The sequence below is a fragment of the Salvelinus alpinus genome, chromosome 9 (assembly GCF_045679555.1).
Source record: "Salvelinus alpinus chromosome 9, SLU_Salpinus.1, whole genome shotgun sequence".
NCBI classification, from domain to species: Eukaryota; Metazoa; Chordata; class Actinopteri; order Salmoniformes; family Salmonidae; genus Salvelinus; species Salvelinus alpinus.
The window spans coordinates 50,309,376-50,370,588 of record NC_092094.1 but is presented as its reverse complement, the minus strand read 5'-3'; the positions used below and the strand labels follow the sequence as shown (position 1 = coordinate 50,370,588).

General features: G+C 41.5%; 2 protein-coding genes across 9 annotated transcripts; both read right to left on the bottom strand.

Moving 5' to 3' along the window:
* Positions 1–3,152: 3,152 nt before the first annotated feature.
* On the bottom strand, positions 3,153–16,080 carry LOC139530295 (G protein pathway suppressor 2-like). Of its 7 annotated transcripts, none has more exons than XM_071326556.1 (13): positions 15,939–16,056; positions 14,034–14,151; positions 12,986–13,095; positions 12,782–12,894; positions 12,421–12,500; positions 12,200–12,279; positions 11,732–11,909; positions 11,347–11,430; positions 11,082–11,158; positions 10,767–10,862; positions 10,383–10,466; positions 6,674–6,744; positions 3,153–3,492 (listed from the first exon to the last, which is right to left on the bottom strand). In XM_071326556.1, exons 2-12 carry the CDS (start codon positions 14,125–14,127, stop codon positions 6,715–6,717), a joined length of 1,026 nt encoding a protein of 341 aa, XP_071182657.1. In that variant the 5' UTR covers positions 14,128–14,151; positions 15,939–16,056; the 3' UTR covers positions 3,153–3,492; positions 6,674–6,714. The 7 variants fall into 7 exon arrangements, with proteins under 7 accessions (XP_071182657.1, XP_071182658.1, XP_071182661.1 ...); XM_071326557.1 differs by having other exon boundaries at positions 12,200–12,276; XM_071326560.1 differs by lacking the exon at positions 6,674–6,744 and having other exon boundaries at positions 15,939–16,080.
* A 14,349-nt stretch (positions 16,081–30,429) lies between these two features.
* Positions 30,430–39,323, bottom strand: LOC139530294 (CTD nuclear envelope phosphatase 1A-like). Of its 2 annotated transcripts, none has more exons than XM_071326552.1 (9): positions 39,206–39,323; positions 38,249–38,454; positions 36,261–36,327; positions 35,172–35,290; positions 34,918–34,989; positions 34,308–34,424; positions 33,641–33,752; positions 31,359–31,443; positions 30,430–31,238 (listed from the first exon to the last, which is right to left on the bottom strand). In XM_071326552.1, exons 2-9 carry the CDS (start codon positions 38,351–38,353, stop codon positions 31,178–31,180), a joined length of 738 nt encoding a protein of 245 aa, XP_071182653.1. In that variant the 5' UTR covers positions 38,354–38,454; positions 39,206–39,323; the 3' UTR covers positions 30,430–31,177. The 2 variants fall into 2 exon arrangements, with proteins under 2 accessions (XP_071182653.1, XP_071182654.1); XM_071326553.1 differs by lacking the exon at positions 39,206–39,323 and adding an exon at positions 38,808–39,044.
* Positions 39,324–61,213: the final 21,890 nt, after the last annotated feature.

Genomic DNA, 61,213 nt, shown 5'->3' with positions numbered 1-61,213 from the left:
TTTTACCCTGTTATTTAGAACCTGACAGACAACTATGAAAAGCTCAAACCAAGTTTATTCACCCAATGGGTCAGACAGCTGAACAGACAAATACATGTTTCCCCCAGCATAAGTAAACATACCCCAATTTAGGTGAAGTCTCCTCCTTCTCTCTAAACATTACATCTTCATGTCTAGGTAGGAAGTTAAGTGATGCGGGCAATAAACGGTTCCTTCTCCCTTAATGTGACCTGACCTCAGCCCCCATTCCTCACTAAACCACATCTATCCACCCTTATCAGTGCCTGCCAACATGTGATTGTCTTTCCTTTACCCAATACATTCCAACCTTAATTGACTCCACCATATACATCCCTCCTAACAGATAACCATTAACTTCTGGTGTAGAAGTCAGACTATGGCACTCCTCATTTCCATAAGATACCTGATAATTTACAATATTTCAAGTTTAGGAGTCAGAACCCATCAATATGTAGATATAGGCCTATCGTAAATGCGTTTTATTGTAGCGTCATCTTAATTGCAAAAATAACTACAAATATACAACTTTAAAGGGATACTTCGGGATTTTGGCAATGATAGTAGATACACAAGGACTTCCAGTCATTGCTCTAACACTAGTTAGCGTTGGCTCACAAAACTACCTCCAACTTTATTCATAATGGACACAGAAAGTATCCAGAAGTTCATCTGACTCTGGGGAAAGGACCTCGTTGCCAAAATCCTGAAGGATCCCTTTAAGCTACAAAGTAATTTGATAGTGGTAATGAGCTGTCCATTGTTCTGCACAGCAATTGATCAAACAGGACCATGTTACAAAAACAAGTGGTTCTGAACTTGTGTCAATATTACACAGGTAAGCGAACAGTTACAGAGATCAGGAATGTAAACAGGCTCTATAGACCTTGATATCTATATGAGTGAGTATCTATACCACCCCCTGTTGTTATGTTGGGTACCTACTGACCAACAAAGATGACAATGACATGTATTATAAACAAAAAGGTTTAAGGAAATACAGGCAGACAAAACAGCTCACTCAATCAAGTCTGATAGTGTTTAATATTTTTAAAAAGCTTAAAAGGTAGTGGAATAAGGGAATTTCTTAGTGTGGGAAGAATGAAATTCATTACCTTGTATGTGGTACAAATCACATTATAAATTAGGCTGTTTGAGGTTTGAATCCTATGCAACCTGCCTACACGTTGTTGGAAGTACAATAGACCAGCCAATAGACCAACATAGCTACTGTAGGAGGTCAAAGCTATGTGCTGGAAAACCTTGCTAGGGCCGAGGTGAAGCACGCATTGTGGTGCTCATATGAATTTTCTTAATTTTTCAGGTTCAGACCAATGCCTACTTCTCACTTACAATGTAGTTTTTTTTTATTTAAAATATAATTTAGCAAAATGTTTCTGATTTTTATTCATTGACCATTTATTTTTAGTACTATTTTATGAATTTAATTACTTTTTTGTTGTTGAATTGTCAAGAGGTGAACCTGCAAGTAAGCATTTCATGGCACTTATCATTCGTATATATGACTAATAAACAAACTTGAACTTGATCATTGGTAACCAAGTATATTGTTTAAAAAATTCAGAAGTAGAAAGCAACCGTTTTTTGTAAATCTAATGGAACGCCCTCAAAGACCCCGTTATCTGTGAGGAAAATGTATAAAGAACATTCGCCAATAGCCACATGATGGAATGACAAATATAGTAAAAAAGAAAAGAGTTGACTTAAAAAGGAAGAATCGATCTACCCCTAACAACAGCCCTGCACCCCCCACAGCAACCAGCCCAAACCTCCCCTATTTCTCCTTCACCCAAATCCAGACAGCTGATGTTCTGAAAGAGCTGGAAAATCTGGACCCCTACAAATCACCCGGGATAGACAATCTAACGAGAGACCGGATCCTTGAGTCACTCACTGTTGTGCAGTATGCGCCAGGTGATCTAATTACTAAATGTTTGCTAGGAAGATATCTTATAACTATTAGGTTAACTGTCTAAAATGTGCATTTGGTTTGCTAATTTAGTAGCGTGCCACAAACTGTGAGTAGCATTTTTGATTTACTTGTGTAGTTTAGGTTAGAAACTGAACATTTTTGCAATGCGCTCGTTAGCAACTAGTTAGCATTCTCTATGGGATTTTACCTGTACTTGTTAGCATTGCTAATCTTCAGATTACATAGTATCAGTGGGGTTTAAAAACAATGCCGGTATTACAGAATATTCCAGTATGGCACAAGGTCGGCATGAAGGTATGACAATCTGTATACGGCCCAAGTTTATATACAAGAACAAAAAGGAAAAAGCTGAATATAACACTCACACTACAAAAGCAGCTATACATAATTCACAAATCGATACAACACACAGAACTATCCTGGTGCTTTCAACTCTAAGAAAGCCAACTCACTGATTCATTCAAACAAAACACTGGTTTCAGTTTCATCAGTCCTGTAGCAATTTGAAGAGTAAAATCCAGAAGGAAACAGGTGTCGAAACCAAAAACCTATAGGCTATAATTTGATATCCATCTCGACCAACTCTTACATTCTGTTAAGTTGAAATAATGAAAAATGACGAGTCACTGAAGAGACCAGGCCATCTTTTCTTATTGTTTTCGCACTCTCCCTTGCCACCTTACCACTAAAAAGTGCATAGTCAACTTCCGACGCGCTTCTCTCCCACAGACTTGCATATATTCAAGACTCTTCAGTATTTGTTTATGCTTTACCTCTTGTGAATGACCTCTGTATAAATAAATGTTTCTATTCCAAGCCCTAATCGCAAATTTCTCTTTCGTTTTTACAAAGATTTAACACATTAACTTCCCTCCCACATGTATCTTGTCACATGTTCCCTTGTAACACATCATACGCTTCCGCATTAAAAAACAAAAACATTCCATGTTTAGTTTTCAAGCACAATTTAATGAAATTCAGTTGTAAACTTTTTAATTTAAAAAGTTTAGGAAAATATGGCTTCCACAAATATGTTTGTGAACGGAAGAGGAATGTTCTTCCTTGCAAATGCTCATTTTCTCCATGGACCTTGAGAAGGGTTTACATTGAATCATTTAAAATTAGTTAAGATTAAAGTATTTTAAGAGGCTTTTATTATCAGTAAAAAGTGAGGAGCACAGAGCATTTAAGATTGGTTTAATTTGGTAATACATCAACAATGTAAACAGCACCATTGTTCTGAATATACAAATTATGTCATGATTGATTCTACTGAAATACTAATATAGGGGAGAAAAAAAAACATGCTTATATATACTGACAGTAGTCTTTTGGCAGAAGAAACTACATCAATGTACTATGTCAGCAGTTGAAGATAAAACTGTGTGGAGAATGATGCCCTTCAGTAATTGCTGGTGGTGGGTGTGGCTAGTTTACTTGTGGTAGAACCTCTGTCCTGATTGGCTGTGGGAGAGGTAGGCATGCCGAGGGGCGGGTTGAGGAGAGCTCTGAAACGTTGTCTGTAAAATTGAAACAAAAGAGCATGAACAAATCATTTGGAAACATCATACTATAGAAGTAGAATCTAGTTTTCTAAGTATCACTTCCAACTATACATGAGAATATATAATCTGAGAATATACTTGAGTCAGTCAAATCAAAAATAGGGTGCCTCTAGCCCAGGGTTATTCAATTACTGCAGGGGGTCCACGAAAATATATAAAATAAGTGGGAAAATATTTTGTTTATTTCAATATTTTAATAAATATTGCTAGCAACAGCAGAGTAAACCGATTTTGATTTACATACCATACAGTAGAAAAGGGGGATATCTTCATATTTATTTCGCAACTCCTAATATTGAGCAAATTACACTCACTGGAGTATCTGACAAAGGCTTTGAAAAAGCACCCGCGAGTACCAGTCGTGGCAAGTGACACTGGCTGCTGGTAAGCTTTCTTGACTTGGACATTCATTTTTGCCAAACCATTGTTAACCTTTGTTTAACCAGCTGCTGTTGGCAAACATGTTTGGAGTAGGGCTGGGACAATTATCGTATAATAGTCATCATAAATCGCTTATTAGAGAAGGGGGGGATTAAACTTTATATTCAAGTAGCTATAGTTTACGCAATGTCAGTTTTTCATTTTTACATGAAGTGGGTAAAGTTGGTTCTGCCCGTTTAAGTATTACTATCTGTTTTTAAAGACAGGGGTGTGAATACGGTGTTCTATTCATTAGGTATGTCGTAGTTTGTTGTGGGCGAAATTACGAGATTGTTATATTACTGTTAATGTATCAAATGGTTGTTTTATGGAGTAGAATAGGGTTTTTAAAACACTCATCTGTACGTGGTCTTCCAAGTTGGGCCTCTGGGGGCTTAATGCCGACAGTGGATTTACCATGCCTTTAGTGATAAGACCTAAAGACCGCATTCCATAACATGAGTTAACGTTTTCTAACGTTCTTTATTGATTCTGTGAAGATATGAAAATATGATGAATTGTATGCGTGTATAATGGATTACTAGAGATTTGATGAAGTAATGATGGAACTAAACAATAATAATATACTAACTCGCGCACCCAGACGTACGTCAGAGTTGGGAAAATAATAGATCCGTTTTATGAGTTGGTCCCTTTGATGGATCATTTGATGAAGATGAGGTTTAAGCATTATTAAACTGTCTACAAAGTCAGGGCAATTGTCTCAGAAACTGGATTGGATTGTGTCCACTTTTGGTTAACTTTCCCTAACGATGTAGCTATGAAACGCTGATGGGGTTTTCTCCGTCCAAGTACTACATTTAAAATAAAACTGCCCATATTGCCTGAAAATGTGTTATTTTTTTGTAGTCTAAGAGAAGTTGCATTAATTATCGTATAAACCCTTTTCACATAGAGTTAGAGTGAATTAATGTGGCAAATCAACGTAACTTACAACGTAGCACAAAGCCTAACTTAGGGTTTTCCGTCAAACTAATTATCATTACGGAGCGAATGTGATGTAATGAAGTAATTTAAATATGTCTCAGGAGAAAATAAAATCCACTTTTATTACAAGGCGCACGATCTGGTGGATGTCGATTTAATTTGTTTGACTGCTATGATGGTAAACAAATCCCTTTTGCGCATGTGAAAATCTCTGCGGAGAAACACTTGGAGGACCTTTCATGCTATTTCTGGTAATTGTGTCTTTATTATGTGCCAAGATGTTAACTTCTTCAGGCTAGGGGGCAGTGTTCGGAAGTTTGGATGAATGAGGTGCCCAAAGTAAACTGCCTGTTACTCAGGCCCAGAAGCTAGGATATGCATAGAATTGGTAGTATTGGATAGAAAACTCTAGGTTACAATAAAGTCTGTTAGTATAACAGAACTGATATGGCAGGCGAAATCCCGAGGACAAAACAGCTCACTCCTGATTACTATGGCTGTCAATGGGAATATAAAAGGAAGACCTCCCAGATTGCAGTTCCTAGGGCTTCCACTAGATGTCAACAGTCTTTAGAAAGAGTTTTAGGCTTGTTTTTTGAAAAATGAACTAGAATTTGTAGTTTTAGTAAGGGCTCCCATTTTGGCTGTAGTGTTTGTTGTGCGTTCCGGTGAGGGCGCGTACTTCGTTATTTATCTCCGGTATTCTCAGTCTTAAATGTTGTTTATTTACATATTAGGGTACCTGAGGATTGATTAGGAATGTTGTTTGATATGTTTGGAAGAAGTTTATTGGTAACTTACGGGATTCATTTGTATGCATTTTGAACGAGGGAAACCGGTGGATTACTGAGTCAAGCGCGCCAATGAAACTTACTTTATGGGGATATAAAGAAGGACTTTATCGAAAAAAAGGACCATTTGTTATGTAGCTGGGACCCTTGTGATTGCAACCAGATGAAGATCTTCAAAGGTAAGTGATTTATTTTATCGCTATTTCTGACTTTCGTGACGCGTCTGCTTGGTTGGAAATGTATGTAATGCTTTTGTGTGCGGGGCGCTGTCCTCAGATAATCGCATGGTGTGCTTTCGCCATAAAGCCTTTTTGAAATCTGACAAAGCGGCTGGATAAACAAGAAGTTAAGCTTTTAAATGATATATGGCACTTGTATTTTCATGAATGTTTAATATTACGATTTTTGTAATTTCAATTTCGCGCTCCGCAATTTCACCGGATGTTGTCGAGGTGAGACGCTAGTGTCCCAATGATCCGTAAGAAGTTAAGACTACAAATCATTTTAATTGGATTATTTGCAGGATTTACTTCATCATTTCAATAGCATTAGGCCTACAAACCTGACTCGGTTTCACCAGCCCTGTCAGGAGGAATGGTCCAACATTCACCCAACTTATTGTGGGAAGCTTGTGGAAGGCTACCCGAAATGCTTGACCCAAGATAAACAATTTAAAGGCAATGCTACCAAATACACTCAATTAGTAAATAAACTTCTGACCCAATGGGAATGTGATGAAAGAAATAAAAGCTGAAATAAATAATTCTCTCTACTATTATTCAGAGATTTCACATTCTTAAAATAGTGGTGATCCTAACTGACCTAAGACAGGGAATTTCTACTAGGATTAAATGTCAGGAATTGTGAAAATCTGAGTTTAAATACATTTGGCTAAGGTGTATGTAAACTTCCGACTTTAACTGTATATGAAGGAGTGTATTGTTGTGTTGTTTGTTCTGTTTTGATACAAATCTCACCAGATTGGGTCTGCTGGATTGTTGGGATTTCTCCCGATGGGTTAGAGGTCTAACTTCCCGATCCTGTGGCTCTGCGATGAGGGGAGCATAAGCCAATTTGAAAAAATTATTTCAACAGAATGTGTTGTTATTCTCTGACAAGTTTAGAAATTTGTATTAAGAATAATTGGTGAAAGTAATAGTTTGTCATATAATCAATGCTTGTCTGGATTTCCTGAATCAGAAATGAACTAAACTGTTGTTCTGATCTGTCTTCTCTTGATGCATGGCAGGGATAATTTGTCCTAGAACGGTGTGAACCCCCTCTAACCGGCTGAAGAAGAGCAACAAAGGCTTTTAATGCGGCCCTGTCTGCACCATTTCTATCAAGAGACCGGAGTCCGAGCCAGCAACCGGTGCCTTTTCTCTCAGGAGTGTGACAGGAGTCCACATGGAGTAAGCATGGGGAGAGATCTGTTCCAAAGCTGGTCTTATGTTGCTGGTATACTGGTTGACAAATGGACAAGACATAATGGGTGGTGAAGGTGGTGGCGGCCCAGGTGAGATATTGAAATTGGGACATCATGGGCCATCCACTTTGAACTGTTAAGCTATCTGGGAGAAGACAATGAAGAGACGCCAGAAGAAAGGGTGGGGTTGGTCAACAGTGCCCATAATTGATTTAGACTTGTCTTAAAATGGTTTATTTTGGCGTATCAGGTTGACTGAGGTCTACACACTGCTAAATGTATAGTAATTTAGATTAACAATGCATTTAGATACAGATCTGTAATAATAATCATGATAATTACCCTATAATTCTAGTATTAAGTTATACTGCATGTTAATATACATGTACATTCTGCCAATGTTGATGTGTGTTAAATTGAGGGTTTTAACTTTGAGTGATAGGACAAATGTCAATCAACGAGCAATGTCATTCTAAATTTGGGTTGGATAATTGGGTTTTGATTACGATTTGGAAACTGAATGATTTTTAAAACCGACTGATTGAGATTAGTATGTTAATAACTACGAGTGAAGAAATGAATGTATTATGGATCGATTGTTTTGATTGTTGTGTACTAGCATGCCCAGAGACTGAAAGTGTCCCTAAACTAGTTGATCTATAGGTGTTGCCTTATAAATAGTGGAATCATGTTGCTTGTCATGGGTCATGTTCATTAGGCACCAACGCAACACATTTGACTTAAACCGGGATTCACTACCAGGATTGGTCCAACAAGATATGCTAATTTTAGTTTTCTGAGATGGAAATAGTTATTTCCACTATGCTGACCAAGGGAAGTATGCTCAGTATCAACATGATGTTTTGTTTCGTACTCATAAAAAATGTACTCTGATTTAGATTGCTGATCATTTCTTAACAAAATTCATGTTTATATCATTCCCAATGAAGGATAATTTTATGTCAAGCTTAAAAGGCTCAATGAACCAATTTACAATAGTATTTTTTGTATTTTACCTTTATTTAACTAGGCAAGTCAGTTAAGAACAAATTCTTATTTTCAATGACGGCCTAGGAACAGTGGGTTAACTGCCTTGTTCAGGAGCAGAATACTAGTGCAAGGAAGTTTTTTTCTATATGTTTTTAGTTAAAAGTTGTTCGATGATCTATTTGTTTTCTACGTGTGAATTAATGTTTTAAAACCATGTCATTTACTTTTAGGTTGAGAAAAATTACAAGATGATGTTATAATACTGTTATTGCATCAAATGGTTGTTTTATGGAGTAGAATAGAGTTTTTAGAACACTCATCTGTGCGTGGTCTTCTGAGTTGGGCCTCTGGGGGCTTAATGCTGACAGTGGATTTACCATGCCTTTGGTGATAAAGCCTAAAAAACGCATTCCATAGCATGAGTTGGTGTTTGTGTGCCGGGAGGTACCAGGGTGGGTATGGATAACGATGAGGGGAACCTTCTTTTGGGGGCCAGACCCTGGTTTCCACACAATGAAAAGTCTTTACAGCAGATACTGTCTGCTGTGAATTATTAGTATCTTTCATACAAATCCTAGCCTTGTTACCCTTTCCATGCATCTGTTGTTTGTCATGAACATTCAGGAGGATGTACTTTGCTATAAAATGCTGTGGCTCAAATTCGCTCGTTGGGCTCTCAACGAATCATCTAGGGTGGTTCGTTGACCAGCTTCATTATGAATCGATGTTAATAAGTTTTGAATAAAGTAACATCCTGATTGACCTCGTATCTCCTCATTATTGATTAGTATTTCCACGACAAATTGTATTCATTAGGTATGTCTTTCAAAGATGCAATACAATTTTCTTTTTTTTACAAAAATGACTAGCTGTGTTTGAATACTCATACTAACCGCACTAACCATACTATTTATGACGTGAATTGAGCTGTGGATGTGGAGCAACGTAATAAAGTAATGACTTTTCAAATAAGTTACCTTACACGTTATATTGGCTGACAATTTGTTAGCTACGCTGTCCTTACGAACAACATAGCGTACCATTACAGTAGTATGTACTGGTATGTTCTTAGCTAGCTTCCTAACGTTAGTTGGCTACTTATACATCAAACTTGCCAGTATATTAACCATAGGCTAACTAACTAACCAACGTTTACTGACTTCATTATTCCCGTCATTCTTAGCTTACTAAATGGTATAGTCATTGCGCGTGCTGTTGCGCGTTCACAATCGACATTCGGGTGCTTTTGTAAATTCGCTCTGGCTATCTACTCCAATTTCAGAAAACTCTCATCTGAGTGTACCAGACAGTGCAGAATAATGAATTTACGAGCGCTCAACACCCCTTGAATATGGCCGGTGTCAGTAAACGTAGGCAAAAAAGCATAATTAAAATGTTGCCAGCAGCACAGTCACAGCCACAAACGCTCTGGATAACATGAAAACTGCCTAACCAGCTCTGCTAGGGCGAGTGAAATGGTCAGAATGGTCTCATTTGTGTATGGAAGTAGCTAGCCAACGTTAGCTTGGGTGCTTGACTGCCTTTGTACGGTCAGAACACTCAAATCAACCAGACTCCTCGGCCTGAGCGTCCAGTGAGAGCGAACCGCTCTGAATTTACGAACGGACAATCTGAGAACGTTCTGAATTTAGGAGCGCACTCTGGCACTCCAGATAGAATTTAAGAACACACCCGAAGTCGTAAAATGTCTAACTAGTCATTTGTTATGCTAACTAGCTAGCAACAGCATCAACTTCCGGTAGACATGCAAAGAGCTAGTACGCTCAACTGAAAGCATACTGTTCATTTACAGTATACTAAAATCAACTAATAGTACATAGTATGTAGTATACTGTATGGGTATTCGAACACAGCTAGCCCTAGCTTGGACTTAACTTTCTAACTAATAGGCTATATTAGAGATTACACTTCTCCAATTATAATGTGGGGAGATCAAAATAATGAAAAGCTATCGACCAAATCTATTCAATTTAACATGTAGATTACTTGTCCTTGCCAGTATTCACAAGACAAGCAATGGGTCACCGGTTTGCCTGGGCAAGAAAAGGTTGAAGACCCTTGCTTTAGTCTAAAATAGTGATGAACACTCTAAACCATATTATTACACGACTGGGGTTGATTTTCATGACGTATTCATTGTATTTCGTCGAGGCCATTATCATTGGCCATTTGATCTATCCGGCAGCACCAAGGCTGTATATAAGGGGTTGGGCTGCTAAGATGTGGGTGATGTCTGATAGGATACTCACTGGGTGAGCCTGCTGTGGAGGTGTTCCATGGGTAAAGCTTCCCGGAGAGGCTGGACGGGGGGGATGGGCATACGGTAAGCCAGACTATTCACACAGAACAGGAGGCGCAGGAAAAGAAGACATGAGGTTATGAATTAACAAAGCTGACTGACTTCGTAACCCTGTGGTGTGTTTCATACCATAGAAGGAAGAGAGCAACGCATAAAGCAGGGTTGTGTTCATTAGGCACAAAACTGAAAAAAAAGTGGAGTGAAATGGAGAGGTACTAACTGAACACTTCCAATAAGAAACACTTATTTTGGTTTTTAATTGCAAAACATTTTGCTGTGTGCCCTAATGAACATGACCCAGGGTAGGTGGGTATAGAGGGTGGGTGGGCTTTACCTTTGCAGCAGGGATTTGCACTGCAAGGGAGGGGGTAGGCAGAAGGCCTGCAGCACAGGCATGAAGAGTCTGAGGGTGCATGGGCCGTAGAGTACTCTGAAGCCACCACAAAAACACAGCAGAAAAAGATTAAAAGGCCAGTTACGTGTGAGTTAACCACAGACGACCCGCTCACAAACTGAAATACAGCACACTGCTTGTGATCAACCTCTTAAATGCATTGTTTAAACACTATGGTTTATAAACACTGTTATATAACCATATCATCCTGTGCCATGCTATTTTGCCAGTCTATATGGGGCCCAATGAACTTACAGAGTCAGTGAAACCAGACTGTTGATTAGCATGTTCAAGCTGCTTCTGTAGAGGGATCCCAGCACTGGGGATTAATCCTGGGGACAAAAAAATATAAAATGGTGAACAAAGAAAAATTGAGTAAAGCGAGAGTGTAGTAAAGTCCGCACACCCATCCCAGTGTCATTACGCATAAACCTTACATGAAACATGCCACAATCCCCAAGTGTGAGGCCTGCAACAACCTATAGACATTATTAGACACAGACACATGGATGTAAGGTACCTGGCTGAGAGGTAAAGTGGCTGTGTACAGCGTAGCCCTGCTGCTGGTGAGGCAGGTACTGCATGGCCTGGAACGCTGAGGCACCTGGACAGGGGGGCATTAAGGAGCGGTTTATGAGTGAAGCACGCACACAGACAGCATACACAATAAGCTTCTCATTCTCATAATGACCACAACATGGTCACCTTGGAAAAACAACACAAACAGACTGCTCCCATATCTGTTTGTCAAACATGTTTGGCTTAACAATGACCACAGGAATTGGCAAACCAGAACAAAAAGATCTGGGCCCAAGCTACCAGATACACATTACATTATGCTTTCAATGTCACATAGACAACACGTCTCTCAAATAACAATTACATTGAAAATCCAAAGCAGTTACCTCTGAGCTGCGAGCTGGTGGCGTAGCTGACAGGGACATGCTGGCTGGCGGCGAAGGGAGAGGAGTGCTGTGCCTGGGTGAGCTGGCCGTAGGGACCATGGGCTGCCTGGCTGGCTGAATACTGTCCATGCTCGGAGCCCACGGAGCTCATCCCTGGCTGGCTCTGGTAGTGACGCCCCTGTCAAGTAACATACAGGACCCGTTTTCACACACATTCAATGCACTATAAGTCACCTTGGATAAAAGGGTCTGCTAAATTCCATATGCTATTAGTAGATTACATTCAGGCCAGACCTAAATAAGTATAGAACACGTTATAAAATCAGGGCATATTGGGTCCCCATTCGTCAGTCCTCAAGCCACTGAAGACCTAATTATAATCAACAGGAACAAGTGCCTGCTGCATACACTGAGGGGCTTGAGGCCAAATACTGGAAACCCGAGTATTTATGAAATCTGCTCACTCACAGGAAGGACAGGGGACTGGAAGAGCTGTTTACTGCGTTCTCCAAGCAGAGCAGCAGACCGGCCATGACTCACTTGACCTGCTGATCATTGATATAGAGAGGAGGGTAACATGGAGAAGAAGATACAGAGGGAGAGAGCGAGGCTGGTAATGTGCATAGTACAACTAACAGTATGTGTGTATAGACAATTACGCTTGTATTACATCAATCAGTGTGAATTACCTTGCATGCTGAGCAGATGTTGTCCTGAGTGGATAGCCATGCTGGGCTGGTACGTAGCAGATGTCAGGGTTGTCATGTCACTACAAGAAAACATTGGGGAAAGAAAGTAAGATCTTGTCCATAGCCACAATGTTAATGCTAGTTTATCAGCAAATAGGACTGACTTTCATATCAAAAGCCAATAACATACGTAGGTTGCTGGGGAATGTGTTAGCCTGGTGGTCCCAGATCTGTATGTGCTGTATGTTTGTGCTTTCAACAACAACCATAGATGTTTGCAAAACAGCCCCTGCAGATCTGGGACCACCAGGCTAGGGATAAGTGATTTTTTTAAGACCTCCAGAGCCGGTAAAGCCTTTACCTCTGTTCTTTCCTCCGTCTCTTCTCCTCCTCATGGAGCACTTTCTTCAACTGGAGGAAGAGCTGGTGTTTCTCCTCCTGTAGCCCCTGTAGCTTCTCCCCCATCTTCATGATCTAAGGGAGAGAGAGAGGGACAAAAAGAAAGAGGAGTTAAGGAAGAGGAACCGAAAGAGAGAGTGAGGCACTAAAGAGCTCAATAACTCACCTGCTCTTTCGTCTCATCTAAAGACATTCTCTCCTCCACCTCTTTCTTTCTCTTCCTTTCTTCCTCCTCCTTCTGCTTCTGCTCCATCATTTTGTCTACTTCTTCTTCCTCTGTGACACAAGGTTGGGTGAGAGGGTTACAGAACAGGAAAGGGGGATACCTAGTGTTACGGATACAAGTATTATGTGTGTATCCTGTGTGTTTCTTTTCTCTCCTTCTCCCCTACTCCCCTACAGGTGACAATCATCATTCCCCAATCAGTCATCAATTAGTCACTAATCAGAAGACACCTGCTCCTTTTCCCTTACCCAATCACAGTCCCTTTCCCTTGATTTAAAAACCCTGTCAGTTGTGTTCTCTAGAGCTCAATCTCTCTGTAGATCCATTGTGTGGTTTGCAACTACATGTCACTTTGTTCCTACCTGTGAGTATTGTTTTTTTTTTGTTATGGTGTTTGAGTGTTTCTTTGATAGTGGGAAAAGGGGGTAACCAGACAGTTCGCCCATTGGCATACACTACCCGTAGGTAAACTTTGTTAAATACACTAGTTAGAACACGGGGCGGACCACCCACTGTATTTTTGGTTAGTTAGTTAGCTGTTGTTGAAATAGGCTAGTCTAGCTTAGGGGTGTTTTTGGATGCTTATTGTTTCATTCCTTGGGTCCAGCTCAGCCCCTTTTCCTGCCCCCCCCCCCCCCCCCCATTACCGTGTGTTTACTAATAAACCCTGAGTTTGACGGTAGATTTAAGTGTCGTGGTTATTTGTTCTCACTGTTACGTTTTCACTATTATAATTTGCGTGAGTTGTGTTACGGGTCCCATTACCACCCCCCCCCCAGATTGTCGGGCCAAAGGGATTTGTAACACCTAGTCAGTTGTACAACTGAATGCATTCAACTGAAATGTATCTTCCGCATTTAACCCAACCCCTCTGAATACAGGGAACAGTGGGTTAACTGCCTTGCCCAGGAGTTGATTTCAGTGTTACCTGCAACTTTGTTTGAGTTTGCAAACGCCCAGTGTCATTGGGTAGAGGGTTCTTTCTTACCTTGTCTCTTGCGGTCTCGCTCGCGCATGATGTGCTTGTGCAGGGCGCGTGCCATGGCATTGGACAGTTTTGGCCTCTCTAGTAGAGCAGGCATGATGGTAGGAATTGGTGGGGCCAGCTAAGAACAGACAAGAACAGATAATCACCACTGACATATTGTATGTTTACATCCATTTACCTACCACAGTCCTTCATTAATCAAACAACAATACATGAATCAATCATGCTGTTATGATAAAGTCCTTAATAATTAGATCACAACAGCCGAAATGGAGCGAGAACCTTTTAGTTCCAAGCTATCTGCAAAAACATGATTGAGATAATTGGCTTTAACGTTCTGAACTATCTTTGGTTTCAACAGTTTATGCAATTTTTATATATTATTATTTTGAACTTAACATTAATTAGGGTTATTTGGAGTACTATATAGGTCAAACATTGAACAGAATAAGGCCATGTCAATAACTAAATTTTGACAAAAATGCTGATAACTTTAAAGTCCCAAACTCTCGAAACTATAACCTACATTATAATAATATATTCAGTTAGCTAGCTATGTCCAGAGCCAGCTAAAATATGGCTGACTAGCCAAATACTTAATTTCCCAACTTCGAAGACAACACATCTTCTATATTTCCATGTCTAGTAACGGGGGTTTGTTTGAATTTAGAAAATACTTGGTTATTAAATATAAGTATTGTTTTGCTCCATGAAGTAATCCAACAATGCATACGCCACCATCTTGTCTATTTAAAATCTTCTCTCATCGATTAAGACAGGTGGGTTGACCACCCCAAAGTGCTGCATGTCATGACACTAACCTGTCTCGATCAACGATAAGATTTGAAATAGACAAGATGGCTGCGTACACATTGTTGGATTACTAAATGGAGCAAAATATTTATTTAATAAGAGTATTTTCTCAATTCAAACGAACTCCCTGCAACTAGACATGGAAGTTTAGAAGACGTGTTGTCTTCCAAGTCAGGAATTTAGGTAGCTGAGGAACGCTCAACTCTGTTCTCTTATATCCAGGCAGAGTTGAGTTGATGACTGGTCGCGCGATTTACTTGCAACGACTCAATTCAATTCAATTTCAATTCAAGGGGCTTTATTGCATGGGAAACATCGACTCACCATCTGTCGGTAACGTCACTTGTTAAAATGTCAAATTCTGAAAACGCTTACCTGTACCGCTATGTTTGTCCTGTACAACTGCGGTCCTTCCGCGGGGTGCTGGAATTAATACTTTAAAAGAAACGTATCGCATAGGACCGAGTTTATCCTAATTTGTGTTTCTTAACTGGAGACGTGGCGGCCTTGACATTTAACGTTCGCTACATAAACTGAGATTCAATTGGCACAAGCGCTAAGGAAAGCGTGGTGGTTGTACAAGATACGTGTTTATTAAAAGTGTGAATTTCATCACCCCACGGAAGGACTGCAGTAATACCGGACAAACATAGCGGTACAGGTAGGCCTAAGAGTTTTCCTATCACAAAATCATGATCACATCCTCGATCTACCCTATTTAAGTCTAATAATGACAAACTATGACGTTAGTCAATAATACATTAGTCTAAATTGTATCGCTAGTTAGCTGCCACTGTCTAACAACCCGTTAGAAATATTACGCGTTAACTAGCTGGCTATGTTACCTTGTAGGTAATCTCACACTAGCAGTTTAGCATTAACTAGCAATATTGATTTGAAAAGTCAGTGATCTGTCTACTTTTAAATGGCATACGCCAAGGCTGACTCTATAGTGAGCTAGCTAAACACATTTGCAAAGCAAATCCCGATTTAGCATCAATAATTCAACGACAGTTTAGCTAGCTAGCTAAACTACAAATACTCGCATATCTAGCAGTCTTGCAATACAATTGCGTGGAATCCTCAACGCACTTTTTCCTTGTCAGAAAATGTCTTTGTTAGGCTGGTTTGCAGGTAAAAAATGTTATAAAAGCCCAATGTTGACACTAGTTGGGTGTGTTCACTAGGAACCCAAACTGAACAAACCGGAAAGGGGTCTTCTTCTATGGTATTGTAGCGGTCCGCAAACACTTCTTCTTTGCGGTTGGCATCCAATATGTTGCATGACCGCCACCTACTAGACTGGAGTACAACTCCCTTATACTTTGCTATAAATAAATAAACAAATACCCTCCCATCTAACACTACACTCACAAAAAAATATATTAATAAGTAGTTAAAATTACACCACCCTACTCCACTATTTAAATATATTTAGTCCTACCTCATGCCACCAACTTGAAAGGATGGGACATCACCACAAAGGCTCGTACAGGATAACGTTATATATCCTAACATCGCTTTGTCTGGCAAAGACTCAACATCAAAACTCAAAAGAACAGACAATGACTCTTCTGTTTCACTACTCTGCCACCCTGTCTGCGTCGCACCAAACGACGAGCATCACAAACACTGCGGGAATCTTCCACTTCAGTTGGTAAACTATTACATTGACTGCAGTTATCACTCCTTTCAATGGCGCCCTTTCAATGGCGCCCTATTTCCTGAGAGCGAAACAATTCACATTTCTTGCCCCCATTCGTTTATTGCGGAGCGCATTCTCCCTCTGACCAGCAGAAACACAAACAATTATCACAAGACCACTTCTGGTTACCCTTGCCGATTCCACAGCACTCAACTCTGTTTTCACCAACCCTGAAACCACAAATGGATCAGTCAAAAGCCAAGGGTCCACTTTTTCCAAAAGCTTTACTCCTACTATCAGACTCATCTTTATCCTGACCCTCGGTACAAGCCTCCACCACACCTACAACCTCTGATAATTCGCCCTCGTTCACTTCCTCTTCAGCTAACTCTGCTTACACTTTCTACCATTCTCCTTTAACAAACCATCTCTCTTTTTTCCACCATTTTTAACCAACTCAAGCTCACCCTCTTCCTCCCTCTCTCTCTTAAACCTCCACTGCCTCTCTTTTTCCCTCCATTCCTCCTACGTATTCCAAGTAAACGTCTCCTTATGATAATACTGCACTTCTCCTGACATACATCTTGTTCTTGCCTTCTCAAGTGGCGCCATTTAAACCGGCTGCCACAATCTCCATACAATCAGCACGAACCCCTTGTGCTGTAGCGCTCAACAGTGTATGCCACTTATAATGCAGCTGCTTCATCTTGATGTTCTTCATCAAAAGCTACCGCAACAGTTTTCAATTTCAAACAAACGCGCTCTCCGTCTTCTCCAACGTGCTCCTTCAATGTCCAAAACACTCCCGACTTGGTGTATGCCAACTACTGTATGGGGTGAAAACTTTAACGCAGGGAAAAAAACATATTAATATTATCCCCATCAAAATTAAGAAAAAACAAACTGTCAGTTTCAAATGTCTTCTCAGATCCCTACACAGGCTCCGGGGCCTGAGACGGGGGGAGCATCTCCCGACAGTATCCCCTGCAATGTTTCAGATGTGTCCTGAAGATGCAATAACCTTTTGGCCACTTTCACAATGTTATCCAGTTTCTCCAATGTTTTTTTTAGTTTGTCCTGTACAATTAATCACCTGTGCAATAAACGCAACAAAATCCACCTTCACCATTAGTATTTCAGGATATTTTATCTGATAAATGACAATACACCACTGCCAGAGCTTCATCTCTACTCTCTCCAACAATTTTCACTGCCTCCGCGTAGGAAACCTGCTTGACAGCCTTGGATCCTCGCTACTTTGACCTCCTACACCCTAACAGGGCATTTAGGGAATCCTGGAACATGATTCCATCACAGTTGAAGCATCCCCAGACTCTTCAACACTGAGGTCTCCCAAATCAACATCCTTATTCATGAATCGTACCAACCAGAAACTGCTTTCCGTTTCCAGATTTCGCTTTTTTTAGCTCCATTTTTATTTATTACCGTCGTCCAGTCTTTCTTACCAACTTAATTCGCGCGAAACACAATCAAACATTGCATATGAATATTAAATATCACAATACCATAAAGCCCACTAATATGGAGCCACCCTGGAGGGACCTTCCTGAGTTTGTCCAATAGAAACTCTAGTTTTCAGTTTGGGAGTAAACGGCTTCCGTTATAAAACGTTTTGCAAATGTTTGCTGCGGTCGTCCTCTAATGAATACACCCCTGATACTGTTGGGTGTGAGGTTGGTTAGCTTATGAATGTTGCCAAATTCAACAAAGCAGAGCAAATTTGACAATTCCAGAGCCAGAAATCAGCATGTTGTAGTCTTTTGTAGCTAAAGCCAGATATACTTTAAGTGGTTGCTTGTTTCCTGTCTTCTCTCTGGCGATGGCGAGAATGATGAACTATAGGCTATGTGTGTGCACTGCGTAAACCCGTCGGAGGCTTGATCACTTTGGCCAATCAGAACGTTGAAAAAAAAAAAAAAAAAAAAAAATTCCTAATTCACTGGATGTTCATAAAACTCCACGGACCCTCTTGTACAGTGGAACCCAGAACGATCTGTGACCACTTGGTTATGGCGAGACCTTTCTGCTGAGGACTCCCAAACCAGAGAGGCCACCACAAAGCCCAAGGAGCCTCTCTGGAAGTTGCTGTAGCCCTGCTTGGGATATTTAGTCTACATTGGCAATTGGTTGAGACACAGGGCCCATTCTATCTTGGTATTGTATGTCAGGGTGGGCAATTGGAAATGTGAATTGCACCTAGTTGGAGTTAATAATGCATTTAGGTTATAGTTTATTGAGATGTATGAATACACCTCACCAAAGCTTGATTTTATGGCTGTTTTAAATTCAATTTCCTACAATTCTACATAGTAATGATTTATGTTCACTACTTGGTCAATTCATTTGATAGCATGTTTAATCTATGCAAATCAATTATATGAATTGATAGTTCATCTCTCTTGTTTTTCTTTAATTCTATAATAGGGAATATCGGAACCATGTGTTCAAGCTAGTCAAATCAAAGTTTATTTATGATACAGCATAAGCTTAGCTACACAATACAATTGAATGCCTACTTGCAATAAAGCTGTCCTTGCAAACAGTGCAATGATATTAACAGGTGCCCAACTTTCCTTGGGGACAGGAGAGACATGACCTAAAGACTTGATATCATTGGCCACTTTAATAAATGGAACACTAGTCACTTTAATAATGCCACTTTAAGAATGTTTACATATCTCGCATTACTCATCTCATCTCACATGTATATACTGTATCCTTCACTATCTATTGCATCTTAGCCTCTCTGTCACTGCTCATCCATATATTTTATACTTATATATTCTCATCCCATTCCTTTACTAGATTGTGTGTATTAGGTTTTGTGGAATTTGTTAGATATTACCTGTTAGTTATTACTGCACTGTCGGATCTAGAAGCATAAGCATTTCGCTACACTCGTAATAACATCTGCTAACCATGTGTATGTAACCAATTACATTTTATTTGAAGTTCCATCTTCAGTTGATGGGTAGGATACCGTCTGGGATCTGGAAATAATGGGCATTTCAATTATTGAACCATTGATTACATTCTTGGATAATATAATGTATAAATGTTCACTAAGGTAATTCTTTGTCATGCCTCATCTGAGCAGGATCAGAAGGTGACAGGAGTCTCAGCAGGGTCAGGCAGCCAGGGAAGACCAATCTGTGATGGGGTGATCTTTTGAAGATACCACACTTGATTCTCTTTGAAGCAAAAACTGGACAAGCCAGAAGCTTCAAATATTGAAACTATTTTAAGGCAGTCTGACAAACCTCTAAAGTTGATTTCCAGGCTGGATGAATTCTGACAGTGTTCTTTTATCTCAGCAGGTCTACAGATTCTCACTGTGTTTGTTTGCTTGGAAATGTTGATACTGAAGACTTATCAGAAGAAACTGTGTAACCAAGTGTTTATAGTGGCTAAGAAATGCATTGCCATTAATTGGAAGGCTGGTTATCCTCCCACAATGGAATGGCAGAAATGTCAAGTTGTATATCACTAGATTTGATTTATTACAAGATTATGGGTATTTTGTGCAACTTTCATGAGGTATGGGTGCCTTATATGTAATACTGTATGACAAATGGAATCTGATTTGATAACATTCGATTTTTTTTTGTCAAGCAGTCGCAAATAGATCATTTTTTTCATGGCACACGAGACACCTGTCTGATTTGTGCCCGTCTCAGTGGACTAATACATGGAGAAGGCTGCGGGGATACCACGGTCCAAGAATATGGGATTGTAGCTCAGATGCACAAAGCACGTCTCTCTACAGAATGCGCTCTTGCCGTTTTGTGTGTATTCATTATTTCGTAACTTAATTGTGTGCATTGTTTGCTGTGTCTATCAATTCCTCATTACATATCTCTAGTAGTAGCCTACATTTACTGTTAATTCCCATAATTTCTAATCTACCATGTTTGTTTGGTTACGGTAATTCCCGTTAATGCATTGAATATTTTATTATTACAGACATTTACCGTTCTCATTGTCAAAGTGGACATACAGTGGGGAGAACAAGTATTTGATACACTGCCGATTTTGCAGGTTTTCCTACTTACAAAGCATGTAGAGGTCTGTAATGTTTATCATAGGTACACTTCAACTGTGAGAGACGGAATCTAAAACAAAAATCCAGAAAATCACATTGTATGATTTAAGTAATTAATTTGCATTTTATTGCATGACATAAGTATTTGATCACCTACCAACCAGTAAGAATTCCGGCTCTCACAGACCTGTTAGTTTTTCTTTAAGAAGCCCTCCTGTTCTCCACTCATTACCTGTATTAACTGCACCTGTTTGAACTCATTACCTGTATAAAAGACACCTGTCCACACACTCAATCAAACAGACTTCAACCTCTCCACAATGGCCAAGACCAGAGAGCTGTGTAAGGACATCAGGGATAAAATTGTAGACCTGCACAAGGCTAGGATGGGCTACAGAACAATAGGCAAGCAGCTTGGTGAGAAGGCAACAACTGTTGGCGCAATTATTAGAAAATGGAAGAAGTTAAAGATGACAGTCAATCACCCTCGGTCTGGGGCTCCACGCAAGATCTCACCTCGTGGGGCATCAATGATCATGAGGAAGGTGAGGGATCAGCCCAGAACTACACGGCAGGACCTGGTCAATGACCTGAAGAGAGCTGGGACCACAGTCTCAAAGAAAACCATTAGTAACACACTACGCCGTCATGGATTAAAATCCTGCAGCGCACGCAAGGTCCCCCTGCTCAAGCCAGCGCATGTCCAGGCCCGTCTGAAGTTTGCCAATGACCATCTGGATGATCCAGAGGAGGAATGGGAGAAGGTCATGTGGTCTGATGAGACAAAAATAGAGCTTTTTGGTCTAAACTCCACTCGCCGTGTTTGGAGGAAGAAGAAGGATGAGTACAACCCCAAGAACACCATCCCAACTGTGAAGCATGGAGGTGGAAACATCATTCTTTGGGGATGCTTTTCTGCAAAGGGGACAGGACGACTGCACCGTATTGAGGGGAGGATGGATGGGGCCATGTATCGCGAGATCTTGGCCAACAACCTCCTTCCCTCAGTAAGAGCATTGAAGATGGGTCGTGGCTGGGTCTTCCAGCATGACAACGACCCGAAACACACAGCCAGGGCAACTAAGGAGTAGCTCCGTAAGAAGCATCTCAAGGTCCTGGAGTGGCTTAGCCAGTCTCCAGACCTGAACCCAATAGAAAATCTTTGGAGGGAGCTATGAAAGTCCGTATTGCCCAGCGACAGCCCCGAAACCTGAAGGATCTGGAGAAGGTCTGTATGGAGGAGTAGGCCAAAATCCCTGCTGCAGTGTGTGCAAACCTGGTCAAGAACTACAGGAAACGTATGATCTCTGTAATTGCAAACGAAGGTTTCTGTACCAAATATTAAGTTCTGCTTTTCTGATGTATCAAATACTTATGTCATGCAATAAAATGCAAATTAATTACTTAAAAATCATACAATGTGATTTTCTGGATTTTTGTTTTAGATTCCGTCTCTCACAGTTGAAGTGTACCTATGATCAAAATTACAGACCTCTACATGCTTTGTAAGCAGGAAACACTGCCGATTTTGCAGGTTATCAAATACTTGTTCTCCCCACTGTATATTTTGCAGAACTCACAACCTGTAACGATCTTCGTTGGGAGAAAGAGAGGAGTACCAAAGCGCAGCGTGGTAAGTGTTCATGATGAATATTTAATGGCACAAACCTGAACACTGAAATACAAAACAAAGTGAACGAACTAAAACCGAAACAGTTCCGTGTGGAACACACAGACACGGAAGACAACCACCCACGAAACCCAGGTGAAAAAAAGGCTACCTAAGTATGATTCTCAGAGACAACCAACGACACCTGCCTCTGATTGAGAATCATACCAGGCCAAATGAAAAAAACAACATAGATATCCCACCCAACTCACGCCCTGACCATACTAAAACAAAGAAAGAACTAAGGTCAGAACGTGACACAACCTATGATACACTTGTGAGAAACAAGTTTTTGTTTTTCATTCCATTTACTAGTTTTGTCAATTTAGCCATTGTCTTTTGTTCCGAAACGCTCCTGTCAATGTTGAGTAAGGGCACACACCTGATTACGCATATAAACTCAAAAAAAGAAACGTCCTCTCACTGTCAACTGCCTTTTATTTTCAGCAAACTTAACATGTGTAAATATTTGTATGAACATAACAAGATTCAACAACTGAGACATAAACTGAACAAGTTCCACAGACATGTGACTAACATAAATTGAATAATGTGTCCCTGAACAAAGCCGGGGTCAAAAGTAACAGTCAGTATCTGGTGTGGCCCACCAGCTGCATTAAGTACTGCAGTGCATCTCCTCTTGGACTGCACCAGAATTGCCAGTTCTTGCTGTGAGATGTTACCCCACTCTTCCACCAAGGCACCTGCAAGTTACCGGACATTTCTGGGGGGATTTTTTTAATTTAACCAGGTAGGCTAGTTGAGAACAAGTTCTCATTTACAACTGCGACCTGGCCAAAATAAAGCAAAGCAGTGCAACACGAACAACACAGTTACACATGGGATAAACAAACGTACAGTCAATGACACAATAGAAAGATCTATATACAGGGTGTGCAAATGTAGTAAGATTAGGGAGGTAAGGCAATAAATAGGCCATAGTGGTGAAATAATTACAATTTAGCATTAAGACTGGAGTGATAGATGTGCAGAAGATGAATGTGCAAGTAGTGATACTGGGGTGCAAAGGAGAAAAAAATAATAATAACAATATGGGGATGAGGTAGTTGGGTAGGCTATTGACAGATGGGCTGTGTACAGGTGCAATGATCAGTAAGCTGCTCTGACAGCTGATGCTTAAAGTTAGTGAAGGAGATATAAGACTCCAGCTTCAGTGATTTTTGTAATTCGTTCCAGTCATTGGCAGCAGAGAACTGGAAGGAAAGGTGGCCAAAGCAGGAGTTGGCTTTGGGGGTGACCAGTGAAATATACCTGCTGGAGCACGTGCTACGGGTGGGTGCTGCTATGGTGACCAGTGAGCTGAGATACCTAGCAAAGACTTATAAATGACCTGGAGCCAGTGGGTTTGGCGACGAATTTGAAGCGAGGGCCAGACAACGAGAGCGTACAGGTCGCAGTGGTGGGTAGTATATGGGGCTTTGGTGACAAAACGGGTGGCGCTGTGATAGACTACATCCAATTCTCTGAGTAGAGTGTTGGATGCTATTTTGTAAATGACATCGCCAAAGTCAAGGATCGGTAGAATAGTCAGTTTTACGAGGGTATATTTGGCAGCATGAGTGAAGGATGCTTTGTTGTGAAATAGGGAGCCGATTTTATTTTGGATTGGAGATGCTTAATATGAGTCTGGAAGGAGAGCTAACAGTCTACCCAGACACCTAGGTATTTGTAGTTGTCCACATACTCCAAGTCAGAACAGTCCAGAGTAGTGATGCTAGACGGGTGGGCGGGTGTAGGCAGCGGTCGGTTGAAGACCATGCATTTAGTTTAACTTGCAGTTAAGAGCAGTTGGAGGCCGCGGAAGGAGTGTTGTATGCCATTGAAGCTTGTCTGGAGGTTAGTTAACAGAGTGTCCAAAGGGCCAGAAGTATACAGAATGATGTCGTCTGCGTAGAGGTGGATCAGAGAATCACCAGCAGCAAGAGCGACATCATTGATGTATACAGAGAAGAGAGTCGGTCCCATAATTGAACCCTGTGGCACCCCTATAGAGACTGCCAGACGTCCGGACAACAGGCCCTCCGATTTGACACTCTGAACTATATCTGAGAAGTAGTTGGCGAGGCATTCATTTGAGAAATCAACGCTGTGGAGTCTGCCGATAAGAATGCAGTGACTGACAGAGTCGAAAGCCTTGGCTAGTTTGATGAAGACGGCTGCACAGTATTGTCTTTTATCGATGGCGGTTATGATATCGTTTAGGGAATGGCCCTAGCCCTCACCCTCCGATCCAACAGGTCCCAGACGTGCTCAATGGGATTGAGATCCGGGCTCTTCACTGGCCATGGCAGAACACTGACATTCCTGTCTTTTTCATTAAAAATGGTGTACATTTTTTAGGACTAAAATATTGTAACTTCAACAGTATACACACTGTATATGTCAAGTGTCCATCCAATACGTTGGCTATAGGATTTGAAAATGGATGAAACTATTTCTGTTATTAAAAGGTAGGAATGTGATTTTAGTTTTCTAATGTTTTCTAGTTTTTGATGATGCTTTGCACCAGTAAGTAGCCACGCCCAAGTGAGCTCAAAGAGCATGTCAGCATGATGGGAACATTACCAGAGTGTATAAAGGATGAGTTGAGAATTAACCTACCAGACCAGAAAAGCGTGGAGCGTTAGCTACATGTGGGAAGTGGTTGAAACGTTGAACCAACACGATATGAGACCGTGGTCCACATGTTGAAATGGTTAGAAACTCTCAACACGAAGTGAAGAAAATGAACTTACTTGACCAGGACACCGCCAGTCTGCAGCTGGGCGTGTAAAGTGAGTTTGAAACTTTGACTATCTACCCAAGGAAGAAAGGAGAAAATCCTCTCAGACAATCACTAGTACAGCTAAGTAGCTGTTCTGAGGAAACAGCCCATTGGAGACCAGACAATTAAGAAGAAGGACATTGTGACCTCTGGTGGATAATCAGAGCCTGTACAAGTGGCACACAGGAAAGTCCAACAAAACCCCCTTTCAAGAAGGTTTGGTTTCAACAGAGCTAGAAGACAATAGACGGCATTCAGACACATAAATACATTCATTTCTTACTCCCAATGGTGGCTCCCGAGTGGTGCAGCGGTCTAAGGTACTGGATCTCAGTGCTTGAGGCGTCACTACAGACACCCTAGTTTGGTTCCAGGCTGTATCACAACCGGCCGTGATTGGGAGTCCCATAGTCCCATATAGCGGCGCACAATTGGCCCAGCATCGTTCGGGTTTGGCCGGTATAGGCCATCATGGTAAATAACAATTTGTTCTTAAAACTTCTTATGGCTGCAGTCCCGTTAACGGGATCGAAATGACAACAGCCAGTCGAAGTGCAGGGCGCCAAATTCAAAAAACAGAAATCTCATAATTAAAATTCCTCAGACATTCATGTGTCTTATCATTTTAAAGGTAATCTTGTTGTTAATCCCACCAAAGTGTCCGATTTCAAATAGGCTTTTCAGCGAAAGCACTATAAACGATTGTTAGGTCACCACAAAACCACAATAATCACAGCCATTTTTTCCAGCTAAAGATAGCTTCACAAAAACCAGAATAGAGATCAAATTTATTTTCATCAGATGACACTCATAGGACTTCATGTTACACAATACATGCATGTTTTGTTTGATTAAATTCATAGTTATATAAAAAAAATCTGAGTTTACATTGAGGCGACTAGATTCACTAGTGGCAAAAACATCAAGTGACTTTGCATAGCCACATCGTTTCAACAGAAATACTCATAAATATAGATCATAATACAAGTTATACACATGGAATTATAGATATACCTCTCCTTAATGCAACCGCTGTGTCAGATTACAAAAAAACTTTACGGAAAAACAAACCCACGCTATAATCTGAGACGGCGCTCAAAAGTAAAACACCACAGCCGCAAAGATGGCGTCAACATAAACAAGAAAATATATGATAAATATTCCCTTTGATGATCTACATCAGAAAGCACACCAAGAATCCCAGGTCCACAAATGTTTGTTTTGTTCGAAGAAATCTGTTATTTATGTCCAAATACCTTCTTTTGTTAGCGCGTCTGGTTTACATATCCAAACGCTAATTCTGGTCAGCGTTATATCGGACAAAAACTTCAAAAAGTGATATTACCAGTCGAAGAAACATTTCAAACTAAGTACAGAATCAATCATTAGGATGTTTTTAACATATAGCTTCAATAAAGTTCCAACCGGAGTATTCTTTCTTGTCTTTGTGAGCAATGGAACGCAAGTGAGTACCATGAGGAAAAAGCATGATCAGAAAATGGCTGCTTGATGGACACCTGACTGATTCTGCTATCATTCTCTCCCACAACATCATAGAAGTCTCATTATAATTTCTATTGATGGTTGACATCTAGTGGAACCCCTAGGCAGTGCACAATCATTCATATCTCAAGGGGATTTCATTAGGGACTCTGGTGAATACATACAAGCTCAGATTTCTGACTTCCTGTTTTGATTTCAACTCAGGATTTTGCCTGCCAATATGAGTTCTGTTAATCTCACAGACATAATTCAAACAGTTTTAGAAACTTTAGAGTGTTTTCTATCCAATACTAATAATAATATGCAAATATTAGCAACTATGACTGAGGAGCAGGCCGTTTGATATGGGCACCTTTCATCCAAGCTACTCAATACTGCCCCTTCAGCCATAAGAAGTTAACTGACTTGCCTTGTTAAATAAAAAAAATGGGCAGTGGTTCGTGTACAAAGTAAATGGTTACTGTGAGCATAGTTAACAAATGTAAGATAAGTGTCTTTTTCCCTTTGTCTCTCTCTCCCCTCATGTTATGTTGTAACAAGCCATCATATCTTGTCAGTCCACTTGTCTCATGTAAGTGTGTATGTGTATTCTGTGTTATTATTTAGTTAGTTAGTTAGTAAATAAATGATTAAACCAATTTGTGTAGCACTGAATAATCAGCAAGGCTGGGGTTCTTGCAGATCCAAGAAGGTTACGATGCTTCAGAATGAGACTGATATGAGGTAATGATTAACAAGTGACTGTTATCGATATACAGTGGCAAGAAAAAGTATGTGAACCCTTTGGAATTACCTGGATTTCTGCATAAATTTGACATAAAAGAAGATCAGATCAAATTTTAAGTCACAACAATAGACAAACACAGTGTGGTTAAACTAATAACACACAATTTTTGGTATTTTTCTTATCTATATTGAATACATAATTTAAACATTCACAGTGTAGGTTGGAAAAAGTATGTGAACCACTAGGCTAATGACTTATACAAAAGCTAATTGGAGACAGGAGTAGTAGTCAAATCAATGAGACGAGATTGGAGATTTTGTTTTTAATGGGGCAGGGCAGCTCTAACCACTCACAAAATTTGAGTTTGCTATTCACAAGAAGCATTGCCTGATGTGAACCATGCCTCAAACAATAGAGATCTCAGAAGACCTAAGATTAAGAATTGTTGCCTTGCGTGAAGCTGGAAAGGGTTACAAAAGTATGTCTAAAAGTCAGTCCACGGTAAGACGAATTGTCTATAAATGGAGAAATTTCAGCACTGTTGCTACTCTCGCTAGGAGTGGAGAAATTGAGAAATTTCAGAACTGTTTCTACTCTCCCTAGGAGTGGCCTTCCTGCAAAGATGACTGCAAGAGCGCAGCGCAGGATGCTCAATGAGGTTAAGAACAATCCTAGTGTCAGCGAAAGACTTACAGAAATCTCTGGAAGATGCTAACATCTCTGTTGACGAGTCTACAATACGTAAAACACTAAACAATGGTGTTTATGGGAGGACACCATGGAAGAAGCCACTGCTGTCCAAAAAAAACATTGTAGTACGTCTGAAGTTCACAAAAGAGCACCTGGATGTTCCACAGCGCTCTGGTAAAATATTCTGTGGACAGATGAAACTAAAGTTGTGTTGTTTGGAAGGAACACACAACAATATGTGTGGAGAAAAAAAGGCACAGCACACCAACATCAAAACCTCATCCCAACTGTAAAGTATGGTGGAGGGAGCATAATGGTTTGGGGCTGTTTTGCTGCCTCAGGGCCTGGACAGCTTGCTATCGTCGCTGGAAAAATGAATTCCCAAGTTTATCAAGACATTTTGCAGGAGAATGTAAGGCTATCTGTCCGCCAATTGAAGCTCAACAGAAGTTAGGTGATTCAACAGGACAATGACCCAAAACACAGAAGTAAATCAACAACAGAATGGCTTGAACAGAAGAAAATACTCCTTCTGGAGTGGCCGAGTCAGTCCTGACCTCAACCTAATTGAGATGCTGTGGCATGACCTCAAGAGAGCAGTTCACACCAGACATCCCAAGAATATTGTGGAACTGAAACAGTTTTGTAAAGAAGAATGGTCCAAAATTCCTCCTGACCGTTGTGCAGGTCTGATCCGCAACTACAGACAACATTTGGTTGAGGTTATTGCTGCCAAAGGAGGGTCAACCTGTTGTTAAATCCAAATGTTCACATACTTTTTCCAACCTGCACTGTGAATGTTTACACGGTGTGTTCAGTAAAGACATGAACATTCATAATTATTTGTGTGTTATTAGTTTAAGCATTGTTGTGACTTAGATGAAGATCATATCAAAATGTTATGACCAATTTATGCAGAAATCCAGGTAATTCTAAAGGGTTCACATACTTTTTATTCCCACTGTATAATTTATATATCTTCTAGAGTTCGCTAGATGGTAACTCGTTAAACAACTTCTGTGGTGCCCCAAATCCTAATGAGTTAATTGTTACATGATTAATTTAATCGAGTAACGATTAAACATAGTCAGTGGATTAAATAAATAACAGTCATCGGATTAATGAAAGTCACGACACAGGCCATGCGTAGCCAATGTGATTTATAGGATTTTTTAAATCAGGATATTTTCCACCTGCAGGCTGCACTGTTTTTATGTGTTGGCTTTATGTAGACTATTTTACATAGTTGGCAATGGTAATACAAGTTACTTTTAGATTTACAACATTAAAACCTATTCAGTCTGTCTACAAACAGGCTCTCAAAGTGTTTGATAGGAAGCCCAATAGCTATCATCACTGTTACATCCTCAGAAAGCATGAGCTCCTGAGTTGGGAAAATCTTGTGCAATACACCGACGCATGTCTTGTATTCAAGATCCTAAATGGCCTGGCTCCCCCTCCACTCAGTATTTTTGTTAAACAGAAAACCAGCAGCAGATCCACAAGGTCTGCCATGAGAGGTGACTAAGGAAAAGCACCTTTAGTAAATCCGCTTTCTCTGTGAGAGCTTCCCATGTCTGGAATACACTGCCATCACACAACTGCACCACATATCACACTTTCATAAAATGCATGAAGACATGGATAAAGGTCAATCAGATTTGTGAATGTAATCCCGAGCTGTGTATTGCCGCTTTCCATGTTGTCTGTTGCTTGTGAGGTGTGGAAATACTTTTTTGCTTTTATGAATTTTGTCTTGCTGCCTTTTGTTCTATGTTGCTCTGTCTGTATGCTACATCCTGCTTGTCCTGTTGCTCTGTCTGTATACTATGTCTTGCTTGTCCTATGTTGCTCTGCGTGTGCTCACTGCTCAATGATTGTCTATATTGTAATTGTTTTTTATAGTGACTGCGGTTGAAAATTAGCCGGCAGGCTAAAACCGTCACTTTTACTGAAACGTTGATTGTGCACTGTCCCTGTAAAAATAAAATAAACTCACTCAAGTAAAAAATAAGTTTCCTCGATTATAAACGGTTTGGGACAGTGTGGGAACTAACCAATGGCAGGTACTAATGGGCGTTGATATCGAGAAACGCCCCAAATAACAGTCTGCAATTACACCGTATTGCAATATCATGGTCAATATCACAGGTTTTGGCAAGTTCACAGGACTAAATGAGAAGGGGTCCCTTTTCAGGAAACACCCCCTGGACACTTGCCCCATTCAAACCCTGCTGTCCTGCTCCAGGTTGGGTGAAAGACCTGTATGTCAGAAAATGTATTTCCACTGACAGGAAAATTCTATCAAATAATTAATAAATGCAGAATAGTCACGAGTCAAACACAGCTGTGTGTGATCATTGCATAGACCGTATGGATCCATGTCAGCCAATATTTTTTTTAAATATTGCTCAAATGTATGTTTCAGAGATTCACCATGGAACGCAGCAAATAAAGCTCACAAAATATAAGCAAGTAAAACATGAGACAACAATCATGAATTAAGGTCAGTGAAATAGTATGATGCCAAGCAATTTATTGGAAACTGATCGAGTTGATGTCTGACCGAAAGAAACCCGCCAAAGGCCTTAGCTTACATTTTTCCAATGGGCCAGGATGTTGGAGTTACATTGAAGGAAATGGGATAAAGTGTACATGGTACATGGTTTAAAGAGAATGGGAGTAGATCAGGCTTGAAAAAGTCCAAGGAAGAAAACATGCTCATGAATACAAAGCTTGATGAAAATAAAACTTAACTTTGCTCTGTGGATGGAGAAGTAGGGTCAAAATCTTACTTCTGTATTAACTACACAACATTCAAGTCATTTTTCGGAAATAAGGAAGGACTGGTTTCTTCATTGTCTCAAAATCAGTATTTCCATAGTCAATAGTTAAAAAGATTTCATATTTCATCATCAACAACAAAAAAAGTGACTAATGCAAGCATACTCTCACATGTTTACACAAACACACTCAACATGCACTCCCACAATCCAAGGACTTTAAGGCAAGAGTTTCCATTCCGGAAAAATAAAAATAAGTTTGCCCTCTCCACTTTTGTTTTCCTTCCTTATACGTAGCTTCCCCCTCGGGAATTTGTGGTCCCCAGTCTTTGTCCTCACCCTTCTTAAAAGGGGTCACACCACGGAGCTGGGGGAGATGTGGGCTGAGCGGGGGGGTGTTGGTGGAGCAACAACCAGCAGAGAAGGCATTCTAAAAAGAGGACGTGGAGCTGCTGAGGCTGGCGAATCACCACAGCCGATGCTGATGGAGGTTTCGACTGAGGACGGACCGGACATCTGAGGTGAACCTGAGATTGAGAGGAGGAGGGAAGAGAAACTAGAGCATTACTATGGAAAACAGACTAATGAGTTACGAGGTATCACTCGTCTTGGCCGCTCATCGCAGGTGTAACATCTTTGAGACATACCTCAGAGCGTCTAGCATGGGTAGCAGGTTCAGAAGAGCCGTGTCGCTTGGGTCGCTGAACCACGACTTGATGGGTATTGCGTTGTCTGCGAGGCAAACACGGAGATGTTATGACAAGAGGATAAGGAGACAGGGCAGATTCATGATGACAGAAGAAAAGCCCCGTTTGAAACTTAGTTTGGAATAATAGTGTGGTAGATGGGAATATATCTAAAGTGTATTTGGCTGTGTGAGTTGCAGCACACGTACAGAGCCTTGCATTCACACACTTTGACTTTTTACACATTGTTATGTTGCAAAGTGGGATGTCAACTGTTATGTCAAAGTGAAAGAAAAATGATACGATTTTTGAAAAACATTTATGAAAAATAAAACACGAATATACAATAGATATACAAAAGGTATGGGGACACCCCTTCAAATTAGCGGATTTGGCTATTTCAGTCACATCCATTGCTGACAGTTGTATAAGATCGAGTACACAGCCATGCAATCTCCATAGACAAACATTGGCAGTAGAATGGCCTCACTGAAGAGCTCAGTGACTTTCAACGTGGCACCATGATGGATGCCACCTTTCCAACAAGTCAGTTCGTCGAATGTCTGCCCTGCTAGAGCTGCCCTGGTCAACTGTAAGTGGTAGGCAACACAAGCTCACAGAACAGGACTATTGAGTCCGAAGCGCGTAGTGTGTAACAAATCGCCTGTCCTCGGTTGCAACACTCACTACAATTCCAAACTGCTTCTGGAAGCAACGTCCGCACAATAACTGTTCGTCAGGAGCTTCATGAAATGGGTTTCCATGGCCGAGCAGCCGCACACAAGCCTAAGATCATCATGTGCAATGCCAAGTGTCAGCTGGACTGGTGTAAAGCTCGTCGCCATTGGACTCTGGAGGAGCGGAAACGCGTTCTCTGGAGTGATGAATCATGCTTCAACATCTGGCAGTCCGACCGGAGAACGCTACCTGCCCAGATACAGTGCCAACTGTAAAGTTTGGTGGAGAAATAATGTTCTGTGGCTGTTTTTCCATGGTTTGGGCTAGGCCCCTTAGTTCCAGTGAAGGGAAATGTTAACTCTACAGCATACAATATTCTAGATGATTCTGTGCTTCCAACTTTGAGGCAACAGTTTGGGGAAGGCCCTTTCCTGTTTCAGCATGACAATGTCCCCGTGCACAAAGCGAGGTCCATACAGAAATGGTTTGTCAAGATCAGTGTGGAAGAACTTGACTGGCCTGCACAGCGCCCTGACCTCAACCCTATCGAATACCTTTTTTGGGGATGAATTGGAATGCTGACTGCGAGCCAGACCTAATCGTCCAACATCACTTTTGGCAGCAAATACAGCTGTGATTGTTTTTGGGTAAGTCTCTAAGAGCTTTGCATACCTGGATTGTGCAATATTTGCACATGATTATTAAAAAAATTCTTCAAGCTCTGTCAAGTTGGTTGTTAATCATTGCTAGATTGCCATTTTCAAGTCTCGCCATAGATTTTCAAGACTATTTAAGTCAAAACTGTAACTAGACCACTAAGGAACGTTGGATTTCGTCTTTTTGATCCATCCTCACTTTTCCCAGATCACAGCCATTTAACTCGGTTTTAAAATCACCATTGGCCTCATGGTGAAATCCCTGAGCGGTTTCCTTCCTCTCTGTCAACTGAGTTAAGAAGGACGCCTGTATCTTTGTAGTGACTGGGTGTATTGATACACCGTCCAAAGTGCAATTGATCACTTCACCATGCTCAAAGGAATATTCAATATTTTTTTAGTTTCACCCATCTACCAATAGGTGCCCTTCTTTGTGAGCCATTGGAAACCCTCCCTGATCTTTGTGGTTGAATCTGTGCTTGAAATGTACTTCTTGACTGAGGGACCTTACAGATAATTGTATGTGTGTGGTACAGAGATGGGGTAGGCGTTCAAAAATCACGTTAAACACTATTATTGCACAGAGTGTGTCCATGCAACTTATATGACTTGTTAAGCAAATATGTACTCCTGTAATTATTTAGGCTTGCCATAAAAGGGGTTTAATAATTATTGACTTAAGACATTTCAGCTTTTCATTTTACTTAATTTGTAAAAAATAAATAAATGAAAAAACGAAATTCCACTTTGAGATGAAGTGGTACTGTGTCTAGATCATTGACACAAAATCAAAATGTAATCTATTTCAAATTCAGGCTGTAACAACAAATGTGGGAAAGGTCAAGGGGTTTGAATACTTTCTGAAGGCACTGTACATATAGTAAATATAACAGCATAGCAGTTGCTTACCAGGGTGGCTGCGGTAGGCCCCGGGCGAGTTGTCCAGGATGACTACACTAGATAGATCGCTGTGCACCACAGCAAGATCTTTAATATAACTACCCAGATCCAACGTACAGTGCTAAACAGAGAAAAGAAAAGGAGGAATAAACTAGACTTGTACATGTTGACAAATGAGTGACAAGTCTAACTGTACATCCTTCCTAGAGAGAACCTCTAAATCAGGTGTGTCAAACAAATGTTGCCCCACGGACCACATTCGGTCTTCATAGTCCTCTATCCATTACTTTTGAAAATGCCGATGCTCCCTGACTGCTGACTGTTATCAAGCTGGACAGAGTGAAAAGACTATAAATGTAGGTCCATTATCATTTCTACACAGTTTCGATTTGGTTTTCGTCATTTCAATGTTGATTGACAGAGGGTTTTTTTCTCAAACCACCCGCAGGTCGGATTGAATGGGCTTGCGGGCCGGATCCGGCGCGGGCCGTATATTTGACAACCCTGCTCTAAATAATGACAAATAGACATTCAGGGCCAGTTTCCTGGACACAGAATTAAAAGTGGATTGAAAGTGCTTAACCTGTGTCCAGGAAACCAGCCCTTTAGAGTGTAAGACTAAGCAGGGTACATAACTGCACAGAGATGAAGTGAACGTGTCAGTAGGTTTGTTTACCTGTCTGTAGTATCTTCGTTTCAGGATGTCCCTGTCCTTGTCTAGCTTGTCAGACACAGCTGAGCCATAGATTTCCATACTGGCCGTGAAAACCACCAGCTCATACCACTGACTTACCTAAGAGAGAAACAAACAGGCACACAAACAAACAGGCAAGAGAGAACCACCAGACAAATGTGTTCAAAATAGATACACGTGATTAATCAATTACAAATGAATGAACTGTAGTCTACAACCACAGTTGATAATTGATGCCAGCTCAATGCACACTTTTCACACATTTATCCTCATCCCCAAGAGCTACGGTAGAGAGAATAAACAACAGACTTAGAATTTCCTTAGCCTCTTGAAAACCTACAAACACATGAAACTCATTTACATAGACAAAATAAAAAAATATATATATATATATTTAACCAGGCAAGTCGGTTAAGAACAAATTCTTATTTACAATGACGGCCTACACCGGCCAAACCCAGACGACGCCGGGCCAATTGTACACCGCCCTATGGGACTCCCAATCACGGTCGGTTGTGATACAGCATGTCCATGTTTACTAGTATATAAGAATAAGTATTTGGATATTGACACAAAAGGCACTGTCACTCACCACTTCTAAGAAGAAGTCCACATGCGGTCTTTTATGTACAAAAAACCTGACAGGATGTTTGTCGATTACCACCTTCACAGCAGAGAGAAAGAAAGAAATAATGAGGGAGAATGAGAATAAGAGAGCAGGAAAGGTTAGGAAACATATTCCTGGAGTTAATGAGTGAACAATGAGTATCAGTCAGTCTGGTGTGTGTGTGTGTTGACAAGGTGATGTTAATAAATCAGTCAGACAGCAAACGTATAGGCCATTACCTTTAGGATGAAGTCTGGGGGAGTGCCTGGTCTCACTGTGGGTCTCATCACCCCGTCATGGTGGGAGTGAATTAGGGTCTCGTCGAGGTCCAGCACCAGAATCTTCCTCTTAACGGCATCTGATGAGCAAGAGCGCAATCACATTCAACACCAGAGAGAAAAACTAAACAAGTAACCTCAAATGTATGAATTTCAGCCTAAGCCATAAATCCCTGGTTTCATAGCCTGATCCCAGATCTGTTTGTTCCCTCACGCCAACTCTTACTGTCAATGTCATGCCAATCATGATAGCGACATTAAGAGTTGTCAAGACAGCACAAAAAGATATGGGACCAGGCTAAGAACCTTTGACCTTCTTATGAGACATTATTAGTTTGTGGTTGCCATGGCACCATGAAGTAGACTAGGCAGAGAGCTCCTCTAAAAATGTTTAATATTTTATTGTTTGTGTTTTCTTTATTGGATTTTTTTATTGGATTTTGTTAGTCTAGTAAATTTGGATTATTTATATACCGATTCAACGGTGTCATAAGACCGGCAAGAGTTAGTTTTGCCCAGAGGCTAACTAGCTTTCATTTGATTTGAAACTGGAGATAGCACAGGCTTGGACATCACAGAGGCTTGTTGTAGTGGATCTCTCACTCCAAGGAGGACTATCCCAGTAATTGGCGCCCTATAGAAATCTAGAGGATAACCGGCTTCACACAGGTGGGTGCAACATGTTGTTTGAGGAGTATCTACCCACTGAGTCTGCAGAGAAGCTGGGGATTGCAAGGGCTGGCCTGATGATCCGGACCTGTCTTACTGACTTTTTTCATCCAAAGAACTACATTAAAAAAATATTTGTATTTCACCTTTATTTAACTAGGCAAGTCAGGTAAGAACAAATTCTTATTTACAATGACGGCCTACCCTGGCCAAACCCGGACGACGCTGGGCCAATTGTGCGCCGCCCTATGGAACTCCCAATCACAGCCGGATGTGACTATTGTTTTTAAGCATCTTTGAGATGATCTGTATAATGAAAATCTCTATATAAAATAAATATATGATTATTATAGCATTGTTGAAAATAAACAGGATACTTACTGAGTCGGTTTATGAACACAGGCGACAGAGGTAATGTGTCATAACGTACTGTTTGGTACTGGATTACCTGCACAGGAAGAGATGAGCAACTGTCACAATTGAGAACCTGAAGAATGACAAATTCCAAAAAGTCGTTTTTATAAACACAATAAGGTTAGGCCATTTGTTAAATACAGTGTAGAGCAATAGCAGTGTGCTGGAGTTGTCAAATATATATATATATTTTTTTTAACTTTGCACCTGGAATTACCTACGATTTCAACGGGTTCCAGACATATGTGAAATTAAGTTCCAATGACACCAACACAGTTTGGGCACTGCTCCACTTCTTTCAAATATTCCTCCAACATAGGAACATAGGTTCTCCTCCAGGAATCACACTTCAATTTGCCCTCTGCACCGGGGCTATATTTAACACACATACGCAAGCACACATGTACACACATCCTCAGCTGTCCGGGACTGTCAAACAGACGCGACGCAACAGGGTCGTTCCAAGGCAGGCAGCCTTGTGAGACATTTGTGCACACACACAGATAGAGTAGGACACTTTAGCTTGTACTGTAGAGCTGATAAAAACAAAAAACCTGCTCAGTCACCGCACTTTATTGACAGAATATCCAGCGTACCATGCTGTGTGAAGTCAGTAGTATGCAAGCTATTGCCTTCTCCTTTTCCTACTACAGTGGATTGGTTCGGTTCTGCAGCAAAAAAGTTGTTATAGGATCAGCTGAACAATGGAGTGAGTGGTTAATAGAGCTTACCATGCTGATTATAGTTGGCTGGTTGAAGAAAATACCCCACTTAGTCAAGTGGTTACATAAAGCAGGGAAAGGTCATACAAATGGGTTGTTTGTCTGAAGAGCCATTAAAGCTCTAGGTTACACTACAGTGAGTCAACAGAGAGGGTTTGTTTGTCTGAAGAGCCATTATCCCACCTGAACAGATGGGAAGCTCTAGGTTACACTACAGTGAGTCAACAGAGAGGGTTTGCTTGTCTGAAGAGCCATTATCCCACCTGAACAGATGGGAAGCTCTAGGTTACACTACAGTGAGTCAACAGAGAGGGAATACACAACCATCTATCCAGCAAGGATTTCTACTAGGCAATATACTGTCAGCTAAACTGGTAATAAAATATTTGAAGAAAAATTAATCATATTTTATGAGAGAACTTGGTTTAGGTCTTGTAAAAGACAGCATTTGTACTTTTTTGTAAAAAGTGTAGTCAGATTCAGATGTTTTGGTTTATCCACTGCTCTTCCCTTTCTTATTTTCAAGTATGAAAAAATGGCACTATTTCGGAGTGTGTATAGAGTTCCCAGCTCTGCTTAGTTACACCTGAAACATCTAATCCGTATCCAAAGTCCCGAGTCCAATCATCACCATGTTCATACAGTGTCATAAACACTGTCCATGACAGGCGTCAGAGTACAGCTTCTTCCTGTGCAATGCATTCTCTGCTTTCCTAGCATGAGCAAAACCAAGAAGTAAAGAACTCGTTTCAGTGGGCGTAAGTGTATACTCACAGTCAGATAGTTGCAGTGGCTACAAATCACTTTTACTGTCTAATAACAGTTATGGGTCATGGCAGGACACGTTAGGATTCAGTGTTTCTCTGCTGGCCATTGTGAGGAATGCATCGCAGGGTCACTGAAATTCTGGTAGCGCATGTCAAGACAAACCGTATGGATATGGATTACACCTGTATGACAGTTTTCCTAGAGGTCTTTGAAATATTACCAAGATATCAGTTATCATATAGTACAGTAGAAGTACCATTCAGACCTTTCAATATATATATATATATATTGGTGTGTGTGTGTGAGCTTCAGATGGACCGTCTCAAGAGCATCGGCAAGTCCAAATGGGCCAAGTGTGTGCTATTAGTTTATCCAACTATCAGTATCGGTTATCCGAGTGATATTGATTAGGGAAATCCCATAGTAGGGGACAATGTATTACATATTAAGTTCTAGAATACTCACCGTCCTTAAATGTTTCCTGAGTATGTACAGAATAAACCCCCATATTCTAGACGTCACTCCGAGGAAAGTGCGAATGCCAAGTAAACACTGACGGGTCTTCAGCATTCTGACAGTCACTCAAACAGTATTCTAGGCACAAATAGCGGTACAGCCCGAGAGACTCCGGTTGAGTCGGGACCCCAGCCTCTTCCCTCCAGAACCTGCAGCTGCAGGTCAAATAAAGACACCAGCCAATAGCAATCGTGTGCTCAGTTCAAATCCTACTTTCGCTACACTCGATTGAAATTGAATGGGGGGAAAAAAAAAACCTTTTAAAAGTAGCCAAACTAGCTAAACCGTCATTAAAAATGAAAGCGATGAATCCAGACGAGCAACAACTAGCATTCGCTGGTTCTCGGTCGCTAGTTTAGCTAGCCCTGGTAAGCTAGAAAAGTGTATAAAAGGAAACGACCTTATAAAATACAAACAATACAGTTCTAACTTTGCTTAGTTACGTTGACAAATTGAAGTTGGTTGACGAAATATGCCAAAGTCCCAACTAGACGCCGTCAACACATACTTCAAACAAATCCGGAACTGGACAGCACGCCGCCATAACTACGTGGTTTCGACAAGGCGGTATACATGCCGCGTTTACGTGCTATTCAGAACTAGGAAACTCGAAAATTCCAACTTGCAAACTGATTGAACGCGGCACGTGTATAACTATAAACTATTAGCAAGTCGGACATTTCCGAGTTCCCTAGTTCCAACCAGAAAATGAATGCAGCAACAGTTACGACCGGAAGTGACTTTTTCGTAGCCGGTTGAGAGAAGCTCGTGGGGCATTTAAGCCCTGAACATCGCTTGACAGGCAGCCATGTATCCCAGCCTGCATACCGCCCCAAGACCAGAGTCAATCGCATACAACGAGCCATCAAGCCACATTCAAACAGAGCCAGAATGCTGAAGCCTTACATGCTGACCAGACCGGACACGTCGCGTGCGCAAGCGTCGCAAAATAAATTTAGTAGTCCATGTTATTCAATTATTGCACCCACACTGCTTGCGCGCGTCTGACGCAGATCGCACTGCAAGTCCTGCCTCTCCCATCTCCTCATTGGTTTATAGAAGCAGGTAACCACATGCCATCTCCTCATTGGTTATACCCAAGTGGGTGATAGAAAAACGAACTGTTTTGCCGGTAGTAGTGGTAATACAATGAAAGTTTAGATGCGATCACCATATAATTTAAACGATGAAAAAGCCTGGAAGGAGGAGAGATGACTAGAAAGGATTCGGTTGGCCGTTTTATATGTGGATTAATTGTCAGAGTAGAGATCCTGTGCATTTCAGGTAAAATAACAACTCAATGTTTACATCCCAGGACAAATTAGCTAGCAACAGCAAGCTAGCTAAATAGGACAAATTAACGTTAGCTAGCAAGTGCAAGTTAACTAGCTAAATGACCATACATGTTTAATGCTTTTCGACCTGTCCCCAAATTAATGTAATTGGTTCAGAGTTTGTTTTGGGGTTTGGGGGGGGGGGGGATATCGTGCATAAATGTATGCACGATAGCGCGCGAGCGTGCGCAGCCGGTTTGGGCAAGGTGTTAGGGACGTATCGAAATGTACACAATGGGTACCTGGAGGAAAATGAGGTGGGTCATACTTTTTCAATTTCAGTTAAAGGGAGTGTTTAGTATTTGTTTTAAAAAATCTAGTCCAGGGGAGGTCATGCAATTTGTAATTGATTAAATTTCAATATTTCTCAGTGTTTTAGAATTAGTATTAGGCTATATATCTATGTGTGCTCGATGCCACCCCTCATCTCTGATTCTCTGCCGGGCACACAATATCAAGTACAATTATAGGCTATTAAGTGTGGTCTCAATCTAATGATCCATAGCTTAAAGGCTACACAGTTGGCCGTCTGAAGTATTACTGTCACGTTCTGACCATAGTTCTTGTGTGTTTTGCTTGTTTTAGTGTTGGTCAGGACGTGAGCTGGGTGGGCATTCTATGTTGTGTGTCTAGTTTGTCTGTTTCTATGTTTGGCCTAATATGGTTCTCAATCAGAGGCAGGTGTTTTGTGTTGTCTCTGATTGGGAATCATATATAGGTGGCTTGTTTTGTGTTGGGGTTTGTGGGTGGTTGTTTCCTGTCTCTGTGTTTTCTCTGAACCAGATAGGACTGTTTCGGTTTGCTACTTTTGTTATTTTGTAAGTGTTCACAGTTTCGTCTTGTTTATTAAAAACATGTTGAACACGAGCTACGCTGCGTCTTGGTCCGATCCCTGCTACACCTCCTCTTCAGACGAAGAGGAGGAAGGCTGCCGTTACAATTACAATGTAAATTTACCTGCTAACACCCCCATCTCCAGCACCTGCATCACTCTCTGCCACATGGCCTCAAACTGCATCGTTTTGTTTCTCTCCGTCACCCACAAACTTTCAACATTTAGATAATAAAGCATTTGACCTTTCCATTGTGTTAACAATGGAGGATTGGTTGATTTCCAGTATTTAAGTATACATTTTGTCAAGATGATTGATGAGAAAAGTATTGTCCGGTATCTAACTGCACCCTCATATACCATGTCTTGAAATATGCAGACAGTCGAATTATTAGTCAATTTACATTGTAATACTTCTGACAGCCAACTTTCTAGCTCCGCTCATAACTTTTGGACTTCATAGCATTCCCAGGAGACATGGATTATTGCGTCATTGTTAGTGTTACATTTAAGACATGTCTCTACCGTTATGCTATAGAATTTGGGAATTTCGTATAATACAGTTGAAGTCGGACGTTTACATACGCTTAGGTTGGAGTCATTAAAACTAGTTTTTCAACCACTCCACAAATTTCTTGTTAACAAACTATAGTTTTGGCAAGTCGGTTAGGACATCTACTTTGTGCATGACAAGTAATTTTTGCAACAATTGTTTACAGACAGTTTATTTCACTTATAATTCACTGTATCACAATTCCAGTGGGTCAGAAGGTTACATACACTTTGCACATTGCATACAACTGCACATGGGGACAAAGATCATACTTTTTGGAGAAATGTCCTCTGGTCTGATGAAACAAAAATAGAACTGTTTGGCCATAATGACCATCATTATGTTTCGAGGAAAAAGAGGGAAGCTTGCAAGCCGAAGAACACCATCCCAACCATGAAGCACGGGGGTGGCAGCATCATGTTGTGGGGGTGCTTTGCTGCTGGAGGGACTGGTGCACTTCACAAAATAGATGGCATCATGGGGTAGGAAAATTATGTGGATATATTGAAGCAACATAAAGCTTGGTCGCAAATGGGTCTTCCAAATGGACAATGACCCCAAGCATACTTCCAAAGTTTTGGCAAAATGGCTTAAAGACCACAAAGCCAAGGTATTGGAGTGGCCATCACAAAGCCCTGACCTCAATCCTATAGAAAATATGTGGGCAGAACTGAGAAAGTGTGTGCGAGCAAGGAGGCCTACGACCCTGACTCAGTTACACCAGCTCTGTCAGGAGGAATGGGCCAAAATTCACCCAACAAATTGTGGGAAGCATGTGGGAGGTTACCTGAAATGTTTGACCCAAGTTAAACAATTTGAAGGCAATGCTACCAAATACTAATTGAGTGTATGTAAAGTTCTGACCCACTGTGAATGTGATGAAATAAATAAAATAAATAAAATTCTTAAAATAAAGTGGTGATCCTAACTGACCTAAGACAGGGAATTTTTACTCTGATTAATTGTCAGGAATTGTGAAACTGAGTTTAAATGTATTTGGCTAAGGTGTATCTAAACTTCCGACTTCAACTGTATATTCTGTACATTAGTTTAATGGATTAAGCATACTGTGGCAGACCAGGGGGTTTGGTCAAGACGTTTACACAGATCAGACACGGACAGAGTATGATTAGCTCGGTTTCAAGGGTGTTTATTAAATAATAATTCAAAAAGAAAAGGATAGGTCTCTCCCATGAGCCTCTGCATGCTGACCTGCTGTACGCCCGCCCCCCCCCCCCCCCCCATAGCTTTGTCGGGGAGGGGACTGTCGTCAGTGCAACGTACGTCTCCCTTCTCGATAGGGCATCCGCGTTTCCATGCTTCGCCCCTGACCTGGGTAGCCTAGTGGTTAGAGCGTTGGGCTAGTAACCGAAAGGTTGCAAGTTCAAATCCCCGAGCTGACAAGGTACAAATCTGTCGTTCCGCCCCTGAATAAGGCAGTTAACACACTGTTCCTAGGCCGTCATTAAAAATAAGAATTTGATTTTAACTGACTTGCCTAGTTAAATAAAGGTAAAATAAAAAACCTGTGCACAACAGAAAAAGAGAAGCGTTGAAGGGACAAGAACCACCTGGTAACCCGATCGTTTGTCCTTTCCCCTGGCCATCCAGACCAGGGGAGCATGGTCCGTGACCAGGGTGAAGTGTGTACCCAACAGATAGTACTTGAGCGGTTTTAGCGCCCACTTCACCGCTAGACACTCTTTCTCCACAATGGAGTACTTTTTCTCTCTAGGAACCAGATTTCTGCTGATGTACATGATGGGATGTTCCTCCCCATCGTGTATTTGGGACAGAGCGGCGCCTAGTCCCGTATCACACGCATCCGTCTGGACCACCATCGGCACCTGGAAATCGGGCGTTACGAGAATCGGATGGGAGCACAGAGCTTCCTTCAGACGGCTGAACGCCGCTTCTGTCTCGTTCGTCCATTTCACTGTTGTCGGGAGGCGGGCCCTGGTTAGATCGGTGAGGGGGGAAGCTATAGCCGCCAAAGTTGTTGATAAATCGGCTACAGTATCCTGCCAGTCCCAGGAAGGACTTGACCTGTGTCTTGGTGCGTGGAACGGGCCAGTTACGCACCGCGTGAACCTTCCTCTCCTGGGGCTTGACGTTCCCCCGTCCGATCAAATACCCCAGGTACTCCACCTCCTCGAAACCTAGTTTGCACTTCTTAGGGTTCGCGGTCAACCCGGCTTGTCTGAGCGCGTCCAGCACCGCCTGGAGGTTCGTCAAGTGCTCTTCCCAACCTTGGCTGTGGATGATGATGTCATCCAAATAGGCCGCTGCGTACTGCTGGTGGGGTCGAAGTATTTTGTTCTTTAGCCGTTGGAATGTGGGCGGGGCTCCGTGGAGACCGAACGGGAGCACCCGATACTGATACAACCCGTCTGGTGTTGAAAACGCCGTCTTCTCCCGGGAGGAGGCTGCCAACGGTACCTGTCAATAACCTTTGGTCAGGTCAAGGGTGCTGATGTACCAGGCCTTTCCCAATCGGTCGATGAGCTCGTCCACCCTCGGCATGGGATATGCGTCAAACAAGCTGATGTCGTTCACCCCCCGGAAATCGTTACAGAAGCGGAGGCTACCGTCCGGTTTGGGAACCAACACGATGGGGCTGCACCATGCACTGTGGGACTCTTCAACGACCCACATCCTCAGCATAGCCTCCACTTCCTGCTTCACGGCCTTCCTTCGGGCCTCCGGAATCCGATATGGCCTCTTTCTTACCGTTTCGCCTGGCCGGGTATGGATGTGGTGTTCAATGAGGGTCGTGCGGTCCGGCTTCTCGGAGAACACCGCCGTGTTTCCGATCAACAAGCTCCCTGAGCTCTTGCTTCTGGGCCGAATCGAGGTCCTCATTGCTCAGGACCACCACTGGTCCCGTTGGTGTCCTGGGTCCCGACCATAACACTGCCAAGGCTTTTCTCTCGTGCCACTTTAACAGGTTTACGTGGTAAATCTGAGTTTTCCATCTCCCCGGTTGCTGTACGCGGTAATTGACAGGTCTCATCTCCTCGACCACCTCGTATGGTCCGTACCTTGTTGCCAGGAACTTACTTTCAGCCGTGGGGATTAAGACCAGCACCCTGTCTCCCACCTGGAATTCTCGGGGCTGGGCTCCCAGATTGTAGACCTGGGCTTAGACGCGTTGGGCCTTCTCCATATGTTCCCTCACGATGGGCCATATGGCTGTCATCCGCTCCCTCATCATCTCCACATGCTCTACCACGCTGCGTAATGGGGTCAGTTGGGCTTCCCACACCTCCTTTGCGAGGTCCAGTAGTCCTCATGGCCTCCTCCCGTAGAGGAGTTCGAACGGGGAAGCCCCAGTGGACGGTTGGGGGTTTCTCAGATTGAGAACATTAGGTGGGGTAGTAGCTGGTCCCAGTTCACCCCGTCCTGCTCGATGACCTTCCGCAGCATCTGTTTTGAGCGTTTTATTAAAGCGCTCGACGAGCCTATCCGTCTGCGGGTGAAACACGGAGGTCCAGATCTGCTTGATCTGCAGGAGGGCACACAACTCTTTCATGAGGTGGGAGATAAACTCCGTACCTTGGTCTGTCAAGATCTCGTTCGGGATGCCCACCCGGCTAACGAGGTGGAACAGCTCCCGGGCGATACCCTTGGATACCGCCGCCCATAGTGGAATGGCCTCGGGATACTGGGTGGCATAATCCACTACCACCAGGATGTACCGGTGTCCTCGTACTGACAGCCTGCTTGGAGTTTGCCAACAGGCACCTAAAGACTCTCAGACCATAAGAAACAAGATTCACTGGTCTAATGAAACCAAGATTGAACTCTTTGGCTTGATTGCCAAGCGTCACATCTGGAGGAAACCTGGTGGCAGCATCATGCTGTGGGGATGTTTTTCAGTGGCAGGGACTGGGAGACTAGTCAGGATCGAGGCAAAGATGAACGGAGCAAAGTGCAGATAGATCCTTGATGAAAATCTGCACCAGAGCGCTCAGGACCTCAGACAGGGGTGAAGGTTCACCTTCCAACAGGACAACGACCCAAAAAATTCAGCCAAGACAACGCAGGAGTGGTTTTGAGACAAATCTTTGAGTGGCCCAGCCAGAGCCCGGACTTGAACCCGATCGAACATCTCGTGAAAATAGCTGTGCAGCAACGCTCACCATCCAACCTGCCAGTTCTTCAAAGGATCTGCAGAGAACAATGGGAGAAACTCCCTATATACAGGTGTGCCAAGCTTGTAGCGTCATATCCAAGAAGACTTGATGCTGTAATCGCTGCTAAAGGTCTTTCAACAAAGTACTGAGTAAATTTCGCTGGAGAGGATGGCTGACGTTTTACTTGCTCCTAACCTACTGTTATTTAGTTGTTGTTTATAACTTATTTATTTACATAATGTTGTTGTTACCGTCTCTTATGACCGAAAATAACTTCTGGACATCAGAACAGCGATTACTCACAACGAACTGGTAGAAGCTTTTTCCTTTAACGAGTCCGACGTGATGGATATACTGCTTTACCGGGAACAGGCCCAAATCCGTCATTTGCGTGAAGAGAAGACAGAGATAAAGGTGGCGGAGGTCGGGCTGCCTTCTGAGAGTTCAAGGCGAGCGAGTAAACCCCCACTGCCATCCGTTCTATTGGCAAACATGCAATCATTGTAAAATAAAATTGGTGTCCTACGAGCAAGAATAAACTACCAACGGGACATTGAAAACTGTAATTTCTTATGTTTCACCGAGTCGTGGCTGAACGATGACATGAACAACATACATCTGGCGGGTTTTACACTGTATCGACAGGATAGAACTGCAGCCTCTGGTAAGATAAGGGGTGGCGGTCTATGTATATTTGTAAATAACAGCTGGTGCATGATATCTAAGGAAGTCGAGGTTTTGCTCGCCTGAGGTAGAGTATCTCATGATAAGCTGTAGAGCACACTCTCTACCTAGAGAGTTTCTGTATTTTTAGTAGCTGTCTACATACCACCACAGACCGATGCTGGCACTAAGACTGCACTCAATGAGCTTTATACCGCCATAAGCAAACAGGAAACCGCTAATCCAGAGGCGGTGCTCCTAGTGGCCGCGGACTGTAACGCAGGGAAACAAATCCGTTTTTACCACATTTCCACCAGCATGTTAAATGTGCAACCATTCAGGTGACCAGTCGGTGATTCTCATCCTCGACCATGAGATGGTAGGGTTATGGCTTTGAAGCCAAGGTAGGGCGAGGATGATTCTGAACTGGTGCACTGGTGATGAAGGGGATGTTTTCCTGGTGATTGGGCTCCACGGTGAGGGTGAGTGGTTGGGTGATGTGTGGGATGGTTCCGGATCCTAAAGGCCGACAGTCGAGACCTTGAACCTGAAAAGGAGAGGAGAGCGGGTAGGTAGTAATATTGAGAGAGGAGGCATGGGTCTGATCGATAAAGTTCCCAGCAGCGCCGGAATCCACTAAAGCTGTAGACACAGGGCATGAGGGACAGTCAGCCAGAGTGATGGGTACTAAAAAGAGTTTAACAGGAAGAGCAGTAGCTGGAATACTCACTCCCGGTCCAAGGGATGGAACAGCCCTAGTGGATCCCAGATTCTGAAGTAACGGACACCGCTGGTGCTTGTGCCCTCCCTGGCCACAGTACAGACAGAGCCCCAGCTGTATCCGTCTGTATCCGCGGGAAGGCGTGTGATCCCTACCTCCATGGGTTCAGGCTCTGATCCTGAACACTCGCCGAAGGAGGGAGAGAAGCAATTGAGATGCCGGGGCATTGAGTTTTCAATATTGGTCAGGTATATCCGGAGATGATTAGCAAATAAGTTCAGTTTATAGTCATGTTTACCAATACTGATGCCTGTTACATTTGGGTCCTGTCTATATTTTCCTACAAGCGGTTCAATTGCCAGTGGGTGGAAAGTTGAACGCTTCCAAAGTTTAGAATAGAAAAGGAAATTCAAGACGGTTGAAGGCCTTTTTAGCATCAACAGCCATTATTGATAAATCTAAATCTAGTTTTTTTTGCGTATTGTATTAACTCAATCTTCCCCCCGTGTTTCAATAAATACCTTGGTTACCTCATCCCAGTCTCCTCATCTGAGTCTGCTCTTGGGTTCACCTGTTCCGCTCCGCGTAACACATTCCAGGGTTTTTCTTTATTTTTACTATTTTCTACAACGTAGACATCAAAATTATGAAATAACACACATGGAATCATGTAGTAACCCACAAAGTGTTAAACAAATCAAAATATATTTTATATTTGAGTTTCTTCAAAGTAACAACCCTTTGCCTTGACAGCTTTGCTGAGCATGGATCTAGGAAGCACTAAATACACCTCTGCTGTCTTCAACTAGGATCTCAGCGATCACTGCCTCATTGCCAGCGTCCGTAATGAGTCCGCGGTCAAACGACCACCCCTCAATACTGTCAAATGCTCCCTAAAACACTTCAGCGAGCAGGCCTTTCTATTCGACCTGGCCCGGGTGTCCTGGAAGGATATTGACCTCATCCCGTCATTAGAGGATGCCTGGTTGCTCTTTTAACACGCTTTCCTCACCATCTTAAATAAGCATGCCCCATTCAAAAAACGTAGAACTAAGAACAGATACAGCCCTTGGTTCACCCCAGACTTGACTGCCCTTGACCAGCACAAAAACATCCTGTGGCGTACTGTATTAGCATTGAATAGCCCCGCGATATGCAACTTTCAGTGAAGTCAGGAACCAATATACACAGGCAGTTAGGAAAGCTAAGGCTAGCTTTTTCAAACAGAAATATGCATCCTGTAGCACTAATTCCAAAAGGTTTTGGGACACTAAACAGTCCATGGAGAATAAGAACACCTCCTCCCAGCTGCCCACTGCACTGAGGACAGGAAACACTGTCACCACCAATAAATCTATCATAATCGAGATTTTCAAGAAGCATTTTTTTTACAGCTGGCCATGCTTTCCACTTGGCTACCCCTACCCCGGCCAACAGCTCTGCACCCCCAGCAGAAACTTGCCCAAGTCCCCCTACCCCAACTTCTCCTTCACCCTGGCCCTCGCTACATATTCGTCACCAACCCACTGGCTCCAGGTCATCTATAAATCTTTGCTAGGTAAAGCCCTGCCTTATCTCAGCTCACTGGTCACCATAGCAACACCCACCCGTAGCATGTGCTCCAGCAGGTATATTTCACTGGTCCTCCCTAAAGCCAACACTTTGGGGATGACTTTCCTTACAGTTCTCTGCTGCCAATGACTGGAATGAATTGCAAAAATCACTGAAGCTGGAGTCTTATATCAACCTCTAACCTTAAGCATCAGCTGTCAGAGCAGCTAACCGATCACTGTACCTGTCACTGTACCTGTACACAGCCAATCTGTAAATAGCACACTCAACTACCATATTGTTATTTATCTTCTTGCTCTTTTTTACCCCAGTATCTCTACTTGCACATCATCATCTGCACATCTATCACTCCAGTGTTAATGCTAAATTGTAATTGTTTTGGCCTATTTATTGCCTTACCTACCTACTCTTCTACATTTACACACACTGTACATAGATTTTTCTATTGTGTTATTGACTGTACGTTTGTTTGTAACTCTGTTGTTTTTGTCGCACTGCTTTGCTTTATCTTGGCCAGGTCGCAGTTGTAAATGAGAACTTGTTCTCAACTGGCCTACCTGGTTAAATAAAGGTGAAATAAAAAAATTAAGACCATGAGTCGGTTGATGCAATCATTTTGAGCGAGGATGGAAGCCCCTCACGAAAGCATCAAAGATCTGACGACGAAGCAAACAATGTAAGTTTGTAATTCATTCTTCAATTCACTTGCCATCAAATGGATTTTTCACTGCTGTTTTTTTTTACAGCTAATAGAGAGCATACTGAAGAAAAAGCCTGGTGGAGAGGTTGCCATCAAGGAATACTCCAAAACTAAAAGCCTGATTGACAGCACCAGACGAAAGATGATCAACATTCTTGTTTCGGCGATGACAGACTCTCACGGGTATGTTTAAAGTAAAGATTCATAATGAAAATTGTTGAGCATTACTTGCTCTCATATCTGCTGAATGTTAAAAATGACTTCCTTATCAGTATCTCAGTCACATAATTGGTTAGGCTAATGCTGACCATCCATTGCTATTGGTAGAAGATTTCTCTTGTATCAAATTCGATGGGCATGATACTGATTTTAAAAATCACTCCTGATATTTAGCTTACTCGGGACCAAAGCAAATGGGATTTGGTTATTTGTTTTTTTCTTTCAAGATTAGTAACCATGTTCATTTTCTTAAGGAACAATATTACGACCCTAATATTAAAGTGTACCTCTAGTATAGAATCAAAACCGTTCGGGGGAATTTGGCTTCATCTGAGAAACGGCCCACTCAACTATACTATGGAGGGCCAGCTGCTGAGAGGGAGTCCAATCCATCCACTTTGGCTACCCTGAGTGAAGACCGGTGCAGAGAGGCCATTTCTCTTATGAAGCATCCTTCTGATGAAGAAACAGGTAAACAGAAGATGAAATTAACCTTTGAGTACAGGAAGAAGATGACCCACGACCCGAGTAAATGCTCCACCATCCTAACTGAATTTCCACGCTTTCTGGATGTGAAGGGCTTGGTAAGACTTTTATTGTGTTTAATCTCTAGATGCCAATTCAGGTTGGCCAGTAAATTTAAACAAAAACAACACTTCCATAATAGTAGTTAAATTAATGTGTAGGCTGGTGATTTACTCAAACTCTGTTTTGGAGGTTAAAATTGAATGTTTTGTGAGAAATAAATTGACTTGCACAAAACTAATGTTTTGTTCAATGTCTTATTTGTTTCAGATTGAATAGGATTTTGTGCTGCTGTTTTTGGAGAGGTGACCAACTATATTCAAGCAAAAGATCATCATGCTAAACAAGGCCACTCAGGGAACTGAACTTCAGGAGCTGATCCAAATGGCAGATTCTGCAGTTGATGAGGGAGCTGACACGAATGCTGATGGGTTAGATTATCATCATTTATCATTTATATTTCAAATAACTCTGAAATGTTAATGCCACTGATGGAATTGACCATTTTAAATCAGGATCTTTTCTTTGTTGAGGATGAGACGATGATAACCTTTCCTTCATCCTTCTCCTGCTCCTTTTGATTCCTCCTTCATCACAAGGCCGCAAAAGACCAGGCAAGGTATTTCATGTAAATGACATCATGTACCACAAACCTTTTGATTTGCTCATGTCATATGGAGCAAGGGATTTTTTGGACTACATTGTCCCCTACTGTCACTTGATAACAGTGTAAGCCAGGGCTGATACTTATGATTAGGTTGTGAGAAACATATTTGTTTTTCATGTAAATGTCAACATTTTCCAACCAACCTCTTAATTTGCTCATGTCATATGGAGCAAGGGATTATTTTGACATTCTACTGTCACTTGATAACAGTTGAAGCCAGGGCTGAGACTTATGGTTTGGTCATAATAAACATATTTGAATATTGAAACCGCTTTGCTTGAGTTTATTGTGAAATTCCAAGTGCTTTTACAAAATTGAATTCCCATTTACATGGGGGAAGAGTAAATAAATGAACACTGAATAGAGTAAACACATTTTTACTCTAATAGGAGTCACCCTAGATCAACACTAGTGAGTGTCACTATAACATTCAGCGTGTTGATTACCTCTTAGTGTTAAATTTGATCAACACCGGCCAGTGTAGTGCAGTGTTAACTTTTTGCACTCCTCGGTGTTAAATCAACACTAGAAATGAAACACTTTGATCAGTGTACTTTTTACTCTTGTGTAGAGTGGGACCATATGTACTCACTGACAGTGTTAAATTGAACACTTAAAGTGTTGATTTAACACTTTCAAATTTACTGTGTAGGGGCGCTACTTTGTCCCAAAATTATAAATAGAATTCCATGGGAAAGCCGTCAATTCCTGGTGCTTTTCTCAGCGCAAATGTTTTAAGTGTCTGATACTTATTTCTGGGTGATCTGTTTTCAGTTACTATTTTTCTGCTGATAATTGCTTCAGGGTTGTTGAGTCTAAGAAGGCTGTAGGATCAGTCGAAGTGTTGATTTACATACATTTTCATAGAAGCTTTTAAAATAGTCATGAATCATGTTGATTCTAATTAAACCTTTTGTATCGTTGCCTTTTAAAAATGACAACTGGTTTGTCATGTATTCATTTTGTGAGGGCTGCAAGATGTTTGCTTGACATTAAGTAGTATGCTTTATTTTAGTTTAACCTGTAGTTGTTGGCTCTCTTCAAAAGTAAAAGATCATATTCCTGTTTAAGTAAAGAAATTGTATATATTTTTTTACCTTGTAAAGATTTTTTTATGAGCTTTCATAAGATAGAAATTTGAATACATTTTAATTTAAAAAAATGTAATAAAATAAATCACTAAATCACTAAAAGCATCCCAAATGATATTGGGGATTACACAGGATTTAGCTAGTTAAAATTAAGTGCGTCTTGAGGGGTACTTACTTGTAATTAATGTGTACTTATATAGGACGTTACCCATCCTGACAACCTGTCCCTGATTTTAAAGCTTCTGGAAGCACAATCCAAGTGAGAAAATAAACACACTAGTACACCACAGAGTACATGTAATATCTGCATGAGTACACAGGATTTAGATAGTTAAAATGAAGTGTATTTCGAGGTGTACTTACTTGTAATTATTGTGTCCCTGCAAAGTATGTTACCCATTTTGAAAATATAATCGTGAACTTCTGAAAGCGCCATCTAAGTGAGAAAATTAACACACTAGTACACCACAGAGTACATATACCGTACCAGTCAAAAGTTTGGACACACCAAGGGTTTTGCTTAATTTTTTATATTTTCTACATGGTAGAATAATAGTGAAGACATCGAAACTATGAAATAACACATGTAGTAACCAAAAAAGTTTTAACAAATCAAAATGTATTTTAGATGTAAGATTCTTAAAAGTAGCCACCCTTTGTCTTGACGACAGCATTGCACACTTGGCATTCTCTCAACCAGCTTCCATCCGTCACATCTGGAGGAAACCTGGTGGCAGCATCATGCTGTGGGGATGTTTTTCAGTGGCAGGGACTGGGAGACTAGTCAGGATCGAGGCAAAGATGAACGGAGCAAAGTGCAGATAGATCCTTGATGAAAATCTGCACCAGAGCGCTCAGGACCTCAGACAGGGGTGAAGGTTCACCTTCCAACAGGACAACGACCCAAAAATTCAGCCAAGACAACGCAGGAGTGGTTTTGAGACAAATCTTTGAGTGGCCCAGCCAGAGCCCGGACTTGAACCCGATCGAACATCTCGTGAAAATAGCTGTGCAGCAACGCTCACCATCCAACCTGCCAGTTCTTCAAAGGATCTGCAGAGAACAATGGGAGAAACTCCCTATATACAGGTGTGCCAAGCTTGTAGCGTCATATCCAAGAAGACTTGATGCTGTAATCGCTGCTAAAGGTCTTTCAACAAAGTACTGAGTAAATTTCGCTGGAGAGGATGGCTGACGTTTTACTTGCTCCTAACCTACTGTTATTTAGTTGTTGTTTATAACTTATTTATTTACATAATGTTGTTGTTACCGTCTCTTATGACCGAAAATAACTTCTGGACATCAGAACAGCGATTACTCACAACGAACTGGTAGAAGCTTTTTCCTTTAACGAGTCCGACGTGATGGATATACTGCTTTACCGGGAACAGGCCCAAATCCGTCATTTGCGTGAAGAGAAGACAGAGATAAAGGTGGCGGAGGTCGGGCTGCCTTCTGAGAGTTCAAGGCGAGCGAGTAAACCCCCACTGCCATCCGTTCTATTGGCAAACATGCAATCATTGTAAAATAAAATTGGTGTCCTACGAGCAAGAATAAACTACCAACGGGACATTGAAAACTGTAATTTCTTATGTTTCACCGAGTCGTGGCTGAACGATGACATGAACAACATACATCTGGCGGGTTTTACACTGTATCGACAGGATAGAACTGCAGCCTCTGGTAAGATAAGGGGTGGCGGTCTATGTATATTTGTAAATAACAGCTGGTGCATGATATCTAAGGAAGTCGAGGTTTTGCTCGCCTGAGGTAGAGTATCTCATGATAAGCTGTAGAGCACACTCTCTACCTAGAGAGTTTCTGTATTTTTAGTAGCTGTCTACATACCACCACAGACCGATGCTGGCACTAAGACTGCACTCAATGAGCTTTATACCGCCATAAGCAAACAGGAAACCGCTAATCCAGAGGCGGTGCTCCTAGTGGCCGCGGACTGTAACGCAGGGAAACAAATCCGTTTTTACCACATTTCCACCAGCATGTTAAATGTGCAACCATTCAGGTGACCAGTCGGTGATTCTCATCCTCGACCATGAGATGGTAGGGTTATGGCTTTGAAGCCAAGGTAGGGCGAGGATGATTCTGAACTGGTGCACTGGTGATGAAGGGGATGTTTTCCTGGTGATTGGGCTCCACGGTGAGGGTGAGTGGTTGGGTGATGTGTGGGATGGTTCCGGATCCTAAAGGCCGACAGTCGAGACCTTGAACCTGAAAAGGAGAGGAGAGCGGGTAGGTAGTAATATTGAGAGAGGAGGCATGGGTCTGATCGATAAAGTTCCCAGCAGCGCCGGAATCCACTAAAGCTGTAGACACAGGGCATGAGGGACAGTCAGCCAGAGTGATGGGTACTAAAAAGAGTTTAACAGGAAGAGCAGTAGCTGGAATACTCACTCCCGGTCCAAGGGATGGAACAGCCCTAGTGGATCCCAGATTCTGAAGTAACGGACACCGCTGGTGCTTGTGCCCTCCCTGGCCACAGTACAGACAGAGCCCCAGCTGTATCCGTCTGTATCCGCGGGAAGGCGTGTGACCCCTACCTCCATGGGTTCAGGCTCTGATCCTGAACACTCGCCGAAGGAGGGAGAGAAGCAATTGAGATGCCGGGGCATTGAGTTTTCAATATTGGTCAGGTATATCCGGAGATGATTAGCAAATAAGTTCAGTTTATAGTCATGTTTACCAATACTGATGCCTGTTACATTTGGGTCCTGTCTATATTTTCCTACAAGCGGTTCAATTGCCAGTGGGTGGAAAGTTGAACGCTTCCAAAGTTTAGAATAGAAAAGGAAATTCAAGACGGTTGAAGGCCTTTTTAGCATCAACAGCCATTATTGATAAATCTAAATCTATTTTTTTTTGCGTATTGTATTAACTCAATCTTCCCCCCGTGTTTCAATAAATACCTTGGTTACCTCATCCCAGTCTCCTCATCTGAGTCTGCTCTTGGGTTCACCTGTTCCGCTCCGCGTAACACATTCCAGGGTTTTTCTTTATTTTTACTATTTTCTACAACGTAGACATCAAAATTATGAAATAACACACATGGAATCATGTAGTAACCCACAAAGTGTTAAACAAATCAAAATATATTTTATATTTGAGTTTCTTCAAAGTAACAACCCTTTGCCTTGACAGCTTTGCTGAGCATGGATCTAGGAAGCACTAAATACACCTCTGCTGTCTTCAACTAGGATCTCAGCGATCACTGCCTCATTGCCAGCGTCCGTAATGAGTCCGCGGTCAAACGACCACCCCTCAATACTGTCAAATGCTCCCTAAAACACTTCAGCGAGCAGGCCTTTCTATTCGACCTGGCCCGGGTGTCCTGGAAGGATATTGACCTCATCCCGTCATTAGAGGATGCCTGGTTGCTCTTTTAACACGCTTTCCTCACCATCTTAAATAAGCATGCCCCATTCAAAAAACGTAGAACTAAGAACAGATACAGCCCTTGGTTCACCCCAGACTTGACTGCCCTTGACCAGCACAAAAACATCCTGTGGCGTACTGTATTAGCATTGAATAGCCCCGCGATATGCAACTTTCAGTGAAGTCAGGAACCAATATACACAGGCAGTTAGGAAAGCTAAGGCTAGCTTTTTCAAACAGAAATATGCATCCTGTAGCACTAATTCCAAAAGGTTTTGGGACACTAAACAGTCCATGGAGAATAAGAACACCTCCTCCCAGCTGCCCACTGCACTAAGGACAGGAAACACTGTCACCACCAATAAATCTATCATAATCGAGATTTTCAAGAAGCATTTTTTTTACAGCTGGCCATGCTTTCCACTTGGCTACCCCTACCCCGGCCAACAGCTCTGCACCCCCAGCAGAAACTTGCCCAAGTCCCCCTACCCCAACTTCTCCTTCACCCTGGCCCTCGCTACATATTCGTCACCAACCCACTGGCTCCAGGTCATCTATAAATCTTTGCTAGGTAAAGCCCTGCCTTATCTCAGCTCACTGGTCACCATAGCAACACCCACCCGTAGCATGTGCTCCAGCAGGTATATTTCACTGGTCCTCCCTAAAGCCAACACTTTGGGGATGACTTTCCTTACAGTTCTCTGCTGCCAATGACTGGAATGAATTGCAAAAATCACTGAAGCTGGAGTCTTATATCAACCTCTAACCTTAAGCATCAGCTGTCAGAGCAGCTAACCGATCACTGTACCTGTCACTGTACCTGTACACAGCCAATCTGTAAATAGCACACTCAACTACCATATTGTTATTTATCTTCTTGCTCTTTTTTACCCCAGTATCTCTACTTGCACATCATCATCTGCACATCTATCACTCCAGTGTTAATGCTAAATTGTAATTGTTTTGGCCTATTTATTGCCTTACCTACCTACTCTTCTACATTTACACACACTGTACATAGATTTTTCTATTGTGTTATTGACTGTACGTTTGTTTGTAACTCTGTTGTTTTTGTCGCACTGCTTTGCTTTATCTTGGCCAGGTCGCAGTTGTAAATGAGAACTTGTTCTCAACTGGCCTACCTGGTTAAATAAAGGTGAAATAAAAAAATTAAGACCATGAGTCGGTTGATGCAATCATTTTGAGCGAGGATGGAAGCCCCTCACGAAAGCATCAAAGATCTGACGACGAAGCAAACAATGTAAGTTTGTAATTCATTCTTCAATTCACTTGCCATCAAATGGATTTTTCACTGCTGTTTTTTTTTACAGCTAATAGAGAGCATACTGAAGAAAAAGCCTGGTGGAGAGGTTGCCATCAAGGAATACTCCAAAACTAAAAGCCTGATTGACAGCACCAGACGAAAGATGATCAACATTCTTGTTTCGGCGATGACAGACTCTCACGGGTATGTTTAAAGTAAAGATTCATAATGAAAATTGTTGAGCATTACTTGCTCTCATATCTGCTGAATGTTAAAAATGACTTCCTTATCAGTATCTCAGTCACATAATTGGTTAGGCTAATGCTGACCATCCATTGCTATTGGTAGAAGATTTCTCTTGTATCAAATTCGATGGGCATGATACTGATTTTAAAAATCACTCCTGATATTTAGCTTACTCGGGACCAAAGCAAATGGGATTTGGTTATTTGTTTTTTTCTTTCAAGATTAGTAACCATGTTCATTTTCTTAAGGAACAATATTACGACCCTAATATTAAAGTGTACCTCTAGTATAGAATCAAAACCGTTCGGGGGAATTTGGCTTCATCTGAGAAACGGCCCACTCAACTATACTATGGAGGGCCAGCTGCTGAGAGGGAGTCCAATCCATCCACTTTGGCTACCCTGAGTGAAGACCGGTGCAGAGAGGCCATTTCTCTTATGAAGCATCCTTCTGATGAAGAAACAGGTAAACAGAAGATGAAATTAACCTTTGAGTACAGGAAGAAGATGACCCACGACCCGAGTAAATGCTCCACCATCCTAACTGAATTTCCACGCTTTCTGGATGTGAAGGGCTTGGTAAGACTTTTATTGTGTTTAATCTCTAGATGCCAATTCAGGTTGGCCAGTAAATTTAAACAAAAACAACACTTCCATAATAGTAGTTAAATTAATGTGTAGGCTGGTGATTTACTCAAACTCTGTTTTGGAGGTTAAAATTGAATGTTTTGTGAGAAATAAATTGACTTGCACAAAACTAATGTTTTGTTCAATGTCTTATTTGTTTCAGATTGAATAGGATTTTGTGCTGCTGTTTTTGGAGAGGTGACCAACTATATTCAAGCAAAAGATCATCATGCTAAACAAGGCCACTCAGGGAACTGAACTTCAGGAGCTGATCCAAATGGCAGATTCTGCAGTTGATGAGGGAGCTGACACGAATGCTGATGGGTTAGATTATCATCATTTATCATTTATATTTCAAATAACTCTGAAATGTTAATGCCACTGATGGAATTGACCATTTTAAATCAGGATCTTTTCTTTGTTGAGGATGAGACGATGATAACCTTTCCTTCATCCTTCTCCTGCTCCTTTTGATTCCTCCTTCATCACAAGGCCGCAAAAGACCAGGCAAGGTATTTCATGTAAATGACATCATGTACCACAAACCTTTTGATTTGCTCATGTCATATGGAGCAAGGGATTTTTTGGACTACATTGTCCCCTACTGTCACTTGATAACAGTGTAAGCCAGGGCTGATACTTATGATTAGGTTGTGAGAAACATATTTGTTTTTCATGTAAATGTCAACATTTTCCAACCAACCTCTTAATTTGCTCATGTCATATGGAGCAAGGGATTATTTTGACATTCTACTGTCACTTGATAACAGTTGAAGCCAGGGCTGAGACTTATGGTTTGGTCATAATAAACATATTTGAATATTGAAACCGCTTTGCTTGAGTTTATTGTGAAATTCCAAGTGCTTTTACAAAATTGAATTCCCATTTACATGGGGGAAGAGTAAATAAATGAACACTGAATAGAGTAAACACATTTTTACTCTAATAGGAGTCACCCTAGATCAACACTAGTGAGTGTCACTATAACATTCAGCGTGTTGATTACCTCTTAGTGTTAAATTTGATCAACACCGGCCAGTGTAGTGCAGTGTTAACTTTTTGCACTCCTCGGTGTTAAATCAACACTAGAAATGAAACACTTTGATCAGTGTACTTTTTACTCTTGTGTAGAGTGGGACCATATGTACTCACTGACAGTGTTAAATTGAACACTTAAAGTGTTGATTTAACACTTTCAAATTTACTGTGTAGGGGCGCTACTTTGTCCCAAAATTATAAATAGAATTCCATGGGAAAGCCGTCAATTCCTGGTGCTTTTCTCAGCGCAAATGTTTTAAGTGTCTGATACTTATTTCTGGGTGATCTGTTTTCAGTTACTATTTTTCTGCTGATAATTGCTTCAGGGTTGTTGAGTCTAAGAAGGCTGTAGGATCAGTCGAAGTGTTGATTTACATACATTTTCATAGAAGCTTTTAAAATAGTCATGAATCATGTTGATTCTAATTAAACCTTTTGTATCGTTGCCTTTTAAAAATGACAACTGGTTTGTCATGTATTCATTTTGTGAGGGCTGCAAGATGTTTGCTTGACATTAAGTAGTATGCTTTATTTTAGTTTAACCTGTAGTTGTTGGCTCTCTTCAAAAGTAAAAGATCATATTCCTGTTTAAGTAAAGAAATTGTATATATTTTTTTACCTTGTAAAGATTTTTTTATGAGCTTTCATAAGATAGAAATTTGAATACATTTTAATTTAAAAAAATGTAATAAAATAAATCACTAAATCACTAAAAGCATCCCAAATGATATTGGGGATTACACAGGATTTAGCTAGTTAAAATTAAGTGCGTCTTGAGGGGTACTTACTTGTAATTAATGTGTACTTATATAGGACGTTACCCATCCTGACAACCTGTCCCTGATTTTAAAGCTTCTGGAAGCACAATCCAAGTGAGAAAATAAACACACTAGTACACCACAGAGTACATGTAATATCTGCATGAGTACACAGGATTTAGATAGTTAAAATGAAGTGTATTTCGAGGTGTACTTACTTGTAATTATTGTGTCCCTGCAAAGTATGTTACCCATTTTGAAAATATAATCGTGAACTTCTGAAAGCGCCATCTAAGTGAGAAAATTAACACACTAGTACACCACAGAGTACATATACCGTACCAGTCAAAAGTTTGGACACACCAAGGGTTTTGCTTAATTTTTTATATTTTCTACATGGTAGAATAATAGTGAAGACATCGAAACTATGAAATAACACATGTAGTAACCAAAAAAGTTTTAACAAATCAAAATGTATTTTAGATGTAAGATTCTTAAAAGTAGCCACCCTTTGTCTTGACGACAGCATTGCACACTTGGCATTCTCTCAACCAGCTTCACCTGGAATGCTTTTCCAACAGTCTTGAAGGAGTTCCCACATATGCTGAGGACTTCTTGGCTGCTTTTCCTTCACCCTGCGGTCCAACTCATCCCAAACCATCCCAATTTGGTTGAGGTCAGGTGATTGTGGAGGACAGGTCATCTGATGCAGCACTTCATCACTCTCCTTCTTGGTCAAATAGCCCTTACACAGCCCGGAGGTTTGTTGGGTCAAAAAACTAATGATACTCCCAATAAGCGCAAACCAGTTGGGATGGCGTATTACTGCAGAATGCTTTGGTAGCTATGCTGGTTAAGTGTGCCTTGAATTTAAAAGATTCACTGACAGTGTTACCAGCAAAAAGCACCCCCTCACCATTACACCTCCTCCTCCATGCTTCACGGTGGTGGGATCCAAAAATCTAAAATTTGGACTCATCAGACCAAATGACATATTTCCACCGGTCTAATGTCCATTGCTCGTGTTTCTTGGCCTAAGCAAGTCTCTTCTTCTTATTGGTGTCCTTTTGTAGAGGTTTCTTTGCAGCAATTTTGACCATGAAGGCCTGATTCATGCAGTCCCCTCTGAACAGTTGATGTTGAGATGTGTCTGTTACTTGAACCCAGTGAATCATTTATTTGGGTTGCAATTTCTGAGGCTGGTAACTCTAATGAACTTATCCTCTGCAGCAGAGGTAACTCTGGGTCTTCCTTTCCTGTGGCGGTCCTCATGAGAGCCAGATTCATCATAGCACTTGATGGTTTTTGCGACTGCAATTGAAGAAACTCCACATTGACTGACCTTCATGTCTTAAAGTAATGATGGACTGTCATTTTTCTTTGCTTATTTAAGCTGTTCTTGCCATAATATGGACTTGGTCTTACACCAAATAGGGCTATCTTCTGTATAACACCCCACCTTGTCACAACACAACTGAACAAGACAGCAACAGAAAAAGTCAGCAACATTCCCACTACCCATGATTGGCTGAGATAATGAGTGGGCTGGAAATGCAGCCCACTCCTTATCGGATTGGTCTGCCATGTAGAAGGCTTCTGTCGATTTGAGCTAGTCGGTCTGTGTTGGTAATCCTGTTGAACGCTGCTTTTTAAAAATGTATCGTGTAGTGGACCTGCATAATTGTTTCTCTCTACGAGATTTGAAATCAGTGGAATTTGAGTATGATAGCTAAAGAGATCTCCAGATTACATCTTCAAACTAAGGGCAACCATGGCATCCATGACAGGTAGTCTATCTTACCTGTTAGCTAGTCTATCTTACGATAGATAGACTAGCTAGCTACATTTTCAGATATTACACATTTCTAATTTTGACAAAGTGGTTTCATTTCAAGCTAAAGTGTACTGTTAGCTAGCTAACGTTAGCTGGCTCGCTCCCTAGCTAACGTTATGTGTATGACATTATTTTTCGTATCCCAGAACCGTTTGCTTTGCTAGTTAGAGCCTAATGTTAGCTAGCTAACATTGCACCTGGGTGGTTAGCTCCCAGCAGATTCATGCAGGGTAGTAACAGCATGATTTGGCACTATGTTCATTGTTGTTTAACTAGCTAACGTTAGCTGGCTGGCTCATTAGCTAACGTTACATAACATTTGCTATCTTACACGTTGTTTACCTAGCTAGCTAGCTACATGTCTTAAGCTAAAGTATACAACACGTAATGAAATTGTTGCCAGCAGAGCTGGTTAACATTTACATTTAAGTCATTTAGCAGACGCTCTTATCCAGAGCAACATACAAATTGGTGCATTCACCTTATGATATCCAGTGGAACAACCACTTTACAATAGTGCATCTAACTCTTTTAAGGGGGGGGGTTAGAAGGATTACTTTATCCTATCCTAGGTATTCCTTAAAGAGGTGGGGTTTCAGGTGTCTCCGGAAGGTGGTGATTGACTCCGCTGACCTGGCGTCGTGAGGGAGTTTGTTCCACCATTGGGGTGCCAGAGCAGCGAACAGTTTTGACTGGGCTGAGCGGGAACTGTACTTCCTCAGAGGTAGGGAGGCGAGCAGGCCAG

Excerpts from the sequence above, each read along its gene's own strand:
- LOC139530295 (XM_071326560.1), bottom strand. The coding sequence starts at position 14,127 with ATGCCTGCTCTACTAGAGAGGCCAAAACTGTCCAATGCCATGGCACGC. Across the intron at positions 12,895-12,985 it reads TAGATGAGACGAAAGAGCAG|ATCATGAAGATGGGGGAGAA; the intron begins GTGAGTTATTGA and ends TCTCTCCCTTAG. Across the intron at positions 12,280-12,420 it reads ACATCTGCTCAGCATGCAAG|CAGGTCAAGTGAGTCATGGC; the intron begins GTAATTCACACT and ends ATCAATGATCAG.
- LOC139530294 (XM_071326552.1), bottom strand. The coding sequence starts at position 38,353 with ATGCTGAAGACCCGTCAGTGTTTACTTGGCATTCGCACTTTCCTCGGA. Across the intron at positions 36,328-38,248 it reads TCAGGAAACATTTAAGGACG|GTAATCCAGTACCAAACAGT; the intron begins GTGAGTATTCTA and ends CTTCCTGTGCAG. Across the intron at positions 31,239-31,358 it reads CCCATGCTAGACGCTCTGAG|GTTCACCTCAGATGTCCGGT; the intron begins GTATGTCTCAAA and ends TCTCAATCTCAG.